Below are 67,500 nucleotides of genomic sequence, written 5' to 3'. Positions count from 1 at the left end.
ACCAGGCACCCAGGACCAGGTACAGGAGACCAGGCACCCAGGACCAGGTACAGGAGAGCACCCAGGAGCAGGTACAGGAGAGCATCCTGAAATAAGGCACCCAGGAGCAGGTACAGGAGACCAGGCACCCAGGAGCAGGTACAGGAGACCAGGTACAGGAGACCAGGTACAGGAGACCAGGTACAGGAGACCAGGCACCCAGGACCAGGTACAGGAGAGCAGGTACAGGAGACCAGGCACCCAGGACCAGGTACAGGAGACCAGGTACAGGAGACCAGGTACAGGAGACCAGGCACAGGAGACCAGGTACAGGAGACCAGGTACAGGAGAGCAGGTACAGGAGAGCAGGTACAGGAGACCAGGTACAGGAGAGCAGGTACAGGAGAGCAGGTACAGGAGACCAGGTACAGGAGACCAGGTACAGGAGACCAGGTACAGGAGAGCAGGTACAGGAGAGCAGGTACAGGAGAGCAGGTACAGGAGAGCAGGTACAGGAGACCAGGTACAGGAGACCAGGCACAGGAGACCAGGTACAGGAGAGACCCGCTGCCTCATGTTTGCTGTAACTCACAGCCGCTCACGATACATAAACAGGAAGCGAGAGCGAGAAAACAGAAAAAAAATAACGAAGTGAAAGAGCAGGAAACTGTTGCAGAGGTGGAAGAACAGTGAGAGCCCCTCTCTCTGCAGGCTGGAAGCATCTGATGCAATCTGCAGCGCTGCTGTTGCTCATGCAGACATAAGACCGTCCTGGACTGGAGAGCATTGTTGTTGCAATTGTCTTTGTTCCTTATCTATATTGACAACGTTCTAAAACAGCTGGCAAAGCCATCTCCCTACCTATCGATCCACAAAGCTAGGCTACTCCATTCACAGAATGAAATAAACACAAAAGTGAAAATCTAATTTAAGAACCTTTCGATGAACGTGCGATTCGTTATCTGTGATTCATGTCATCCAACGAGCGGGCTCTTACTCAGGGACGAAATGTGTCAGTCAAACTGCACATCACAACGCCTACGCATCAAGCAACACACACTTCCTCTTTGAATGTTGACATCGCCGATAGGAACAAAGTGACCTGTGCTGAGAACACACACCAAAACCCACAGGGTCACACCACCACCATGTCATAACTGTCCTTATCTGACCAGGGAGGGGTTGAGGTTAACGCTAATGAGGGACACCAACGTGGTGTTATGTAAGGATATCCTCCTTCAGACCTCCGACTTACTCACTGTGTCTTTAGATCTCAGACTCAGCACTGTTTATGCAGTGTTTATGTAGTGTTTATGCAGTGTTTATGCAGTCTTTATGTAGTGGTTATGCAGTGTTTATGTAGTGTTTATGTAGTGGTTATGCAGTGTTTATGTAGTGGTTATGCAGTGTTTATGTAGTGTTTATGTAGTGGTTATGCAGTGTTTATGTAGTGTTTATGTAGTGGTTATGCAGTGTTTATGTAGTGTTTATGTAGTGGTTATGCAGTGTTTATGTAGTGGTTATGCAGTGTTTATGTAGTGTTTATGCAGTGTTTATGTAGTGTTTATATAGTGTTTATATAGTGTTTATGTAGTGTTTATATAGTGTTTATATAGTGTTTATGTAGTGTTTATGCAGTGTTTATGTAGCGTCTCTGTTCACAGATAAACCCCCCCCACCCCCCACCCCCCACCCCCCTGGAAAGAGGAAACATCCACCTGTGGTGGTGAAGTTCAGCTCAGAGGTTACGTCCTACTACATAATTCCATATGTGTTCCTTCATAGTTTTGATGTCTTCAATATTAATCTACAATGTAGAAAATAATAAAAAATTAAGAAAAACCATTGAATGAGAAGGTGTGTCCAAACTTTTGACTGGTACTGTATATATATATTAAGAATGGTGTCCTGTGCCAATGAAGTGTACTTAAATAGAACATTTGAACATTTGAACAACATCTCTATGACTCAATTTTTCCCAGTAAATGAAAATAGATTTAATTCTGTAATTCTTATATATGTTCACATTAAGAAATTCAACCTCTAAACACACTTTCTTTTCTTTTTTGGCTACCATTCCAAATGACAAGGAGGCAGACCATAATATGCCAGGGTTCAAGTCGAGGAGAGGAGACGTCCGGTATCCCAGGGCAACCAGGCCTCACTCTGAGCATTCAATGCATGGGGGGGGTCGTGTCCTCCCCTGGTGGGGGCCCCTGCATTCCATAGCCATGGCAACGATAAGGACAGCCTCTAAGTTGTAGGCCTGGAGAGGCCTGCTGCAGTTCCTGCTAGTTTGGTTCTATGGTTTGGTCCCTATTATTGGTGGGAGATGCAAAGTGGGATGCTTGGGAAGACCCCACCGACTCTGACGTTGAGATTTAAAACGGTTACAGTAAGGGTCATGGTTAGGGTTAGGGTAAGGGTAGGGGTTAAGGTTAGGGTCCCATTTTGCATCAACCTATTTCTATTGGTCAGAAGGAACGGATGGGAGTGTCTATGGTTTGGACAGTCTAAGGTCTTCCTGGTTTATTTAGACTATATTCTGCATACAGTTTGCCACATACATCCTCTTAAAGGGGCAGTTGAATGGTATTACTGAATCAGAATCATTTCTCTCATTAAAGGGATAGTTTGGGCATTACATTACAAACATGGCAATTTAGGGTCCATTGACTTCAATAGTTTTTTTCGTAAAATATTTCAACAGTTAGGGGTTGGTGACAGTGCCCAGATAAACAGAAAGATTAAAGTTTGACTCTTGGGACATAATTGATTATTGAGTGCTGTCAGGACAGTTTCACAGTGAATGTCAATTTGTGAAATAGTCTTATGGTTTGGATTGGAAGGCCTGCCGAGGACAAATGTCTACACGTCAATTAAGTCAGTGTTAGTTCACTATTCCACCAGCAGGTGGCAGCACAGGCTCAGGAATAAGCATACAGTGCAGAAGTGAAGGAGAGGTATTGGGCACGATTTAGAACTACAAAAAAAAGTCTTTTATCATAACCAATTGTGACCACATGCCCTTGTTTCAGTCCCATTCATCTACAGCAATGCATCAAGTTTGCTTCTGAAAATAACATTTTCTCTAAATCCGACAATAAATATGTTTTTTTCTTTGTTTTTTTCTAGTTTATCTTCGTGTGATCTGAGAAATACAGTCTGGTGTGTTTCATGGCCGTCTTCTTGCCGAAAGGTTAAAGTGCTGACCAGTGAACCTCCAGGCAACAACACACCTGTCACCTGTCAATCACTCCCGCTCTCAGACAGCAGAGCAGAGCAGAGCTGACAGGGCAGGATGGAATAGGCCTGGAGCTGCAATTAGCATCGGGCCAGGCCAGGGGAGGCTGGCGGAGGTAGAAATCGGAGGACGGGCTCATTGTAATGCGTGGAATCAAACGGAATAAGGAACGGAATTCCTCATTCTATTCCACGCATTACAATGAGTCCGTCCTCCTATTTCTACCTCCACCAGCCTCCCCTGGGCCATGCAACCACATCAATCTCTCAGAGCAGAAGACAGAGAGAGAGGTTTAAAAGGTCCAGCCCCTTTCTAATTCTACTCTAAGTGCCGGGCTTCAGGTTATTACGTGAGGAGACCTACTGTAGTTCCCTGCTGGCACAGTAGAGAAAGCACAGGACAGGCCAAGGCTGACAGCTCTGTTGGAAAACATGTTTTGCTATTCTCTAAACCACAAACATGTCCCCGTAGTGAACTCCGCAAAGGTATTCAGCAACCATGTTTCTTTATCAGTTAACTTGTGCATGTTCCGTGCATGAGGTGAAGGGCCGGAAGCATTAGAGGGACATTTTAGGACTTAAAACTATTTTAAGAATAGGGACCTGACTAATTCCAGCAACAAATGCCCCAATCCATTTAGCGGTGTCCCAACAGCGTTTCCATTGCAGGTAGAGGGTGTACAGTACAGGTCAGGCTAAAGGTCAATAACATTTAGGGATTTGCGACAGCGACCTGAGTGGAAGGGCGAGGTGGGCCTGCCAGACAGGTGAATACGTAACCACACGTAGAGCATCCACGGAGGACACACTAATATGATTGCATTTGCAGGTGTCAGTCAGAGATGTGTTGAAGACAGCTCTCTCCTGTCAGGTCGGGATCGCTGTGGGCCATCGGTACAGATAACAATGTTACAGTATTTGCTTGCTAGAGAGTCATGGACTGTTTGATGAGCCTGGCCCTTATCCCCTATGTCCACTGATTGATACAGGGAGAGTGTGTGTGTGTGTGTGTGTGTGTGTGTGTGTGTGTGTGTGCAGTTAGCTACACTTGATCTTATCACAGGACCCCCCAGCCCCGCTGCAGTCATTAAACATGTCAAGCTGTCAGTGATATGTGTGATGACATTAAAGGCCAGGCCTGTTCAGACACGCGAAGGCTTCCCACCTCCAGCCAGGAGTTACTGAACAACAACATGCAGAGCTGCTGATAGACGAAAACAACAAGAAAACAACACATGCACATATTTAGTCTTGTATACATTTCTGGGGCTGGTTTCCTGGGCCTACATTATACACTCACCAAGCACTTGATTAGAAACACTATACAAATACTGGGTAGGGCCTCCTTTTGCTCTCAAAACAGCCTCAATTCTTCGTGGCATTGATTCCACAAGATGTTGGAAACATTCCTTTCAGATTCTGGTCCATGATGACATGATTGCATCACGCAATTCCTGCAGATTTTTCAGGTGCACTTTCAAGCTGTGAATCTCCCATTCTACCACATCCCAAAGGTGTTCTATTGGATTCAGATCCGGTGACTGGGAAGGCCACTGAAGAACACTGAACTCATTGTCAAGTTCACAAAACCAGTTTGAGACGAGTTTTGCTTTGTTCACAGGGTGCATCATGCTGGAAGTAGCTATTAGAAGATGGGTAAATTGTGCCCATGAAGGGATGCACATAGTCAGCAACAATACTCAAATAGGCTGTGGCATTCTAGCGATGATTGATTGGTATTATTGGGCCCAAAGTGTGCCAAGAAAACATTCCCCACACTATTACACCACCTCCACCATGAGAAGGTGTACAGGTGTTCCTAATAAAGTGTTCATGAGTGTATCTAATCCTTGACTAAAAAAGTATCTTCAATTGAGGGTCTCCATTGAAAGTGCGATTAATCTAAGACTAGGCTTAATCTGGTGTCTGGGAGGCTAAGGTAGAAACATCAACCGCAATAGAGAATCATGAGAGAAACCAGAGCTGCCTTTTCTGCCAGCCAGTCTCTCATACAGTATGTAAGAGGTTAAGCATCATTCTTCGATCTATAGACGACTCTGATGTTCAACAACCCGTCGACCGCTCCGTCTGTGGTTTCTTTGTTGTGAAGACGGACACGGCGTGTTAGAGAATAGTTTACTGGAAACCACTTAGCTCTGTAAGGCAGCATGTCAACAAAAAGACGTCATGAAGTATTGATTTCAACGCGTTAACCTCAACCTCACAGCACCACGCAGCTAAGACAACAACCGATTACATGAAGCCTGTAGTATAGTACTGTAGTATAGTACTGTAGTATAGTACTGCATCTGTGTCTAGTGTCTGTGTACAGCAGGGGAGGCTGGTGGGGGTAGAAATCGGAGGACGGGCTCATTGTAATGCATGTAATGGAATGAGGAACGGTATCAAACACACGTATCTGATACCATTCCCTATTCCGTGCCATACATTACAATGAGCCCGTCCTCCGGTTTCTACCTCCGCCAGCCTCCTCTGCTGTGCATAGTATTTTACAGTTTATGGGCCTAATTATGGTTAGGTGATTCATCACACAGCGATTCCCTGATAACAACCTATGACCGTTTTATGCCTATAAAAGAGTAAACAAAATACGTATTGCTCATAAAATAAAATAAAAACAAGATCGCTAATGCTCATGCATATAAAAACAGCTGTTGCTCATAAAATGACTCTTTGTGTGATATTCCCAATCCTCACTCTCTGGAGTAGAATTTATAGCAGGGGAGGCTGGCGGAGGTAGAAACCGGAGGACGGGCTCATTGTAATGTATGGCACGGAATAGGGAATGGTATCAGATAGGTGTGTTTGATACCGTTCCTCATTCCATTCCATGCATTACAACGAGCCCGTCCTCCGAATTCTACCTCCACCAGCCTCCCCTGCTGTACACAGAAGCAAACACGCGTCTAAAGGAACCAAATGGCACGATTCCATGATGGCATGTATCTCACCAACGGTCAGTCTCATTCAGAATGGAGTCATCGTGAATCAGTGTTGTCTTACATCGTTAATCCCCGGCTCGGTAATATCTGTTTCTCCAAGATACGGCCTTAGATACGGCTGAGTGCACCTCATTAGCATTCAAGATAAACATGAACTGCCATTCTGCTATGGTTTATAAATAATGTAGAATGCTAAGTCGTGAAGGTTAAAGAGCTGGTTATGAGAATCCTCTGAGGCCATGAATTCTTTATATGACCCCCCCCTGGTCCTGATAGGTCAGAACTAACTATGTTATGCTAATGTAATGCATATCTTAGCAACATCTACATGGGCACCAAGTTAGCGATTGGTAGCTGCCCATGACCTGGAGATGTGCTGATGGAGACATGATAACCGGAGTACATCAGAGAAGTAGCTTTGCCTCAAACACATATTACAGAGTACGAACACCTGTCTTCTACCACTTTACCTTCAAGTGTCTGTTAACAGGGGAAGCTGGGGAGATAGGGGTGTATCTGAGGAGGAAGCCTAAAGCTGGGGAGATAGGGGGGGGATCTGAGGAGGAAGCCTAAACTGTCTTTCTACACTGGGTCTAGTGTTTCATCTTTATGGACCTGAGAGGTGGAGGGGAGATAGAGGGTTGTGTGTGTGTGTGTGTGTGTGTGTGTGTGTGTGTGTGTGTGTGTGTGTGTGTGTGTGTCTGGGTGCATGGTACGTGCATGGTATGTGCAGGCAGGCATGTGTGTGTGTGTGTGTGTGTGTGTGTGTGCCTGCGTAAGTGTGTGCATGTGCATGCATGTGTGTGTGTGTGTGTGTGTGTGTATGTGTGTGTGCGTGTGTGTGTGTGTGTGCCTGCATGCATGCATGTGTGTGTGTGTGTGTGTGTGTGTACATCTGAGGCTCACCTTTGAGGGCAGGCAGGTTCTGTAGTTCTCTGTTGTTGCTGATGGGGAAGCAGGAAGCGCTCAGCCTCCTCTCCTTCTTCACGGCTGAGTTTGCTCCGCCGGGCAGCTTCACCCTCAACAGCTGGGTTGTGGGCGGAGCGCTCTTCTTATTGGTGCCCTGTGGAAACGAGAGGCGCAGAGAGAGGTTCCCGTTACTGTGCCGGCCCAAAGGAAGCTGGGGATCACAATTACCCAAATTGCTAGCGGAGCGGGGGGTCAGGAGAGATGTGGTTAAGGGTCATATTCCTTTCCGAATTAGATCAGGTGTTTCCCTGGGAGGGAATCTGATCGGGGGGCTGGGTCCTGTATCTGTTGACAGGGCGTGTGATGGACTCACAGACTGATACACAGCTGATAGAGCTGTCTACATGAGAGATCAGTATCGGTATGGTCACGTCAGAACGGTTTCACTCCACTGATATCAGAGCGGTATCAGTGGAGGCTGGCGGAGGTAGAGAGCCTGTGCCAATCGGGTCACACGTGTTTGTTGCCGTTCCTCATTCCATTCCATGCGTTACAATGAGCCCATCCTCCGATTTCTACCTCCACCAGCCTCCCCTGTTCTGTGCCTTATGGGAACAGGCAATGGTGGCTGCCTGCTGTGTCTCTCTCCCTCCACAGGTGTTGGTCGACACCATTAACGAGACAAGCTTCTTCTAATCCTTGTGACGTCGATGCAGTGGAAAATAAGGATGAACTCTGTCACTCAATCAGTTCACAAGAGCCTCTATACCTGGTGTTTTACAGGTAACATTGTACTAACTCTGGTCACAACTTTGTAGTTACACTTCCATGATAACAACAACAACAACAACAACAACAACAACAACAACAGATTGGCGGTCAAACACATCACCCTGGCGTGTCCAGGGTTAGGGTTAGGGTCAGGGTCAGGGTTAGGGTCAGGGTTAGATGAGCTAAATATAAAGCTTGGTAATGAAGTGGAAAGACGGTGGCAGAGGAGAAGGAAGAGGGTGGCAGGGGAGAAGGAAGAGGGTGGCAGAGGAGAAGGAAGAGGCTGGCAGGGGAGAAGGAAGAGGGTGGCAGAGGAGAAGGAAGAGGCTGGCAGGGGAGAAGGAAGAGGCTGGCAGGGGAGAAGGAAGAGGGTGGCAGGGGAGAAGGAAGAGGGTGGCAGGGGAGCGGTGGCTAGCCAACAGCCAGAGCAGTGTGCCACCAGTGGACTGACTCAGGACCGGTTGCGGGTGTCAGCTTGCCGATGGTGGGCCTATCTTTGCAGTGTGACAACGGACCACTTGTTTGTGGTGTCGGCTTGGAGCTGTTGGGCCATCGTAATGTCGATGAGCAAAATTCTGCCATGCAGACGGCTTTTGCCCATGGAGGGCTTCTGATTCTGCTGACAACGGGCCACTCATGGCTGTGTTCCAACATGCGTTCTTGCACTCTATCTAGAGCGTATAGCGTACTTGGTATACTCTCAAGATAGAGTGCAAGAATGCATGTTGGAACACAGCCCTTGTGTCACTTTAATGTGTGGATGGTTTGTGAATTTTCTCATTATTGTTGAGTGGATGCAGGTGTTTAGGCCACACCCACCAATTGCCCACACCTGATTTCTGTCAGTGTTACAGTAAATAGTTGCTGACAACAGTTTGGGAGAGACTTGTATGCACAGGGAAGACATACTGATGCTTTGACTTAAGAAAGGCTTTCTTGTTTTAATAGCCTTTTGCAACATGGTCAATTTGAGCCTGTTTTAATCCCATCTGTTTTTGAATACATATTTATCCATTGGTGATCACGTCCAGTCTCGTAATGTTTCTAACCTCTTGTGTCCCCGGAGTAACGGCCAGCTCCGTCACAATCTGACAGTTGATCAATTCAAAAACAGACTATGTTTTGAAGTGCATAAGCCTGATATTGATGAGCATTTTTCTAGGAACACTGGGGCATGGATGGGGCAGCTAAAGGAACACAGACAGTGTTTTTACAGAGCCTCAGGCTAGAGAGGATCTAAAAGGGCAAAAGAGGATTCCAGTCAACTGACATCTCTCATTAGCCCCTAGCCTCGCTGTTTGTTCTTTCCACTAACCCCATTTAATCTTAGTTAAATATATTATTTAACTCACAGACACAGAGCAGACTTGCATGTTCAGCCTCTAAGAAACAACTGATTTCAGAGACACTTCCAGCCTCTTCTAAAGTTTCACATAAGGAAACACAAGGGAAAATGTCGAGTATAATTTGACTCATGGCCTACCAGATTCCATCTTGCATGCTAAGAATCTTGAGGGAAAGTGATTGGCAGACAAATATATACTGTTGGACCAAAGATATTTTTAAAATCCAAATGTTTATCATTAGGTCTAGAGCTGGGCTCTATGAGGCAGCCTCCACTGACCTACATTCTTACCTCATGGTCAGAGGTGGAATTAGCTTGACCATTTTTTCTTCCAGATTTGCTTGATTTCCCAGACTTGGAAGATTCCTGAAAAACATCAGCAAATAGAGAAAGATAGATAGATAAGATAGATAGACAGCAAAACACATGCACAAACATTTAATTTGTTACTATGATTGACTCTCACCCATATCTGATTTAATCTGATTTAGTTTATTCCTAAAACACCTCACCTTGTCCTTTTTCCCTTTATTCGGCATTTTCGGTGAGGAGTGAGGACCCCCCACGTCCTCTTGTAGAACTCCGATTGATCACTCTCTCAACGGTTCTTCTCTCTCACACAAGTACAGTGGTCGTACACACGCACACACCTCTGTGGACTGTCTGTGTCTGTAGTCCATAAAGGCTTGATTCGTTGCCGTTGGTCATGTGATCCAACCCACACACACACACACACACACACACACACACACACACACACACACACACACACACACACACACACACACACACACACACTTCATTGACTAGACACTGACGTCGGTGCTGACTGATTTTTTCCCGTCCGTTTCTGTCAGTTTAGAAATGGGCGCGAGTCATAGGACTGCTATGTTGCCTGCAGTTTCCACGTTTCAACCTCAACCACCTGCCTGACACTTATTTTACAGTAACTGAGAGATTCGTAGAACACAACTAATTAATAATAATAACAACATATTTTATCTCAGTCTGAATGGTCGACAATGACACACTGTACAACCCATTGCTAATATTGATCATATCTAAATGGTACAACCTGACAAGAATATAGATTAGTGTAGCCTACTTTACAAACAGTCTCCTGTGTCGTGACTATCAATACCGCCCTCCACTGGTTCAGTAAACAGTCAGTCAGTCATGTGCTTAGAAAAAAATGACAGTTGGCAATTAACCAATTGAAAACAATATGAATTTATTATTTTTGGTTGCTTGATCGATAGATCGATTGATTGATTGAGCAACGTTTAACGTCTATTGAATACCTTTAATCTCCATGTTAAGGACTGACGGGGATAATGGTTTGTGTGTTTTATTTTCTTAAACGGTTTTGCTCATCAAACAAAAAAGAGATGACATCTTATTAACAATCTGAAAATACATAATAATCTGAAAATGATCACGCAGCAGACAACTCCCTTTTCCCCGTGACGGAAAAAAGTTTTCAGACCGGTCTAAATTGCATTATGGGTAGCGCTGTACTCTTGTAGGAGCAGTCCACTTGAACAGTTCATTCAACTGAATCCTTTGGAACTACAAGTACCAGCATTGCCCTGTATGGATTTCTAAAGGGCTGTGGCTCGCTGGTTGACTGAACCCGCATCCTCCACCACACCGCTGACACATCACCCAGTGGATGAGCTCGGATCGGACACACCTCGTCTCTTTGTTCACTGTTGAGTCTACGACCCATTCGTTGTTGATTGTTTCGGAAAATGTCCGACGGCGGCGGGGGCGACGAGAGCTCTGCAACCATGGAGGTGTCTGCTGCCGTACAGACGGTTGCAGATACTTCTGTGTTGCAGAAGCATATTCGTAAACTTATCCCACTGCTCCTGGAAGATGGCGGCGAGGCCCCGGCCTCCTTGGAAACCGCCCTAGAGGAGAAGAGCTCCGTGGAGCAGATGAGGAAATTTCTCTCTGACCCTCAGATCCACACCATTCTAGTCGAGAGGTGCACACTCAAAGGTTAGTCTTAGTCTAAAAGGCTAGATAGCGGTGGGTCGTGAAGTGAAATCATCAGTGCAACCAATGTCGCATCTGCATGCTAACTTAGCTTGTTAGCTAGCTGTCACTCTGCAGCTGACAGTTAGTGCGCTGGCTTGTCAGCTGTCAATCAGTCGGCATCCACGGAAAATGTAACAATTCCCTCAGGTGTATAAAACTGCTTTTGTTGTATACCTGGCATTATATACATTCGCTACAGGAGCTACCTTTAAACAATACAAGCCCCCTTTGTTTGTGTCGATGTTCTCGCCTTCAGCAACAACGTGAGCTTGTAAACTGTTATGCTTGCTTACTGTGGCAACAATATCTCCAGTTTACTGTCAATGAGCGCTTTGTCTCTACAGAAAATCCCCTCACATGCACGCCCCTTGGCAGAATGAGTACTTCTAATACATTTATGATTGTCATCCTCATTTAGCGCTCAACCACTGTGACCCCACACACACACACACACACACACACACACACACACAGCTATATGAGTGATACACTTTGATTTAGTCCAATGCTAACTATAGACTTGGCTTTGGATTTACAGCGACTGTGTCCATAATGGATGAATGGTGCATTGCAGAGATATAGGCAGACAGTGAGTCTGCAGATGTTTATCTTCTGCAGCAGTGACATCATCCGGTAGACAGGGTGGCACGCACAACGCTTTGGCTCAGTTCCTAATTGCACCGTCATGTCGCAACATGGCGCATTATGGCTGGCCTAGTTAGCTATAGTTTTAGTCCTTTCCTCCCCTCTGATCCATTCCCAGTCCCTATCTACAACAAACAGTATGATTTGTTGCCGTAACTGAGGTATTGGCAATAGCAAACCAGCCCTCTTTGTCATGCAGCTGATTTCATAGGCTACATAGTATGGTTTCAGTGAAGTGGGCTCACATGTGTTTGATACCATTCCTCATTCCTTTCCATGCATTACAATGAGCCGTCATCTGATTTCTACCTCCACTTGTTTACGCTGGCTGATGTTTTTCTTCCTTTCTCTCTATTTTTCTCAATCAGAGGATGTTGGAGATGAAGGAGAGGAGGAGGAAGGAGTGTATCTCCTACAACATCAACATTGACTTGACATCCACTATGGGCTCAAGTCCAACAGGTACTGTACTCTTAACAGTTAAATCCCAAACTCTGAATCATTCTCAACAACAACAATCATGTGATCTGACTGATCTCTCCATTGGGAGATTGTGAAAGACTATTATTCTTCCCCAGTCAGATTGGCTTACTGTTATTTCCCTATGCGTCATCATGACATGTTTTCTGACATAACCATGCTCCATATTGTAGCCTACAGGATCATTGACATTAAATGATCATTGTAGCACATCAATCAACTGTCTGTTCACTTAGCTGTGTGCAGATAATGACATGTTTACTTTTTTCTCTTTCAGTCTGGCTTTTATCAAGAGGGCTGCAGTCATCGACGCTGACAAGCCCATCTCGACCCAGGTGCGCGTGCTGACCCTGAGTGAGGACTCCCCCTACGAGACGCTGCACTCCTTCATCAGCAATGCCGTCGCTCCCTTCTTCAAGTCCTACATCCGGGAGTCCGGCAAGGCGGACAGGTAATCTCCATGCCATCTGGTCTGATTAGGGACACTCCAATTAACCTTGGGTCTGGTTGTGTTCCAGCCAGGTTATCTTCATTGCAGTCGTGCTGCGCAGATTATCAGATCAGATTAACGCTTGAGAGTTGTGTTCAGCATCTCAGGAAACACATCAATATGATATAGCGATATGCTGATCCGTGCAGCGGGACTGCAATGAGGATGAGCTGGAACACAGCCATTGATTCGAGGCTGCTGACTGTTCTGCACAAATACACAAACCAACACGGACAATGAAAGCACTATTTTATATTGCTTATTTGTAATACCCAGTGGGTTGATATCACAATCTCAGTTCTTTCTGCGTTCCAGGGATGGAGACAAGATGGCTCCCTCTGTGGAGAAGAAGATTGCAGAGCTGGAGATGGGCCTTCTCCACCTGCAGCAGAACATCGAGATCCCTGAGATCAGCCTGGCCATCAACCCCATCATCACCAACATCGCCAAGCAGTTCTACGACCGCGGGGAGAAGCCCAAGGTCACCGACTTCGGGGACAAAGTGGAGGACCCATCCTTCCTGAACCAGCTGCAGTCTGGAGTCAACCGCTGGATCAGGGAGATACAGAAGGTAAGGGGGGATATGGATGTCTAATGCGATTTGGTATGTGGTGTTTGTGATGTCCTTTTACAGTGACTTTTGGTCTCTAGTATTGGGGAACTACTTGATCCTTTTACTTCCGTTTTTTTTTTGTGTTTCATTTTCTATGTGCGTAATATAAATGCACATTGAGCTGCAAACAAATGTATGAAAAGTGCTATACAGTACAACTAAAGTTTATTATTATTATTAGTAGTAGTTGTAAATGCTCTTGACTTTACTGCTACTTAGCCATTTACTACCTTTTTTCAAATCTTATTTTGTATGTGCTATAATGTAACAGACCTTTTTAATTTTTTATTACATCAATCAAACACTGTTTGAAAGGTACAATTCACCAAAAAAAAGGGTATTGTCATCCTAATGAAATGGTTTGTCTTTCCCCCCTGCCCTCAGGTGACTAAGCTGGACCGGGACCCTGCCTCCGGGACCGCCCTGCAGGAGATCAGCTTCTGGCTGAACCTGGAGCGGGCCCTGAACCGCATCCAGGAGAAGAGGGAGAGCCCCGAGGTGCTGCTCACCCTGGACATCCTGAAGCACGGCAAACGCTTCCACGCCACCGTGAGCTTTGACACTGACACCGGTGAGTTCTGCTCAGTTCCTTATAATACTGCATGCTTTGTCTGAAGGCTCTGAAATTGAAGGCTTGTTTATTGTTTTTTTTGTTTTTTTCAATATTTTTATTTTAAGTCCCTTTGCTGTTATAAAGTGTGCTGTGACAATCGTTTGAAATGCTCTTTAAATAAAAAAAAATAAAAAAATCAACGAGAGACTTTAAGACTGTTGTAAGCTTGTCAGATGTTTCTATCCTTTTATATAGTGTGGAGTGCTAATATTAGATGATTAATGTTAATAATCCCCCCCCCCCCCCCCCCCCCAGGTCTGAAGCAGGCAGTGGAGACGGTCAACGATTACAACCCCCTGATGAAGGACTTCCCCCTCAACGACCTGCTCTCTGCCACTGAGCTGGACAAGATCCGCCAGGCACTGGTGGCCATCTTCACCCACCTAAGGAAGATCAGGAACACCAAGTACCCCATCCAGCGGGCCCTGAGGCTGGTGGAGGCCATCTCACGAGACCTCAGCTCCCAGCTGCTCAAGGTCCTGGGCACCAGGAAACTCATGCACGTCGCCTACGAGGAGTTTGAGAAGGTGAGTCTACTGCAGGGGAGGCTGGTGGAGGTAGGAATCGGAGGACAGGCTCATTGTAATGCATGGAATGGAATGAAGGATTGTATCGAACACACATGCCTCCACTGGTCTACTACGGCACCGTAGTGGTGGTTGCTACAACTGTGCTACACATTTGTTGCTATCTCTATGAGTTTATGCCAACCCTAAGAAGACTGTAGAATCCTATATCTATGTACACACACAGACACACCCACGTTCTCTCTCTCTCTCTCCCATATTATAAACAAACTTGGTTCCATTTAAGATCATCAGAGCACAGCACGCCTGAATCTGAGCCATACTTTAGTATGGGAGTGTTTGAAAGGTGAGAGTGAGGCCTAGAGGACATGCTGTTACTGACAGCAGCATCTGACACCACAGATCGCACCTTTCTAATAACGCTCACCTGTGTCTCTGTCTCAGGTGATGGTGGCGTGCTTCGAGGTGTTCCAGACCTGGGAGGACGAGTACGAGAAGCTGCAGGTGCTGCTGAGGGACATCGTGAAGAGGAAGAGGGAGGAGAACCTGAAGATGGTGTGGCGTCTCAGCCCCGCCCACAGGAAGCTGCAGGCGCGTCTGGATCACATGAGGCGCTTCAGGAGGCAGCATGAGCAGCTGAGGGCCGTCATCGTACGCGTGCTCAGGCCTCAGGTACTGTTAGAAAACACCAATCAAATGTACTTGTTTAGCCCTTTTTGCACACAGGTCTGTCACAAAGTGCCTAACAGCATGAATAATATAAACAATACCATTAACATGTGGGCAAATCTCTAGTGACACCCTGTTCCCTGTATATTGCATTACTTTTGACAAGAGCTACGTTCATTTATTTTGTTTATTTACCAGTTTAGTTGACGGGGACGGTTACACATTACTCAACATTTGTTTACACGTCAGTGTCAATGTTTCGGAGTCAGCGTCATTGTCCAATTATAGTTCTCTACCCCATGCTCATCCACCAATGAAATAGTTTCCCTCTGTCCATTGCTGAAAGCCCTCTTCTTCATTGGTGTTCGTAGGTGTAAACCTCTCTTCCTCATTGGTGTTTTGTGCTGTAGGTCTCCGCCGTGCCCCAGCATGCCCCAGGCGAGGCAGTGGAGCCCCCAGACATGAAGGTGGCCGAGGTCCTGTTTGACGCTGCGGACGCCAACGCCATCGAGGAGGTCAACCTGGCTTACGAGAACGTCAAGGAAGTGGACGGGCTCGACGTGTCCAAGGAAGGCATGGAGGCTTGGGAGGCCGCCATGAAACGCTACGACGAGCGCATCGACCGCGTGGAGACCCGCATCACCGCCCGCCTCCGCGACCAGCTGGGGACGGCCAAGAACGCCAACGAGATGTTCCGCATCTTCTCCCGCTTCAACGCGCTCTTCGTGCGCCCGCACATCCGTGGCGCCATCCGCGAATACCAGACGCAGCTCATCCAGCGCGTGAAGGACGACATCGAGTCGCTCCACGACAAGTTCAAGGTCCAGTACCCCCAGAGCCAGTCGTGTAAGATGAGCCACGTCCGTGACCTGCCGCCCGTCTCCGGCTCCATCATCTGGGCCAAGCAGATCGACCGGCAGCTCACCGCCTACATGAAGCGTGTGGAGGACGTGCTGGGGAAAGGCTGGGAGAACCACGTGGAGGGCCTGAAGCTCAAACAGGACGGAGACAGCTTCCGCGCCAAGCTCAACACCCAGGAGATCTTCGACGACTGGGCCCGCAAGGTGCAGCAGCGCAACCTGGGCGTGTCCGGGCGCATCTTCACCATCGAGAGCAGCCGGGCGCGCGGACGCACGGGGAACATGCTCAAACTCAAGGTCAACTTCCTGCCCGAGATCATCACGCTCTCCAAGGAAGTCCGCAACCTCAAGTGGCTGAGCTTCCGCGTCCCCCTGGCGATCGTCAACAAGGCCCACCAGGCCAACCAGCTCTACCCCTTCGCCATCTCCCTGATCGAGAGTGTGCGCACCTACGAGCGCACCTGTGAGAAGGTGGAGGAGAGGATCTCCATCTCCCTGCTGGTGGCCGGGTTGAAGAAGGAGGTGCAGGCTCTGGTCACCGAGGGCATCGCCCTGGTCTGGGAGTCCTACAAGCTGGACCCTTACGTCCAGCGTCTGGCCGAGACTGTGTTCAACTTCCAGGAGAAGGTGGGTGTCTCTCAGAATCAGAAGTTTAAAGGATGGGCTGTATTTATGTAGCCCTTTTCAATGTGCTCAAAGCAGTTGCTTTATGTGGGAGTGTTTGATTCCTGCTTGCCACTAAACAAATAAGATATTTGTCTCAGAATCATAACTTGAAATGATCCATCAGGGTTTTTGAATTCAGAAGTAGAATTCACGTGTTCTGCTCCTTTGTTCCCCAGGTGGACGACCTCCTGCTGATCGAGGAGAAGATCGACCTGGAGGTGCGCTCTCTGGAGACCTGTATGTACGAGAACAAGATGTTCACGGAGATCCTGAATCGCGTGCAGAAGGCCGTGGACGACCTCAATCTGCACTCCTACTCCAACCTGCCCATCTGGGTCAACAAGCTGGACATTGAGGTTGGTACTTCAACATCCTCATTCTTCACCTGTTTATTAGCCAATGGATGGTTTATGCTTGAAAATGTTGATTTATGTTTCAAAATTACTGATGATGAATAAACATTCAATCGCAATTACCTTAGAAGCTAAATGGGTAATTCAACAAAGGCAAATTGTTATTGTTCATTTCTTTCACGATGTGCTTTGAGTAATGCTTTCATGTGCTACCCTTCGGGACCAGATGCGTCTTATGCTGTGAATCCCAAGTCAATCAATCTTTTGATCCTTCCCTTGTCGTCTGTAGATTGAGAGGATCCTGGGGGTGCGTCTGCAGGCTGGCCTGAGGGCCTGGACGCAGGTCCTGCGGGGCCAGATGGAGGACAAGGCCGATGTGGACATGGACACAGAGGCCCCACAACTCAGCCACAAGCCTGGGGGAGAACCCAAGATCAAGGTGGGTGATGGAACTGTGATGGGAGCAGAGGAGGAAGAAATCTGAGGACGGGCTCATTGTATAGAATGGAATGGAATGAGGATCGGTACCAAACACATGTTTGATACCATTCCCCATTCTATTCCATGCATTATATTGAGCCCATCCTCCCACCTGCCTCCCCTAGTCATAGGAGGATGAATGCATGATACTGTTGTGTAGATGTGCTATTTACATTGCCATTCATGCCTCTGCTATTCACATTGAATGTGTGACAGTTTTTTATTTAAAAAAAAGCTGTGATTTGTGCCTCTAAGCCAAGACAATTTCCCCCTGGGAATTAATTCAGTTAATTCAATAGGATTATATTCATTGGATGAGAAAACAGGAGTGGATCCTTTTCCTTAGACACAACTGGCAGTTATGCTACATGTTCCATTTGTGTGTCTTCTATTCTAGAACGTTGTGCACGAGCTGAGGATCACCAACCAGGTGATCTACCTGAACCCTCCCATCGAGGACTGTCGCTACAAGCTGTACCAGGAGATGTTCGCCTGGAAGATGGTCATACTCTCCCTGCCCAGGATCCAGAGTCAGAGATACCAGGTCAGGACCAAGGCTGCTTTTAATGTTCTGACTGAGTGTGCTTGACTTTATGAACTTCATTCTGACAGTTACTGAAAGATTTATGAATTTACAAAAAAAAAGAATTAAACATTTAGAAGCACAGGGTTATACTTTAACTTCTATCACCTAGGTTACCACTGTAACCTACTCTGGAACAGTTTAGTATGGGTTGTTGAGTTTGTGTAGTTGCCATAGAGGTACATGATATGCTGTTAATCTGTGGTATTAATCCAGGTCTATTGAAAAAGATCTCAGTGAGACTAACCTGGATAAATAAAGGTTAAATAAATGAACCTTGCTATGGTGACCAGGTGCAGAATTCTTTCATGTCTTTCCCAGTAAATACATAGATAAATAACATGCCTCCCCCTTGCTGTGGTGTCCAGGTGCAGTAAATACATAGATAAATAACATGCCTCCTTCTTGTCCAGGTGGGTGTGCACTACGAGCTGTCTGAGGAGGAGAAGTTCTACCGCAATGCCCTGACCCGGATGCCTGATGGCCCGGCGGCTCTGGAGGAGGCCTACAACTCTGTCAAGGGCAACGTCAACGAGGTGGAGCAGTACGTCAAGGTACGTCCATCAGGGGAGGCTGGTGGAGGTAGAAATTGGAGGTCGGGCTCATTGTAATGCATGGAATGGTATCAAACGTGTGTTGTCTCCCCAGGTGTGGCTCCAGTACCAGTGTCTGTGGGACATGCAGGCTGAGAACATCTACAACCGCCTGGGGGAGGACCTGAACAAGTGGCAGGCCCTGCTGGTGCAGATCCGAAAGGCCCGCTCCACCTTCGACAACGCCGAGACCCGGAAGGAGTTCGGACCCGTGGTCATCGACTACGGCAAGGTAATACACTGGAGGATCAAGTACCATCCTATTCTACCCATTCAGTTTAGCTCTATTCTATTTTACACCATTCCATGCAGTTCTATTCCATTCTACCCCATTCCATCCAGTTCTATTCCATTCTACAGACCATCCAGTAGTTGCACTCACTTCTTCCCTATGCAGTTTTCTGCTCTAGAAATGAATGTCTGTGTGCCTGTTGGTTAAGTGCTGTTATTTGTTGACGTGCAGGTCCAGTCCAAGGTGAACCTGAAGTACGACTCGTGGCACAAGGAGGTGCTGAGCAAGTTTGGCCAGATGCTGGGCAACAACATGCAGGACTTCCACTCTCAGATCTCCAAGGTAGGCTCTCTCTGTCTGTCTATCCGTCTATCTATATCTATATCTATGTCTATCTATATCTATATCTATCCGTCTATCTATATCTATATCTGTCTGTCCATCTGTCTGCAAAGAGAAACTCTTGTCATCGGTGTTCAGTACGGCCAATTTAAACATCACTTCACACTAAGTAGTGTGCATGTTTAGGATATTGGGAAAGTATCAAAACTTGCATACTACCTAGAAATGGGTGATATTGACTGTACTGTGCCATGCATACTTGATAGTATACTAGTACGGATGTTGGATACTAGTATGAATGTTGACTTAGTCTCTGTTTGTCTATCAAACCTGGTCTCACCTCCTCTGTCTGGTGTGTTTCCTACCCTAGTCTCGCCAGGAGCTGGAGCAGCACTCTGTGGACACGGCCAGCACCTCAGACGCCGTCACCTTCATCACCTACGTCCAGACCCTCAAACGCAAGATCAAGCAGTTCGAGAAGAATGTGGACGTAAGTGCAGTACATCCGACACCCTCCTTCAGGCTGAATTCCTTATTTGAATTCCTGATATGTCGGCTATCCCATAGGCTCTCCCATAGGCTCTCTTTTAGATCAGATCTTTTTTAAACATCAACCAATCAAAAGACAAGCCGTACCAATTGCTATTTTGACACCTATCCAATCCTTTCAGGTCCTCCTGTTTTAGGAGATATAAGCTAAGAACCTATTTGGAGCTTGGTGTTAGGCTCCTCATAAATTAGGGTTAGGGTTAGATGGGGTCATATGTCTGATGTCATATGTGAAAGACATGGACGGATCTCTGACCCCGTCTCTCCCCCCTCCTCCCTCCGCCCCCCCCCCCCCAGATGTTCCGTAACGGCCAGAGACTGCTGGAGAAGCAGAGGTTCCAGTTCCCCCCCTCCTGGCTCTACATCGACAACATCGAGGGCGAGTGGGGCGCCTTCAGTGACATCATGAAGCGCAAGGACACCGCCATCCAGCAGCAGGTGGCCAACCTGCAGATGAAGATCGTCCAGGAAGACCGCGCTGTGGAGAACCGCACGGTCGATCTGCTCTCGGACTGGGAGAAGACCAAGCCAGTCGGTGTAAGTAAATGGAAGGGGGGGGAGATGGATATGTTTTGGGGATGATTGTGACCATCGTCTTGGCCTGTATACTTGAGGATTTTGTATTCATATGTGAGCTATGCTATTTTTTCCGAGATTACATAGAAATGCACAATAAGCTTTACGTGTTTTCCATTTGAAGACACACAGTAAAGGGATGCACTTTGATTGAATGTTTCTCTTCTGTTGTTCTATAGGGGAGCCTGCGTCCGGAGGAGGCCCTCCAGTCCCTCACTATCTACGAGGGCAAGTTCGGCCGCCTGAAGGACGACCGAGAGAAGTGTGCCCGCGCTAAGGAGGCCCTGGAGCTCACGGACACCGGCCTGCTGAGCGGCAGCGAGGAGAGGGTGCAGGTACGGACGTCAAACCACCTCTTTTACCTAACAGCAACCAGGACAAGTGTCGTTCCACAACTCTACAGAACCATGCAGGTGTTCGGTTAGGTGAGGCTGCAGCTACAGCCTTACCACGTATCTAACTTAACCTGGATAGCCTTCTTGATACTGATAATAAGTTGGTCGTTTAGTGTTCCTTTATCCAGAGCCACTGACAGTTGATACTGTAGTCAATAGCCCAAGTGGAAATCAAACCACCAACCATTATGGTAATCACACCTCATCTTGGTCAGCCAGTCTTCTAAGATGATGATGATGATGATGATAGGGACACAGACAGACGGATGCTCTGAGGTGAGTTCTTAACAAGTTGTGTGTTCTTTTGTGGTCCCCTAGGTGGCGCTGGAGGAGCTGCAGGACCTGAAGGGGGTGTGGTCTGAGCTGTCCAAGGTGTGGGAGCAGATCGACCAGATGAAGGAGCAGCCCTGGGTCTCTGTCCAACCACGCAAGGTAATATTCACCTGTCAATCAAATCAGTTAACTTTATATCAAGTGAATTTAGGGTCTCAACAAATATGTTTATTTTTTTTAATTATTTTTTTAAATGTGGTAATTTTATTTGGAATTATTTTATTTAAATTCCAGCTGCGTCAGAGTCTGGACGGTCTCCTGAACCAGTTGAAGAACTTCCCAGCGAGACTGAGGCAGTATGCCTCCTACGAGTTTGTCCAGAGGCTGCTCAAGGGATACATGAAGGTGAGGCACTCCTTCTCTCTCTCACAACACTGGTCTGAACGATGAGAAACTTGAAAACTACTTGCCTTAGGAAATGAATGCCCTAGCCAAGTTGCCATTCAGAACTGTAAACTACAACTCCTTAACTGTGTCCCCATTCCCCATTTGAGAGAGACAAAAAAAAAAAGAAAAAAAAGTCCAAAGTCAAATTACTTGCCAAAGCGCCACTTTGACCCTCTAAACTATCCCTTCTTGTGCCCCAAATGCCCCTCTAAACTGTCCCCATCGTCCCCCCCAGATCAACATGCTGGTGATTGAGCTGAAGTCGGAGGCCTTGAAGGACCGCCACTGGAAGCAGCTGATGAAGCGTTTGCACGTGAACTGGGTCCTGTCTGAGCTGACCCTGGGCCAGGTCTGGGACGTGGACCTCCTGAAGAACGAGATGGTGGTGAAGGACGTGCTACTAGTGGCCCAGGGAGAGATGGCCCTGGAGGAGTTCCTCAAACAGGTGAGTCATACCTGCCTAGCCTCGTAGTATAACAGGGCAGTATAGCAGGCGTATAACAACCAAGACCAAAGGAGCTAGTTTAAGTCATGCAGCTCATTCGAGAGGATGACTTGGAGCAAGAATGCTGAAAAAAAGCTGATTATAGAATTCTCTTTCCGTTCCCTACAACTTTACATTTTAAGCAACTAGCTGTGAAGTTATGCTTTTGTGTCCTTCTAAATGTGATAATATCTTTACACACACTATACTAGTTCCAATGTGGTGTGCTGAAGATGTGTTTTCCTTTGTTCTGTGGTCCTCAGTAGGCGCTAACAACGCTTAGGTTGTGGGTTTGATTCCTGCTGGGACCATATATACTGAAATGTATGCACTCACTGCAGTGTAAGTCACTTTGGATAAAAGCGTCAGCTAGATTACATATCTTATGTTCTACAGATCCGTGAGGTGTGGAACTCGTACGAGTTGGACCTGGTGAACTACCAGAACAAGTGCCGTCTGATCCGAGGCTGGGACGACCTCTTCAACAAGGTCAAGGAGCACATCAACAGCGTGTCAGCCATGAAGCTGTCACCTTACTACAAGGTAGGAGGACGACTCCATTTAAGGAGGTTTTTTATCATCATTATCATTGATGTATTTTATCATCAGACTCAGTAATATACAAACACAAGACAAGAACATTGTAAATATTCTACCTTTTTTTTTACTTAAAAAAAAAAAAAAAAAATGTTTATTTATTTTTTAATACTTTTTCTTGTTACACACACGCACACTTTCAACATAAGCCCAAGTCCTATTGGTGCAAAGAGATTTTTTGTAGGCTGTAATAAACAAAACAAACAATAAATAAACAAACAACATTTTATAGGAACATGATCCGACACAGCACATCAACCATCCCTGTGAGGTAATGAATGAATGGTCTCCTCCTCTCCTGTCAGGTGTTTGAGGAGGACGCTCTGAGCTGGGAGGACAAGCTGAACAGGATCATGGCTCTGTTTGACGTGTGGATTGACGTCCAGCGTCGCTGGGTGTACCTGGAGGGCATCTTCACTGGCAGCGCCGACATCAAACACCTGCTGCCCGTGGAGACACAGAGGTTCTCCAGGTAAGAACACTGAAACACCTGCTACCTGTAGAGACAGAGGTTAGAACACTGAAACGCCTGCTTACCCGTCACTCAACCCTCTCACAAAGGCGCGCTTGCATTGGTCTGCTTGCAAGTGCGTAAGAACTAGAGGAATAGTAAAGTGAACACTTACCTAACTTTCACACCCTGTTGCCTTAGCAACTTGACCTGTAGGCGTTCACACACTTGTACTTGTGAAGAAAACAAGAATGTTTAGACAATTGACCCCCCCCCCCCCCTGCATCACTCACACAATTATCCTCTTTCTCTCTCTCGCCCTCTCCCCTGTCCTTCTCTCTCACCCCTCCAGCATCAGTACAGAGTTCCTGGCCCTGATGAAGAAGGTGACCAAGTCCCCTCTGGTGATGGACGTGTTGAACATCCAGGGCGTGCAGCGGTCTCTGGAGAGACTGGCCGACCTGCTGGGGAAGATCCAGAAGGCCCTGGGAGAATACCTGGAGAGAGAGAGGTCCTCCTTCCCCAGGTGAGAGGATACACCTGGGTCTTACCTGGAGACAGGAGGTGGACGTCCAACACAGACAAACTCGACTTATCTGCCACTGAGGAGATGGATAGCATCCATACATTCACTCACACACACATTCATTCCCTTACACATTAACACACTCAGTCAGTCATTCACACATTAATTCACTGACATTTTACACACTCCTTTATGCATTCACTCATTAACGATCCTCTCCTTTATCAGGTTCTACTTCGTGGGAGACGAGGATCTGCTGGAGATCATTGGCAACAGCAAGAACGTGGCCAAGCTCCAGAAGCACTTCAAGAAGATGTTCGCCGGCGTGTCGAGCATCCTGCTCAACGAGGAGAACACGGTGGTCCTGGGCATCTGCTCCCGCGAGGGAGAGGAGGTCGTCTACAAGACCCCCGTGTCGATCGAAGAGCACCCCAAGATCAACGACTGGCTGACCCTGACGGAGAAGGAGATGAGGGTCACCCTGGCCAAGCTGCTGGCTGAGTCGGTCAACGAGGTTGCGGCCTTCAACAAGGGCGACTCCATCGACCTCACCAACTACATCAACTGGATCGACAATTACCAGGTAACCTTGATGTGATCAGTGGATCCCCGAATCTTGATTTGTAACGAACTAAAGCCTGACAGATTTCCTGATGGTTTCTGAATACCCTACACACACAGTGCTACTCCACAACTATAGATGTCATGTTCACAGTGGTATGAAATTATTGGGCCCAATAAAAGTAATGAGCAATTGAACCAAAAGGAACTCACCACAACTCATCAGTGGGTGTTAAAAAAAACTGCTCTAATCCATCATAGCTGCAGAGCTGTGACTCTTATCACCTGATCACATTACTTCACACCCCCCTCCTCCCCCCTCTCCCTCTCTCCCTCCCTCAGGCTCAGCTGGTGGTGCTGTCGACCCAGATCGCCTGGTCAGAGAACGTGGAGAACGCCCTGATCACCATCGCAGGTGGGGGGGACATGTCGCCCATGTCGGGGGTGCTGGCCAACGTGCAGGCCACCCTCAACATCCTAGCCGACACCGTCCTGATGGAGCAGCCCCCGCTGCGCAGGAAGAAACTGGAACACCTGGTAGGTGGATGGATTTATTTTTTGATAATTGAATGTTATGCACATTGATTTGAAGTGATGTTTTTAGGTGTCTGTCACCAAATGCATGCAAGAATAGTCTTGTACTGAACCTACGTGAGAAAAATGTGTGGCAAAGTATTCCTCCCTTCCCCCTCCAGATCACAGAGCTGGTGCACCAGAGGGACGTGACCAGGACGCTGATCAAGAACAAGATCGACAACCCCAAGTCCTTCGAGTGGCTGAGCCAGATGAGGTTCTACTTTGACCCCAAGCAGACCGACGTGCTCCAGCAGCTGTCCATTCAGATGGCCAACGCCAAGTTCAACTACGGCTTTGAGTACCTGGGGGTGCAGGACAAGCTGGTCCAAACCCCCCTCACCGACCGCTGCTACCTCACCATGACCCAGGCTCTGGAGGCCAGGTTCGGTGGCGCCCCCTTCGGTACGGATGGCTAACTGCATCACCTACACTCATATACGCCAAATCATAGCTGACGAATTAATGAAATGTGTTTAATTTAGCAAATCCAAGTCACAAAGCAAGTAGTTCTTTATGAAGGAAGATAAACAGAAGTGAAATAACTTTGGGTTTGTGTAATGTTATGAAAGTAAGGGGATAATAAGCTAATGTTTCCTGGTGCTGTTTTGATCCCCAGGACCTGCTGGAACTGGAAAGACCGAGTCAGTCAAGGCTCTGGGCCACCAGCTGGGCCGCTTCGTCCTGGTCTTCAACTGTGACGAGACCTTCGACTTCCAGGTACACACACAGGCACCCCCGTCATCCTTTTAGCTAGTCAGAGCTTTAACCACTGTATTTATTTAACCTTTATTTATCCAGGTTAGTCCCATTGAGATAAAAAAAAAAAAATCGAGAGTTTCAGAGACTCAGTTTCAGAGAATCTTCATCATCTCATTGTCCCAAAACAGCAGCATGCATACAAAATGAATCCTAAATTCAATTTTGTGTTCTGTAGGATTGTCTGTCCTTTCCGTCTGATTCTGACCCGCTCCTCTCCTCTAGGCGATGGGTCGTATCTTCGTGGGTCTGTGCCAGGTGGGCGCGTGGGGCTGCTTCGACGAGTTCAATCGTCTGGAGGAGAGGATGCTGTCTGCCGTGTCCCAGCAGGTCCAGTTCATCCAGGTGGCCCTGAGGGAGCACAGCAACCTCAACAGAGACCGCAGTATGTACTACTATACATACTACCTAGTACACACTAATTAGTACTCACTACCAGGGACACACTACCCAGGCTAATACACACTACCTAGTACACACTACCAGGTACACACTCCCTAGTACACACTACCAAGGCTAGTACACACTATCTAGTACACATATTAGAACATTATAAAAACATTATCGAACAAGTTTCGGAAGGAAATAGAAGATGAGTCAAGAGGGGGTGATTTCAGTCCACTCATAGTATGACTACTATATTAGTTATGTTGTAGTCTTAAATTAATAATTTAAATAATAATTTACCAAAAATCATGTCTTCAACTTCATCAATTATCTGTATAACACAATTAATTTCCTTAATTACCTAATTCCTGGCAATCTTGCAGTGAGGATAAGATCTGAATCTCACCTTAACCCTGCGTCCACCTTCCCCAGGTGCGCCCATCACCTGCGAGCTGCTGAACAAGCAGGTGAAGGTGTCTCCGGACATGGCCATCTTCATCACCATGAACCCTGGCTACGCCGGGCGCTCCAACCTGCCTGACAACCTGAAGGTGCTGTTCCGCAGCTTGGCCATGACCAAGCCCGACCGACAGCTCATCGCCCAGGTCATGCTCTACTCCCAGGGCTTCCGCACGGCCGAGATCCTGGCCAAGAAGATCGTCCCCTTCTTCAAGTACGTACGGCCGTGGGGGTGGCTACGCAGCCAAGGGTTGAGGGGAGGGGGGGGGGGGGGGGGTCATGAAGTTAGATATTTAGAACCAGAACATGATTTTTGTTAACTCCTGCCAATCTTCAAATGACTTTTGATCAGTTTTGAAAAGAATGTCTATTTTGTTTTGAGCAACATATTAGCAACTTTTAAAAAAAATATTTCTGCCTCTTCTCCTAAATGTGTTCTAACCGTCCTCTCCTGTGTGTTCCTAGGCTGTGTGACGAGCAGCTGTCCTCCCAGAGCCACTACGACTTCGGCCTGCGAGCGCTGAAGAGCGTGCTGATCAGCGCCGGCAACGTGAAGAGGGAGCGCATCCAGAGGATCAAGAGGGGCCTGCGGGAGCGCGGAGAGAACGTGGACGAGAACGAGATCGCTGAGAACCTTCCAGAACAGGAGGTAAGGAGTTGATTCAGATATTATGCCATTAAAAAGCTTTTCATAGCAACAAAAAGGCAAGCGATAAAGTAGTTGATGGGGTTAGCAGGTAAACTGAAAGCTAGCTTAATTAGGAAAAAATTACTAAAGTCCCCCTCTTCCTCCCCTTTTGGTCAGATTATTATCGTGGTATTGATTTGGACTTTTCAGTGTTTCGATGTCACTCAGTCGCCCTAACGTGTGTGTGTGTGTTCTCATTCTCTCCTCAGATCCTGATCCAGAGCGTGTGTGAGACCATGGTTCCCAAGCTGGTGGCGGAGGACATCCCCCTGCTGTTCAGCCTGCTGTCTGACGTGTTCCCTGGGGTGCAGTACATGAGGGGAGAGATGGACGCCCTGAGGGGGGAGCTGAAGAAGGTCTGCTCTGAGATGTACCTCACCTACGGAGACGGAGATGACGTGGGAAGCATGTGGGTGGAGAAGGTACGCAGCTGCTGCTGGAGAAGACTGCCTAAATTCATTATTATTATTATTATTGTTGGAAATCATAGCCTTAGATGCAGACTCCCAACTCACTGATTTCATATGGTTTCATCCAGAGCCATAGAAGTGATGTTCAGTAAGCTCCTCCATCCATCCATGCACGCTAATTTATACACTTTCTGTAGAATGTGATCATCTTAGGACTGTTGTGCGGTACCATGGTTACCATGATTTGACCCAAGTCAATATATTCACCCTGCTATGGCTCAGCTTTTGGCATGTGCTCCTCTCTGAAGTGACCTCGCCCTCCTAAACCACGCGGCTTGATCTCAGTTTGTGTTTAATCCCCAGTAATACAAACCCATGTCCTCCCTCCTTCCCTCCCCCTCTCCACCACAGGTCCTCCAGCTGTACCAGATCACCCAGATCAACCACGGCCTGATGATGGTGGGCCCCTCGGGCAGTGGTAAGACCATGGCCTGGAGGGTCCTGCTCAAGGCCCTGGAGAGGCTGGAAGGCCTGGAGGGGGTCGCCCACATCATAGACCCCAAGGCCATCAGCAAGGACCACCTGTACGGAACCCTGGACCCCAACACCCGCGAGTGGACCGATGGACTGTTCACTCACATACTCAGGAAGTAAGCAGTGGGAACGGGCTGGGCTGTCGGATACAGGGGAGGCTGGTGGAGGTAGAAATCGGAGGACGGGCTCATTGTAATGCATGGGATGGAATGAGGAATGGTATCACACACGATTTCATTCCATGCATTACAATAAGCCCGTCCTCCGATTTCTACCTCCACCAGCCTCCCTTGCTATAGACAAGTCAGTGTATGTCAGTCAGGTTGTGTGTTTTGGAGGCTTCTCCATCTCATTGGTTGTTTCTCCCATCCCAGGATCATTGACAACGTGAGAGGGGAGCTTCAGAAGCGCCAGTGGATCATCTTCGATGGCGACGTGGACCCAGAGTGGGTGGAGAATCTCAACTCTGTCCTGGACGACAACAGACTGCTCACCCTGCCCAACGGAGAGCGTCTCAGCCTGCCGCCAAACGTACGAACCACACCCTTGTTCACACTACAGATCCGAGCCGAGTCGGGCTGGTCTGGTCTGGTTACGCATCCATCATAAGTTTCTGAAACAGTGCTGGAAAGTACAATGTAAAAGGACAATGTCTGAGCCAGCACAGTATGGTTCGGGTTGGCCCTGTAGTGCGGAAAGCCCAATAGCGACATAAAGGACACAGATGTACAATATACTGTTTAGCATCCTAACAACCATATAAAAACTGACGGGGTGAAGTTGTCCTTGACACAGATTAAGCCATAGGCTAGGACTAGTCAGAACGCGTAATGGAGATTCTCTGTTTAAAGGGATGTTCCACCCAAACATGGTTTTTAGTTCCGGACTAGGCTTAATCTGAGTTTAGAAAACAAGATGTATAGTTAGATAAAGATGGATATTAGGTGGATCCTAATCTGTGTCTGTCTGTCTTTGAATCTATATGAGCATCAGAATTCACCCCTGTGGTGTCCCGTCCTCCGTAGGTGCGCATCATGTTCGAGGTGCAGGACCTGAAGTACGCCACACTGGCCACCGTGTCGCGCTGTGGCATGGTTTGGTTCAGCGAGGACGTCCTCAGCACCGACATGATCTTCAACCACTTCTTGGCTCGCCTGCGCAGCATCCCATTGGACGAGGGAGAGGACGAGGCTCACCGCATGCACAAGGGCACGGAGGATGAGGGAGAGGAGACGGCCTCCCCCATGCTGCAGGTTGGTACACCTCTCTCTGTGCCCTTTGGCCTCTGACATCTGCTTTAGCATCACTTGTATGGAGTGAGGTGCTTCCATCATGTTGCTTACTGACCTATCTCATCCAATTTGTTCTAACCAAAGGTGGGATGGATAAGGGTTGCTTGAGGTATTGTCCAGGTTACACTCTATTTGTGTTAGCAGCCTTGTAATGTAATATGTCTCTCCCTTCTTCCCTCCCTCCTACCCTCCCTCTTCCCTCACCCCCATCCCTCCCTCTTCCCTCCCCCAGATCCAGAGGGATGTTGCGGCCGTCCTGCAGCCCTACTTCACGTCCACTGGGCTGGTGATCAAGGCCCTGGAGCACGCCTCTAAGATGGAGCACATCATGGACTTCACGCGTCTGCGCTGCATGGGGTCCCTGTTCTCCATGCTGCACCAGGCCTGCAGGAACGTGGCCCTCTACAACAACAACCACCCAGACTTCCCCATGCCCAATGAACAGCTGGAGAGATACATGCAGGTCAGACAATCCCTCTGTCTGTCACTCAGACACTGACTAAATGACTGTTAGTCGGTCGGTCGGTCATCTGGTCCGGTCAATAAGTCTCTATCTGTAAGTCTGTCAGCCAGCCAGGCTGTAAGTCTGTAAGTATGTCTGTCCTATAGTCAGTCAGTTAATTCACTCGTACTTATTCAGTCCCCTTTATGTAGTATTATTTCAACTACATGTTACTCATTGATGGTAGCAGGAGTCAATCCATCCAGAACATATAGACTTGGTTTGCTCCAGTAACACTGATGATAACCCTGCCCCAGTGACACTGACGATAACCCTGCCGTTGTCCCTACAGAGGTACCTGATCTACGCTGTGCTCTGGTCCTTCTCTGGCGACGGCCGGCTCAAGATCAGGGGGGAACTCGGCGAGTACATCCGCCGCATCACCACTGTGCCCCTCCCCTCCGCTCCCAACGTTCCAATCATCGACTACGAGGTACGGTGTTCTAACCTGCTTTCATAAAGTGACACTCTGACTCTAATTGACTGGTTTGTTGGTTTATTTATTTGTATTAATTAAATAATAAATGTAATTGCTTTAAAATTGTAAATGCCTTATAAATGTAATTTTTTATTATTATTATTATTACACCAGGATGTTCCTCTCAGCAATAAACATCTTTGTCAGGATTCTTGTAAACTATGACGTTCCATGTATCTATTTTAATCCCAAATTAGATTCTAATCTTGTATTCCAATGTAATCCCCCCCCCCACCACCACCACCTACCTGCCAGGTGTGCATCTCAGGTGAGTGGCAGTCCTGGCAGGGCAAGGTGCCCCAGATCGAGGTGGAGACCCACAAGGTGGCCTCGCCCGACGTGGTGGTGCCAACCCTGGACACAGTGCGCCACGAGGCCCTGCTCTACACCTGGCTGGCGGAGCACAAGCCCCTGGTCCTGTGTGGACCCCCAGGCTCGGGGAAGACCATGACCCTGTTCAGCGCCCTGCGAGTTCTGCCTGATATGGAGGTGAGCAGCTGACCACCAGAGGAACATTTTGTGTCAATCAATCACATTTATTTGTAGATCGCTATTTACGACAAGACAATTGTGCTTCACAACAACAATACAAACAATATGACCTAACCAGGGTGTATCAGGCTGGACTTCAGATAAGGGTTTGAAATTAAACTGCTGATACTGTACCTGTAGTTGGCCTTGAATTTTGGCAGAAATATTATATAAATGAATTTGATTAACTCATCAAACCACACAAATTACTACCTTTTTCAAATTGTGAACTATTTACGTAATGCCAGACAGGTATTATTAATGCTTGAAGTAGGCCTTATAGACTGTCATATTAATGTTTCCCCCCCTCCTCTCCTCCCAGGTTGTGGGCCTGAACTTCTCCAGCGCCACCACCCCAGAGCTGCTGCTGAAGACGTTTGACCACTACTGTGAGTACCGCCGGACCCCCAACGGGGTGGTGCTGGCGCCCGTCCAGCTGGGCAAGTGGCTGGTCCTCTTCTGTGACGAGATCAATCTGCCGGACATGGACAAGTACGGAACACAGAGAGTCATCTCCTTCCTCAGACAGGTAAGGGAGATGGGACACACACACACACACACACACACACACACACACACAGTCATCTCCTTCCTCAGACAGGTAAGGGAGGGGTGCTGAGAGTGTACACACACACACACACACTCGAGACACACTGGAGTGTGTGTGTGAGACCGTTTTTCCTAACTGCGTGATCTGACTGGGGGAAAAACTACGGACACCCTTGTTATAGCGTACATTTCAGGGCCTGGAGTTTTTCCTGGACAGATCAGGAACAACTTTGGGCCCTATGAGATGTCAACCATTAGGGGCATACAGTATATGCAGCCGGCTAACCCTGTCCTCCTCTGGTGTGTCCTGTAGATGGTGGAGCACGGTGGATTCTACCGGACCTCTGACCAGACCTGGGTCAAGCTGGAGAGGATCCAGTTTGTGGGAGCCTGCAACCCCCCGACTGACCCTGGCAGGAAGCCCCTCACACACAGGTACAGTAATCTCTTTATTGGTCCATTTCTGAACTGTAATTTATTATTTAGCTTTTCACAGTACCCGAGACATGCATGCACACACAAACATGTCATGGATCAGTCATCAATCAATCAATCAATTAATGTCATGTTTCGATGACAAGCTGGGAGCAGCGCAGCGTAGCATGGCACCGTTGGAGCGGTGGGTGCCTTGCTCAAGGGCACAACAGCAGTGTTGGCACCTGGAGTTATTGATGCCAGTACAGTACAGAGAACCAGAGAACTGGGGCGCTTCGTGGCGTCGCACACTAATGCGCATACCACATTATCGCAAGGTTCCTGGTTCGATTCTGACCCTCGACATATCTTGCATGTCATCCCTCCTCTCTCTCACCCATCCTTCCTGTCAATCTCTACTGTCTCTATCCCAATAAAGCAGAAATGCCCTAAAAATATATCAGAGAACCTTCACCTCCTGCATCGCCGACAGCCTGGGGGCTCTTGTCTCTGTGGTGTTGCCTGGGTTACTAAGATTGTGATGCCATATCAAAGGTCCCCGCGCTTTCTGCTCGCCTTCATCCCTGTGGCGTCTCGGATTGAATAGGGGACTACATGAGCATGATGCAGCTTTCGTTTTTAACAATGACGTCGTTGGCGATCAAAGACAGTTACTCCGTCATTATTGATTATCAGTTTTAATTTGCTCTGGAATGTTTGCATAGTGGCACAGCCAAGTCACCCCACTGACTCCACCTGTTGTTACCGTCTCCAGATTCCTTCGTCACGTCCCAGTGGTGTACGTGGACTACCCCGGCCCCGCCTCCCTGACCCAGATCTACGGTACCTTCAACCGGGCCATGCTGAGGCTCATCCCCTCCCTCAGGACCTATGCTGAACCCCTGACTGCAGCCATGGTGGAGTTCTACACCATGTCTCAGGTCTGAACCACTCCAACAACACCAAACACCTGCCATTCAAAAGTCATGCTTTGTATGGCATGGGCCTTGGCAACCAATAGATAGATAGATAATTTCTTCTAGGAAAGACCCATGTCCCAATGTATTTGTGTTTTGATTGCTTTATGAAATAGGTACAAGAGCATGTAAGGACATGGGTCCGTCCAGTAGTGAATTAATTTGTTTTATTCAGAATATGTGCCTTATATGACCTTTGTCTGATCTTCGTTGATCTCCCTCTCTCTCTCTTGTTGGTCTACAAGTCCCAACATGTATAGTTATTGCTTCGTTAACTAACAAGCAAAAACAAAAACTCTCTGCTTTGAGATATAGGCTAGCTGTCCTCTAATCTGTTCTCCATCCTCACTGACACCCCCCCCCCCCCTCCCTCTCTCTCTCTACAGGAGCGTTTCACCCAGGACACCCAGCCCCACTACATCTACTCCCCCCGTGAAATGACCCGCTGGGTCAGGGGTATCTTCGAGGCTCTGCGGCCCCTGGAGACCCTCCCCGTGGAGGGCCTGATACGCATCTGGGCCCACGAAGCCCTGCGCCTGTTCCAGGACAGGCTGGTGGAGGACGAGGAGAGGCGCTGGACAGACGAGAACATCGACATGGTGGCCCTCAAACACTTCCCCAACATCGACCGTGAGAAGGGCCTCCAGAGACCCATCCTCTACAGCAACTGGCTCTCCAAGGTGAGATGACTACTTCCACTCTGTCTGCATCCTTCCATCCTTCCATTGTCCAACAGCCGTTTGATGGAGCATATAGTGTAGTGTTCTCGAATGAAAGGTGATTGAGCCACGGTGAGCGTTGACCTGTTGTTGGGGCACTTGGGATCATTCCATTTCTCTCATAATGAATGCGTAGAAGGGGTGTGATTTATACACTATAATATTATTATGTTGATTGACAGGGAATAGGTTGACAGATCTGCTGTACGTGAACTGACTGTCTGTCTCTCTCTCTCCACCCCCCCCACCCCCTCCCCTCCAGGACTACATCCCAGTGGAGCAGGAGGAGCTGAGGGACTACGTCAAGGCCCGTCTGAAGGTGTTCTACGAGGAGGAGCTGGACGTTCCTCTGGTGCTCTTCAACGAGGTGCTCGACCACGTCCTCAGGATCGACCGGTGAGACAGGGCTTTCCTCTACAATGCTCAACATTGTTACCCATGAGATGTTATTTTGAGGTGGTTGGGCTTGACTCCTTGCCTTTAGAGCCAGTCACTCAATTACCAATGACTTTAATTACCGGACCTAGAAAAGGCTCTAAACTCTATTGAACATATGAGGTTGAGGTTAGTCAATTACAAGTGTTCCCCTTACCTCTACGCTATTAAAACCTCTGTGTTGTCTTCCAGAATCTTCCGCCAGCCCCAGGGCCATCTGCTGCTCATCGGGGTCAGCGGCGCGGGTAAGACCACCCTGTCCCGCTTCGTGGCCTGGATGAACGGCCTGAGCGTCTACCAGATCAAGGTGCACAGGAGGTACACAGGCGACGACTTTGACGAGGACCTGCGGACGGTGCTGCGGCGCTCGGGGTGCAAGAACGAGAAGATCGCCTTCATCATGGACGAGTCCAACGTGCTCGACTCTGGCTTCCTGGAGAGGATGAACACTCTGCTGGCCAACGGAGAGGTACGAGATTGGTCGTGTCAGAGTTATTACCCCTAGAGGTAGGAGTGGGGTGGTGTCAGAGTTATAACACCTAGAGGGTGCACTAGCATCTCTATGAATCATGTCCAGTAGGACCAATGGGACAATGTTCCATAATGTTTTGCAAGTTTAGTGCCTCCCCTGTTTCTTTTATGACCTGCTTTGTGGGGATGGGAAACGACAAGGCAGCAGAGAGAAAGACACGGTTTTGTTTCACAATGGACAGTGAAAGTCAACTCCAACCCTACTCCTAATGCACATCTACACCCTGTCTCTCTCCCAGGTGCCAGGTCTGTTTGAAGGAGACGAGTACGCCACCCTGATGACCCAGTGTAAGGAGGGTGCCCAGAAGGAGGGTCTGATGCTGGACACGCACGAGGAGCTGTACAAGTGGTTCACCAGCCAGGTCATCAGGAACCTCCATGTGGTCTTCACCATGAACCCCTCCTCAGAGGGCCTGAAGGACCGCGCAGCCACCTCCCCCGCTCTGTTCAACAGGTAGGGGCTCTGTATATATGTACACACACACCTCCCCCCACTCGCTTCAACAGGTAGGGGCTCCCTACACATATACACATACACACACACACACACACACACATACACACACAAAAGTAACATCCTACTGGTTAATGCTGTGTCTGTTGGGACCACCAGTGGGAGACAGAACTTTCTTCTTATTCTAGATGGACCACAATTGAGAAAAACAAACTAAATAACTCCTGACCTCCTCTCCCCCCTCCCAGGTGTGTGTTGAACTGGTTTGGAGACTGGTCCACAGAGGCGCTGTACCAGGTGGGTAAGGAGTTCACCATCAAGATGGACCTGGAGAAGCCCAACTACAAGGTGCCAGACTACATGCCCGTGGTGTACGACAAACTGCCCCAGCCTCCCTCCCACCGTGACGCCATCGTCAACGGATGCGTGTTCGTTCACCAGACTCTTCACCAGGTTAGAGGCACTCTCGTTCATCCAGATTAGTCTCATTGGGATTAAATCTAATGGTATAATCTTCAGTTACATTTAAAAAAATCCTACTCATCCCAGAGTGGGCAATAACTTAATCGTGAGTTAAGTCTTCTCAAGTAAGGCGATGATTTCGCTTACGAACGTTGCCCATGATGCATCTTCTCCCCTCAGGCTAACAACCGCCTGGCTAAGCGCGGTGGGCGCACCATGGCCATAACGCCTCGCCACTACCTGGACTTCATCAACCACTACGCCAACCTGTTCAACGAGAAGCGTAGCGAGCTGGAGGAGCAGCAGATGCACCTCAACGTCGGCCTGCGGAAGATCAAGGAGACCGTTGACCAGGTAATGGAATGGTTTGATTCGCTTGATGTTTGCCGACTTTGAGAAGGAAGAATTGCTTGATTTAAGGTTGCGTTGCGAAGTTTTGGGGTTGTGTAACTGTTGAGAAGGAGAATAGAACATCCATTGCAGGAATGATCAACAACAGTAGTGTTCTCTTCGGATAGCATTAATGCTGCATTCAGGTGCTGCTCAAAAATGGGTAAACTTTGATAGTTCCAACTAGGCAACTTCTGTTCCCTTGAGATCTCAGAGTTTCCCCACTCTGAGCTATCTCAGAATTAACCAATAGGGAGTTCCATGCTCCAATCTTGGAGTGAAGCTCAGAGTTTTACAGGAGCGCTTGAATGCACCATTAGATCCGCATAGGAATAAAGAGGAATAAAGAAGTAAATGTTGTCCCTGTTGTGTGACCTCTGACCCCACATTCTTCTTCTCCGGTCTGCCTTGTAGGTGGAGGAGCTCCGGCGCGACCTGAGGATCAAGAGTCAGGAGCTGGAGGTGAAGAACGCTGCTGCCAATGACAAGCTGAAGAAGATGGTCAAAGACCAGCAGGAGGCTGAGAAGAAGAAGGTACGGTGGAGGCTGTGTTATACTTAAAGGCTGTGTTATACTTAAAGGCTGTTATACTTAAAGCTCAAACAAAAAATAAAGTGTCACTCGCCTTGTCATAGACAGTCTATGATGGCGTCAACAACGTGAGAAAGTTCAGGAGGTGCGTGATAATCCCACGGCGAAACTCAAGTGTCAACATTTCTGTCGATCCACAGTGGTCGGCAGTGCCGATCGGCAAAGCGTAAATTAACCTTCAGACAGTCCCCTCATACCTGTGGATGTGGTGGTGATTGCAGGTGATGAGTCAGGAGATCCAGGAGTCTGTGTACAAGCAGCAGGAGAAGATCAAGGACAAGCAGCTGAGTGTCAAAGAGGATCTGGACCAGGTGGAGCCGGCTGTTATTGAAGCCCAGAATGGTACGATCTAATATCTCCTAATATATTCTCCTTTATTCTACAGTGTCTTCCTATCGCACCCTTCTCTATTCAGTACAACACACGTATTATGTTTTGCTGTTACAGCACCCAACTGGAAACACACATTGTTATTCTCATTGTATGGTCTATTTGTTTGTTAATGTTGTGAAAGTCTTGATTGATATCAAATCATTGATTTGATGGACTTCATGAATTGTAACACGCATTTACTCAACAACCAGACAGTTTACAGTGAGGTTTATCGCAATCGCTAACTTGGTCTGATTAGGATATGTTCATAACTGTAATGCAACTGCTGTTTTAATGATCGTTAACCAAGTCGTATTCATCCAACTCATTGGAACACAGTGCTCTTCTGTGTAAGCCCACCTCTCCTTTTTCTCCCTCAAGTTTTCCACCATGCTTCAAGTCCCTCTCTCCTAAGGTCCCTCTACTGCTCTCCTCTAACTTCTCCACTCTTCTTCTTCTCCTCACCTTCCTCCTTCATTGTCCCCTATGCTCCACTACGCCCCCCTGTGGTCTGTGGTGGTGGTTATTATAGCTGTTAAGTCCATCAAGAAACAGCACCTGGTGGAGGTGCGATCCATGGCCAACCCCCCCGGGGCTGTGAAGCTGGCCCTGGAGTCCATCTGTCTGCTCCTGGGGGAGAGCACCACGGACTGGAAGCAGATCAGATCCATCATCATGAGGGAGAACTTCATCCCCACCATTGTTAACTTTTCTGCCGATGAGATCAGGTGACCGGAACTGATGTGCTGGAGGGGAGGAGGAGGAGACGGCAGTAGGGTTGTTGGAGAGGGGGAAAGATGGCTGGTCACTGGCAGAGAGAGAGGGAGAGAGGGAGGATGTAGGGAGTGATGTAGAACGTTTGATTGAACCAAACAGGCTTCCTTCCCCCTTCTGGTGTCTATGCAGCATAACACATTCATGAGATCTCCAAATCCAGATCGTCTCCGATACTTTCATAAATAGCCCAAGTTTAAGATTCCTCTCAGCCTTTGACATGAGTCCCTCCCTCTCACCAAACCCTGCTGCTGTTGGGTCCACCTCCTCCCACCCTTTATACCTTGCATGGTTCTAAAGAATGCTTCTCTCTCCATCCCTCTCCCATCCCTCCCCTTCCATCCATTTCTCCCTCCCTCCCATCTATATACCCCCATCCCTCTCTCTCCCTCTCCGTTCGTGTCCACCCCCCCCTCTCCTCAGCGGTGAGCTCTATAAAGAGGCACCATCTAGTTGAAGTGCGGGCCATGACCAACCCCCCCGCTGCGGTTAAGCTGGCCTTAGAGTCTATCTGCCTGCTGCTGGGTGAAGAGACAAATGACTGGAAAAAGATCAGACAGGTTATAATCAGGGACAATTTCATCACCAGCATAGTCAACTTTGTCTCTGAGGACATGAGGTACTGAACTGTCGCGCGCTGGATAGCACACGATCCAGAATTGATCAATCGTCTATCAATCTATCTATCACGCAGCTGTGGTCACTGCTTGATTGTTAGTGGGCCACAGATTTGTTTTTTCTGTGAGATCTGAATGATTTACTGATTTGCTGATCTTGGCATGATTGTCCTGTCCTCATGGAATCACTGTTACTGATGTCCAGCAGTTGGCTAGATATGATTTCTGGCCTTAATAGTCTCATGATTGGTCAAATCAGTATGTGTCGGTTTGAATTGAATCTTGGAATTGATTCAGAAATCACCGGTGGAATACATCAAATTGAATTCTGCACTTCGACGTCTATCAACACCATTCCCAGCTTCTGATATCTGATATTTTCTTTTTAATAATCACATCCCCACCCCTTCACAATTTCATCATAATTATCAATTCATTTCTGAAAACCCTAATATTTATCATGCTGTGTGTGTTGGCTGCTCTGTGCTGACATTTTGACTTTTGTGCTGACCCAGTGAATCTATCCGTGAGAAGATGAAGAAGAACTACATGTCCAACCCCAACTACAACTACGAGCAGGTCAACAGGGCCTCTCTGGCCTGTGGTCCTATGGTCAAATGGGCCATCGCTCAGGTAAGAGAACCTTCTAGATTGGATGACCCCATATTCAAACCTTCTGTTTTCATACAGCTTATAAATGCTGGTCAGGGTTATGGATGTTTGATTGATGTTGAGCATTTGAGGCATTGGTGATACTGTGAGATTGATGGTGACCCACTGACCCACCACCAGTCAACACTTCTAGCCAAGACCCAGCCCTGAAGTCACAACGCCAATGGGGGAAACGTCCACAATCAAGTTTGTTAACCCTCCTCTCTCCCCCTTTCCCTCTCTCCCCTATCCCTCCCTCCCTCCCCTCCGTTCCTCTCCAGCTGAACTACGCCGACATGCTGAAGAGGGTGGAGCCCCTGCGTAACGAGCTGCAGAAGCTGGAGGACGACGCCACGGACAACAAGTCCAAGGCGGAGGAGGTGGAGCAGATGATCCGCGACCTGGAGAGCAGCATCGCCCGCTACAAGGAGGAGTACGCCGTGCTCATCTCTGAGGCCCAGGCCATCAAGGCCGACCTGGCCGCGGTCGAGGCTAAGGTACGCTGTAGTCACCACACACACACACACCTTCACATCCTCTTCTGATATGTGTTGTAGGCCAGCTGTTCCCAAACTTGGGGTCCCCTGATTTCAACTTGGGGGGGGTCCCCTTAGAAAATAGGCTAAGGCACTCAGCCAAACCCTCCCACCCCCCCAGAAACAACCATTATTCCCTGCTACCCAGCAGCTGTCATTCCATCATCCTCATCTGCGTGACTTGGTCATGTCTTGGAAAGTGAAGTCAACTGCCAGTCTCTTCAGACCCTTTGACCTTGTTTTTCAATAGATAAACCTCATAACTGTAATGCAACTGCTGTTTAATGATCGTTAACCAAGTCGTATTCATCCAACTTGTTGGAACACAGTGCTCTTCTGTGTAAGCCCACCTCTCCTAGATAAGCCTGAAATGATTACTCCGGTAGTGCTAGTGCTTTGCTTTACGTCACGTATTGGTCCATGCCGTTGTTATCAAACCATGACCGTGTTTTCTGACCACAGGTGAACCGCAGCACAGCCCTGCTGAAGAGCTTGTCGGCCGAGAGCGACCGCTGGGAGAAATCCAGCGAGACGTTTAAGATCCAGATGTCCACCATCGCTGGGGACTGCATGCTGTCTGCAGCCTTCGTGGCCTACGCCGGCTACTTCGAACAGCAGATGAGGCAGAACCTGTTCACCACCTGGTCCCACCACCTGCAGCAGGCCAACATACAGGTACTGACAGAGGCTGACTGGGATTGTGCAGCTGACTATGATGAGCAGGTTCGCTGGGCCAGACCTGTTGCCTCCCATGAATTGCGCACAGATTGTCATTGGTGTATTCTGTCACTCAACGGAAGACTGGATTTCATTTGAGTCCCAAAGAGATGACTCGTAGACGTAGCGCCGTAGGTTAACTCTTTTGACTCACACTGACCTGAAAATCCAGTCGATAACACTGATTGTTATGACCAGGTGGTTTGCTTTAATTAGACTATGCTCTGTGATTGTGCGATGCTCTGTACCTCCTCCTTCAGCATGACCTAACCAATCTCTCTCCCTCCCCTAGTTCCGTACGGACATCGCCAGGACGGAGTACCTGTCCAATGCTGACGAGAGGCTGCGCTGGCAGGCCAACTCCCTCCCCGCTGACGACCTCTGCACTGAGAACGCCATCATGCTCAAGAGGTTCAACAGGTGAGGGTGTCAGTCAGCTCCTCCTACGATCTAGAAGACACAGGGTTCTTTCCTAGTAGAAGACGCAGGGTTCTCCTAGTACGACCTGGATGTAGAAGATGCAGGGTTCTCTCCTAGTACGACCTGGATGTAGAAGACACAGGGTTTTATTAACAAGGTGGCGCCAAGTCGTCACGGTGTCACAGCGCCCCTCTTGCGTCCTTTAGGCGAGAACCCTGAGGTATATCAGCTATTCTCACTCTCGTCTGTCTGGAAGACAATGGAAGTTGCCTCTGTGATTGGGCATTCAGCCACCAGCTCAACAGTGCAGCCGAGTGTTTGAAATGGACGATGGATGATGTTTTAAGAAACCAGTAAGCAGCTGAAACTAATGAGCCTGTGCCCCCCGTTCCTCCCCCCTCCCTCCCTCCCTCCCAGGTATCCCCTGATCATCGACCCGTCCGGTCAGGCCACAGAGTTCATCATGAACGAGTACAAGGACCGGAAGATCACCAGGACCAGCTTCTTGGACGACGCCTTCCGGAAGAATCTGGAGAGCGCCCTGCGATTCGGAAACCCCCTGCTGGTGCAGGTGAGGAGAATGGGTTCAAACCTTGACAGACTTTCTGGATGTTTGTCGTTTAGCAGAAGCTCCTATCCAGAGCCAAGTCTTCCTTCTGGGTGTGCGCTGTTTGAACGTCTCTCTCTCTCTCTCTTTCTCTCCCTCCCTCCCTCCCTCCCTCTTGTAGGACGTGGAGAGCTACGACCCTATCCTGAACCCTGTCCTCAACAGAGAGGTACGCAGGACCGGAGGACGTGTCCTCATCACCCTCGGCGACCAGGACATTGACTTGTCCCCGTCCTTTGTCATCTTCCTCTCCACCCGCGACCCAACGGTGAGTTTTCTGCTTCTTCCAACCGTTAATCTAATCACGTACACACCTTAAAACATTCAGAAGTGTGTCAGATAACATGGAAGATTCTTCGAAGCATTTGAGGTATGCTTGATAGTTTGGCGTTTGCACTTAGGGACTGTCCTACCAGACAAACTAAATCAAGAGTATTTGAGTAAAGAGTGCTTGGTGTGGGGTGTGTGTAGTGTGTAGTGTGTGTGCATGTGTGTGCGCGACCCAGGTCTACACAAGTTCAGATGAATATTTGAGTTGGCATCATGGCTTCCAAACAGTGAGGTTATAGATGAATGTGTCTAAAACGCCGGTGTCCCTCTTGTTGTTGTGCAGGTGGAGTTCCCTCCAGACCTGTGCTCTCGCGTGACCTTCGTCAACTTCACGGTGACCCGCAGCAGTCTGCAGAGCCAGTGTCTCAACGAGGTGCTCAAGGCCGAGAGGCCCGATGTGGATGAGAAACGCTCCGACCTCCTCAAACTGCAGGGTGAGACACACACATACACACACACACACACTGAATGACACACACAAAATGACTTAGACAAACACAGACACATACACTGAATGGCATACACACAATGACTTCGACAAACACAGACGCACACACTGAACAGCTGAGAGTGGAAGGTAGAATGCATTGTGCACCCTTGAACTATTCAACCAATGACCTCTCTTCTCTCCCCTCCCTCCCTCCCTCCCAGGTGAGTTCCAGCTGCGTCTGCGTCAGCTGGAGAAGTCCCTCCTGCAGGCCCTGAACGAGGTCAAGGGTCGTATCCTCGACGACGACACCATCATCACCACGCTGGAGAACCTGAAGAAGGAGGCGGCGGAGGTGACCAGGAAGGTGGAGGAGACGGACATCGTCATGGCGGAGGTGGAGGCTGTGTCACAGCAGTACCTGTCCCTGTCCTCCGCCTGCAGCAGCATCTACTTCACCATGGAGGCTCTCAACCAGGTGGACACACACACACACACACACACACACACACATACACACACACACACATAAACATACATATACACACACGCACATATACACACACGCACATATATATATATATATATACATACACACATATGTACAGACACACACCACATAGATAGATATATATATACACACACACAGGCTAGAGCTGTAGGTAATGTATTTAAAGACATGAAAGGAGGTAGAATAGATTTGATTGATATTTGCCAATGAAATTCAATGAATTGTTATCGCCTAAGTTTTTGTCCAAGTTCTTTAGTCTTGACCTTATGTGACCTTACGTGACCTTACACCCCCTCCACATGTAGATGCACTTCCTGTACCAGTACTCTCTGCACTTCTTCCTGGACATCTACCACACGGTGCTGTACGAGAACGCCAACCTGAAGAGCGTCAGCGACCACACCCAGAGACTCTCACACATCACTAAGGACCTCTTCCAGGTAAACACACTTTTGGGACCACTTCCTGGACACAGATTAAGACTAGTCCTAGTAGCAGATCTCCATTGAAGATGCTTATTAGTCTAGGATTAGGCTTGATCTTAATCTTGGTCAGGGAAACTAGCCTGTAATGTCTAATCTGTAATGCCTACCCCTCTTTAAGGTGATCCAAATGTTCAGATACATACAGACAATCTCTGCTATTGATTGAGTTAGGACTCATCTATTTAGCAGGCCTATTTCTAGATTTTACACAAAAGATAGACTATGGATGTTGTTAGGATACTCAGACTGTTGGATGCTAGGCAGTCCGGTACTAAAACAATCCCACGTCCTTCCTGCAGGTGGCGTTCAACCGAGTGGCCAGAGGAATGTTGCATAACGACCACATCACCTTTGCTATGCTGTTGGCCAGGATCAACCTCAAGGGAATGACCAGGTAAGGTGATACCGTTCCTCATTCCTACCGTTCCTCATGCATTACAATGAGCCCGTCCTCCGATTTCTACCCCCACCAGCCTCCCCTGGACGATACACTACCAAGATTATTTATTTATTTATTTAACCTTTTAGTTATCCAGGTTCGTCTCATTGAGATACAATATATGTCCAGCAGGAGAGAACAATGTTTCCGCCGATGTTTCGGATTATCATTAAGATTTTTACACCTCCCTGTTTGAATGTGAAGGAGAGGAATGCCACAGGTCACAGTTAATATAATAATATATGCCATTTAGCTGACGCTTTTATCCAAAGCGACTTACATTGCAGTGAGTGCATACACTTTTCAGGATATATGGTCCCAGTTGACCCCCCCCCCCCCCCCCGCCCCCCCAAAGGAGACAATGAAGTCATCATCATCATCTGATTGTTTAATCTCTGTTTCCCTGCAGCGAGCCGTCGTTTGACTCAGAGTTCCAGCACTACCTGCGTGGTAAGGAGATCGTGCTGACAGGTATGAACGTTCCCAAGGTGAAGGGCCTCACCTACGACCAGAGCGAAGCGATGATCCGCCTCAGCCGCATGCCCGCCTTCAAAGACCTGGTCTCCAAGGTTACGGAGGATGAGGTGAGGGATGGACGGACGGACTTCTGATTCGTCAGCTGTCGCTATGCATGACGCACGTCCTCCTACGCATAGCAACTGTTCATGTTTTTGTATTTGTTCGTTTTTTTGTAAGAAAAAAAAAAAGGACATTCACATTTTGGAGGAAGACTGTAAATTGTGGAGCTTGACATTGATCTCAGCTCTTTGAAAAGGGGTCACTGAAGTGCACTTTGGTTTCTCTCTCTCTCCCTCCTATCCTCTTCAGCAATTCTTCATGTGGATCGAGAGCAACTCCCCTGAGCTGTCTGTGCCCTACCTGTGGACCGAGGAGAAGCAGTCTAGTGAGTACTACAGTCTAGTCGTCAGGAGAACATCTAGAAGGTCTGGGTTCAGAAGAACATCTAGAAGGTCAAGGTTCAGAAGAACATCTAGAAGGTCAAGGTTCAGAAGAACATCTAAAAGGTCTAGGTTCAGAAGAACATTTAGAAGGTCTAGGTTCCTCCTCCTTAGATATTTTCCTCCAATGCTTCCTGAGAAGGAAGCGAGGGGAGGACAGAGGAGAGGAACACAAGGATGTTTCGAACAACTGGGAAAAGCATCCACGTCCAGGTTCCGACATCAACCTCTCTCCAACCTGATCTCTGCTTAACCTCTTCCTTCTTCTCTGTGGTTCTCAGCTTCCATTGGTCAGGCGGTGCACCAGCTGCTCCTGATCCAGGCGTTCTGTCCAGATCGCCTCCTGGCCATGTCTCACATCTTCGTGTCCAAGGTCCTGGGGGACAGCTTCATGTCCATCATCGAGCAGCCTCTGGACCTGGCCAACATCGTCGACAGCGAGGTACACGACACTCCTGATCTGTTGTGTGACTGCAACCCAGGGGAGGCTGGTGGAGGTAGAAATCGGAGGACGGGCTCATTGTATTGTAATGCATGGATTGGAATAAGCAATTGACACCGTACCTTTTTCCATTCCATGCATTACAATACAATGAGCCCGTCCTCCGATTTCTACCTCCACCAGCCTCCCCTGCTGGCAGTTGTTGTTTCACCCACCAGTACACTGCTGACTCACTATAGTGGCAGAGCAGACGCTGGGAAAACAATGCTGTTGCCAACATTGTTTTTCAGGGGTTCAACAGCTGATGCATCTCTTTTGGTTAGTGCACCGTCCATTACCCATTTGCAACTGCCAGTCTCTCTTTGACATGCCCCCCCCCCCCCATCTCCCCCGCAGGTGAAGCCCAGCATCCCGGTGCTGATGTGTTCCGTGCCCGGGTACGATGCCAGCGGCCTGGTCCGAGACCTGGCAGCCGAACAGAACAAACACATCACCTCCATCTCCATCGGTACGAACAGACAACCACACAATACACACACACACACACACACACACACACACACAGACCACACTGACCACACTGACATGCACAGACCACCCTCACACCTATAGAGAGATGCATTGGCATATATGTATAGAGTTGCACCACTATACGGGCATGTATGGAGAGATACACTCACTGAGAACTTTATTAGGAACACTATACAGGTAGGGCCTCCCTTTGCTCTCAAAACAGCCTCAATTGTTCCATCCTGAGAGCACTGGTAAGGGACTGTATGCATTGGAGTGATGATGATGATGTGTACCCGCCTGGTCTCCCTCCTCTCCCCAGGTTCGGCCGAGGGCTTCAACAAGGCTGACAGAGACATCAACACAGCAGTCAAGTCTGGCAGGTGGGTGGGCGTTCAACACCGCAAATCAAACTCTCCGACTGCTGCTGTGGGGAGTTGGACACACTGCTGAGTGGTACTGGTGTGTTGTGTGTTACAGACATAGAGACACATGTATTCTTACTCCGTGTGTGTGTGTGTGTGTGTGTAGATGGGTGATGCTGGAGAACGTCCACCTTGCCCCTGCCTGGCTGATGCAGCTGGAGAAGAAGCTCCACTCCATGCAGCCTCATGCCTGCTTCAGACTCTTCCTCACCATGGAGATCAACCCCAAGGTCAGCTCCTCCGTCTCCCTCTCTCCTATTGGTTTAACTAACATGTTCTCTGTCACATGACCCCAGTTGCCCCCCACCCCCACCCCCCCAGATGCCAGTCTAACAGTTGCCACTCTCTCTCCCCCCCCACCCCCCCAGATGCCAGTAAATGTTGTTCTCGTTTCTCCCTCAAGTCTAACAGTTCCCCCCCCCCCCAGGTGCCAGTGAACCTGCTGCGTGCTGGTCGTATCTTCGTGTTCGAGCCCCCTCCCGGTGTCAAGGCCAACATGCTGAGGACCTTCAGCAGCATCCCTGTGGCTCGCATGTGCAAGGTGGCCACACACACACACACACACTCACACACACACAGATTCATACTCCTACTCTGCCACTCATTCACTCTCTTATACACACACACACACACACACACACACACAGCTTCACTTCCACCAGTTTAGTGTATACATGTTTCTCCTTAACCTAGAGGTGATTGTAACCCCCATCCCCTCGTCCCTCCAGGCTCCCAACGAGCGTGCCCGTCTCTACTTCCTGCTGGGCTGGTTCCATGCGGTCATCCAGGAGCGTCTGCGCTACGCCCCGCTGGGCTGGTCCAAGAAGTACGAGTTTGGAGAGTCCGACCTGCGCTCTGCCTGTGACACCATTGACACCTGGCTGGACGACACCGCCAAGGTCCAACACACACACCTATACACACACACATACACGCACACACCTCCATACACCTACATACACGCACACACCTACACAAACACGTACATACACACCTACACACCTGGGGCTCTGTCCCACAAGAGACACTAATGTAGAATGTTTGTATGCATGGCAAACACCTCGTATGTAATATTGGATATATTAATATTAACATTTACTTTTTAATGACTTTTGTAGGTCTTGTCCTCTCAGAGTGAGACCCTAGAAGCCCAACCATATCAACCCTGAGACCCTCTAGTTCAGTGGGTCAGACTAGCATTTTGACCCTCTCCTCCTCCTCCTCCTCCTCCAGGGTCGTCAGAACATCTCCCCAGACAAGATCCCCTGGGCGGCCCTGAAAACCCTGATGGCCCAGTCCATCTACGGAGGACGCATCGACAACGAGTTTGACCAGCGTCTGCTCAACACCTTCCTGGACCGCATCTTCACCACGGGCAGCTTCGACAGCGAGTTCAAACTGGCCTTCAAGGTGGACGGGCACAAGGACATCAAGATGCCCGACGGTATCAGGTCAGGACCCAGCTCCGGCCTGGGGGGGCAGAGGGAGAGCATTCAAGGGGTGGTTGGTTGCACAGACCTACCAGTGGAGGCTGGTGGAGGTAGAAATCGGGAGGACGGGCTCCTTGTAATGCGCACACAACGTGTTTTGATACCATTCCTTGTTCCATTCCATGCATTACAATGAGCCCGTCCTCCGATTTCTACCTCCACCAGCCTCCCCTGGTGTAAGCCTACACCTGGACTAATTGGGACTCCGTTGAACACTGTTCTTAGTCCAGACGTTGGCTTAATTTGGGTCCTTGCAACAAAATTCAAACTAAATCTCTGAACTTTTAAAAAGGTGAATTTCCAACTCTCCACATCCTGTAGCTAACTGCTAGCTCTATAACATGTTCGTTTGGTGTCTTCCAGGCGTGAGGAGTTCATCCACTGGGTCGAGATGCTTCCTGACACCCAGACGCCATCTTGGCTGGGGTTGCCCAGCAACGCGGAGAAGGTCCTGCTCACCACTCAGGGTATGCTCCGGCCGCTCGTTCTTCCTGGGTCGTAGTTCACCTGGGGCCCCTCTGTTGGATCCTTCCTGTCACATGACAGATGCTTCCTCATCTGTGATCTGCAGTCACCTCTGGCTCCTCTCCCTCTCTGTCCTTTCCTCTCTCTCTCTCTCTCTCTCTCTCTCTCTCTCTATCTGTCCTAGCCTCTTTCTCTCTCTCTCTGTCCTTTCCTCTCTCTCTCTCTCCATCTGTCCTAGCCTCTCTTTTTCTTTCTCTCCCTCTCCTTCTCTCTCTCCCTGTCAGTCATTGCCTCTCTCTCTGTCCTTTCCTCTCTCTCTCTCTCTCTCTCTCTCTCCATCTGTCCTAGCCTCTCTTTTTCTTTCTTTCTCTCTCTCTCCATCTCCCCCTCTCTCTCCCCCCCCCCTCTCTCTCCTATCCTAGCCTCTCTCTCTCCCACTCTGTCCTAGCCTCTCCATGTCTCTGTTCTGTTCTAACTGATCTTATTTCCACAGGCCATCTTATCCTGAGGAGTGAAATGACAACTAGCTACCATCTTTGTTGTTGTGGTTGTGCTTTGGGCAGGAGCACCTCCATGAGTGTGTTTATAGCAACAATAACACATTCTCAACATTTGGTTTAGCTTACTTTTTCGGACTCACTTTTAGGTCCCAGGCCTTCTATGTTCAGCTTGCATCAGTGCCAGGGTCATTGGCCACAGACCACACACATGACATTGATGATGGCCCAGGATGTGTGGTAGCCATATATGTACGAGTGGGGGTGTTCTGTCCAGAGTGGGGTGTTCCATTCCTTATAGAGCAGGGGTGTTCTATCCCAGAGTGGGGTGTTCCATTCCTTATAGAGCAGGGGTGTTCTATCCCAGAGTTGGGTGTTCCATTCCATTGTAGAACAGGGGTGTTCTGGGTGTCCTCACCCTCCAGCAGCTGTATTTCACATCCATCATGTCGCTTCCCTACTCCAGTACCCCCCACCCCCCCTTCCCCCTCCCCCAGGCGTTGAAACATCCACCCTCCCCTCCCTCCCTGGTTCTATTGATTTCTCTCTCAGAGCCCTGGAACCCTCTTCACTTCTCTGTTTTCCTCAGGAAATATTGCACGATCTCCCCTTCAGAGTTGACTTTGCGTCTGTCTGTGTGTTTTGTCCTCTTTTGCCTGCCGTACTTTGGGACTGTGTTCCCCTGCCCCATCTCTTATCTTTTGACTTCTTGAACTCTTTATGTTGATACACATCGACCCCCCCCCCCTTATTAACACTATGTATGGCAACGCAAGGCTACATGTCTGTCTGTCTGGTCCACCATTAATTTCTTCTCCCCCCTCCTCCCACCACGGGCTTGTCTCCTTCCCCCTCCCCTGGCTGACTCCCCCTGCTGGTCTGCTCAGGCACTGACATGATGGGTAAGATGCTGAAAATGCAGATGTTGGAGGATGAGGATGACCTGGCCTACGAGACAGAGACGAAGCAGAGGACCACGTCATCGTCCGACGCCCAGCCCGCCTGGATGAGGATCCTGCACACCACCGCCTCCAACTGGCTGCAGCTCATCCCTCAGGCCGTCAACCCACTCAAACGCACCGTGGAGAACATCAAGGTAGTGTGGCCGCTCTGAAGGTCCTACACAGAGACCAGGGGTCTGCTGGAGACATATTTTAGATCTGGTTGGAGTTCCCAGATCACTCAAAGCACTCTCTCTCTCTCTCACACACACACACACACACACAAAAGTAGTATACAAATCCTTTTGCTTTTCCTTGTCGAGCATATAGTATGTTGTTTGTGTATGTTCTAACTTACATTTTCCCTCCTTCCCTCCTCACTCTCACACACACACACACACACACTCACACACACACTCACACTCTCTCTCACACACCAGGACCCTCTGTTCCGCTTCTTTGAGCGTGAGGTGAAGATGGGTGGTAAGATGCTGCAGGAGGTCCGTCAGGACCTGACAGACGTGGTCCACGTGTGTGAGGGCAAGAAGAAGCAGACCAACGACCTACGCACCCTCATCAACGCTATGGTCAAAGGTCAGCGACACACCTCACACCTCCACACACACACCTCACACCTCCACACACACTGCTACACACACCTCCGCTGAGCCCGTCCTCCAATTTCTACCCCCCCTGATTTTGACCTTGGTCTCTAGCGCATGGGTATTAACCGCCACGTGTATGTCCCCTCCCCCTCTTCCTCTTATTCCTCCTCCTCCTCTACCCCGTCTTCCTCCTCTTCCCCCTCTTCCTCCTCTTCCTCCTCTCTAGGTATCCTGCCTCGTAGTTGGTGTCGTTACACGGTGCCAACTTCTATGACGGTCATCCAGTGGGTGGCAGACTTCAGCGACCGAATCAAGCAGCTGCAGGCAATCTCCCAAGGAGCAGCCAGCGGGGGCGCTAAAGAGCTCAAGGTACGCCTCATCACACAGACAGACACAAAGACACACACCACTGAAGAAAATAGCTGGTGGTAAATTGAATTACATTTTGGCACCGATTTATGGGTAAATCCCCCTGAACTACACCAGGGAATGTCCTCCGCAATAGCTAGTGGGATTTGCCCATAACTGAAGTAGTTGACCAGTGTTTGAATGTGTTAGAGTAGATAAGAACATTTAGATGAGAACACTTACCTGAATGCAATCCATATCAGGGGAGGCGGGTGGGTGTAGAAATCGGAGGTTGGGGCTCATTGTAATGCAAACCATTCCTCATTCCACCCCATGCATTACAATGAGCCCGTCCTCCGATTTCTACCTCCACCAGCCTCCCTTGATTCATAAGCAAGGCTGTCCTCTGTCTTCTTGGTCACCTTATTCTCTTGACCCATCCCCCTCCCTCCACCCCACCGTCCCCTCCTCCCCCCCAGAACATCCACGTGTGCCTGGGCAGCCTGTTCGTCCCCGAGGCTTACATCACTGCTACGCGTCAGTACGTGGCCCAGGTGAACAGCTGGTCCCTGGAGGAGCTCTGTCTGGAAGTCAACGTCACCAGCGCCCAGGGGTCGTCGCTGGACGCATGCAGCTTTGGCATCAAAGGTGAGGAGGGGTCCACGGGGCTGCATGTGGCCGATAGGCCCTGGGTGGATGAATCACCACGGCCCAGTAGCTCAGAATGAGATTATGAGATTATGTTTTGCCATCCAGGATCAGATCTATCTGGGAGTTGTAAGTAGTACAGGGGAGGTCAGCCAGATGGATCTGGTCCTGGATAGCAAAAAAGAGAATCAAGAGAAGTCTTGAAACACTGGCCCCAGGGAATAAGTTATGCAGACTTTTTGATCTGCAGAATACACAAATGATAAATGGGAAGCAGCACTGAAGCCTTTCAGCAGGTTATGCTTGTAGCTCTTCTAGAATCTTCCAATCATTAACCAATGAACATCTTCACCTTAAATGACCTTAACAAGACTCCCCATGAATGTGGCTTGCGGGGGTCAGGTCAATTTCAATGATCGATGAATTAGGGAATTATATCAGAAAAGCTGGGAATTCCTGATTTTAATCGGGGAGGGGGAGGGTGGGAAAAGCGTCCTGATGTTCTGTCGTCTTTGTCCCCCGCCAGGTCTGAAGCTGCAGGGAGCCACCTGTGGCAGCAACAAGCTGTCTCTGTCCACAGACATCTCCACAGAGCTTCCTCTGACACAGCTCCGCTGGATCAAACAGAGCAGCTCAGAGAAGAGGCACATGGTACGACCTGGACACAGCACCCACCAGGGGAGGCTGGCGGAGGTAGAAATCGGAGGACGGGCTCGTTTTAATGCATGCAACGGAATGAGGAATGGTATCCTCCGATTTCTACCTCCGCCAGCCTCCCCTGGTACACGTGGGTTATGTAAATCCTCTGTGAGCAGGAGTGCTACACTGATAGCGCATGGAAGATATTGAATATATTAGTTGGCATACATGCAATAGGTTGACTTTGAAGGAAGACTTATGATATTAAGTCTTGAAATCATCATTTGTCACAATACAGTTAGAGCTTTGCCATGGTCATTACTATTGGAATATTGTGAAAAATCTAAATCAGAATCAGAATTCTTTGAAGTATATTTGCACATACAGGAAATTGACTTGGTAAGGTTGGTGCATGGGGCATAAAAAACAATATATTAGCAAAATATGAACAAAATAGCAAAAACTAATTTACAAAATAGAGCAATAAAACAATACATTTTGTAAAAGCCACCACAATAACGGAAGCTATCCATATTAGTCCATTAGATCCCTTGATATAATGGACGATAGCAACATCAGGACTAATGGATAACTGTGCCACAGTGACAACTCACTAATGTTTGACCTTCCTACAGGTCACTCTGCCCGTGTACTTGAACTTCACCAGAGCCGACCTGATCTTCACTGTGGACTTCGACATCGCCCCCAAGGAAGACCCTCACAACTTCTACGAGCGCGGCGTTGCGGTGCTCTGCACAGAGTAGAAGGGACGAGCTCCTACCAGAGGACTCGTAGTAACCGCCTGTTATCCGTAGTTTAGTCCTTATACATGAATCCTAGTTTGTAGTTGCAGTCCACATACGAAAGGTAGTTTAGTCAAGTCAGCTATACTGGAAGTTAATCTTCATCTATTGATACTATTTTGGGAAGTGTTCTGGAAGGTCTGAGTAATGTGTCAGGTGGTACGTGTATGGTAAAGGGAAGTTGTTGTAGTACTGTAGTACACTACAAAGTAGCGTATTGGAAAAGGTGGAAGTTGTAAAAGTATGGAAAATATGTTTTTTTTATGAAGGAAACTGAATGTTTTTATGATGGAATAAAGATGTTGGATAATAACTTGACTAATAAAAGTGTAATCAATGACTCCAATTTCATGGCCTCTTTCTTCAAGTGCTATCTGGGTTCAGTGTTAATGGTTTGTTGAGTTGACTGTAGCCTCTGTACTGTGTGTGCACAAATTAAGACTTCTCGGATGGCTTTTCTAAACTAGGCAAAATACTCCTTACCAAAGCGATAAACACATCACACCTAGACGGTCGTTTCAGATGTACCAGGGACCATCAAGGGCTGTGATGTCACCACCAAGGGAGGCCCTCAGCTGACAGGGGTAGTGTGGTGGTGCTCTGCTCAAAGTAGACAGCCCTCAGGTGTCACCAGAAAACCTGGTATACAGGACCAGACGAAAGTTTGGACACACCTTGCCAAGAGTGTGCAAAGCTGTCATCAAAGCAAAAGGTCACTACTTTGAAGAATCTAAAATATAAAACATATTCTGGTTTGTTTAACACTTTTTTGTTTACTACATAATTCCATATGTGTTCCTTCATAGTTTTGATGTCTTCGATATTAATCTACAATGTAGAAAATAATACAAATAAAGAAAAACCATTGAATGAGAAGGTGTGTCCAAACTTTTGACTGGTACTGTATGTAGTGTAGTCATCCATGAAATGTAGTTTGTAGTGTTGTCCAAATCTGAGCAATGTGGTCAGTTGGTAGGGAAATTGTAAGAGTGTGACAGCTTCAAGTATTTATTCATGAGTACAGCTGTTGGTTGCTGACATGGATGACAGTGTTGGTGTTTGAAACTGAGCTGAAGTGCCACTTTACAACAGAAGAGGGCGCTGTAGTAACAGTGCCCTAACCGTGGCCCCAGCCCTGGTGATGTTCTTCATAAAATAAAACATGAGATCACATCACTAGCACCATGAAAGCTGCTGGCAGAAGCACTTATGTGGATGTTTTATTCATCAGAGAACATAAGAAATGTATACATTTCCTCTGGTGGAACTAAGAACTAACATTACAGTAAGTGTGTGTTACAGTCTGTAAGATATGCCACAATTATCATACAGCAGAAAGTTCATGTGCATTATTTATCAAGCCCCAAAATAAATACCTTAATCCCAAAGAAGAATAACAAAAGCATTACATGAGTGAAAATGAAAATCTTCAAATGTGTCTTGAAAGGAGTTACAGCACGAGAGTTGTCCAGGATCAAATGTTTTGTTCATTTTTCCAAAGCAGAGCGAAAGATGTTGACCTGTACAGTTACCGGCCTCTTAATACCAATAACAGAGGTGCATTTGGCCACGTTCATCAGTACCTGAATCATATTCATACACAAAATCAATCGCTTCTCAATAACTTGTTCTGTAAGAGTAAGAATGTGCAATCCTGACACTGTGGTAACATTCACGGCAAGAATCAGTGGTCACAACTGTCCTGATTATTCCAGCTCTAGCACACATCAGGGGGAGGGTCTCTAGCCTCCATTTTGGAGACACACTGCTTCTTCCTGTTCCCACCCTCCGCCCCCTCAGCTCCGGGGAGACACAGTAGCTTCCTCTTGGGGAGGGACTTGAGAGGAAAGGTGCTGTGGGGGCACTTTTCTGAAGAGCTTCCTGGCAGTTGGAAAGAGGTTACTCCCACAGGGGTGAGGGGTCCAGGAGCACAGGGGGAGGGTGTAGCGTGCACTCCAGAGTCGGCAGACATGTTGACCGTAGGGCCCCTCCTGCCACTGCGGGGGGGGGGCGGCGTGGTCTCCAGGTGGCACACCCACAGCTCAGAGTCGCTCGCCGACATCATCTGGACATCGATGAAAGCCTGCTGCTCCGCTGCCGCCCCGACATCGCCCACTCCGCTCTTCACCTCCTCTCTGAGGACGGCGCCAGGGTGGTGAGTCCCTCTGCGGCTCCGGCACCAGAACCTGCAGCTTCCCTGCCTGGGTCGCCTCGGGCCTCCTCCACCGTTCACGGACACACACTCGTCTGAATCTTCTGAGCTCCCATCATACGGGTCCAGGAACTGAGACGAGACATCACACCGTAGGGTCAGGATTAGGGCTCATAGTTGCAGTGTGAACTTTATTCACTGGGTAGGGTCCTGTACTGCAGGGGGAGGCTGGTGGAGGTAGAAATTGGAAGAACGGCTCATAGTAATGCATGGAATGGAATGAGGAATGGTATCAAGCACATGTGAGAGACACCATTCCTTAATCCGTTCCATGCATTACTATGAGCCTGTCCTCCGATTTCTACCTCCACTGGTACACATGCGATATGTAAATCAGCTGTGACCAGGAGTGCTCATTGTAATGCATGGAATGGAACGAGGAATGGGATATCCACACACTACCCCCACCAGCCTCCCCAGCTCTACTGCAAGGTAACATGAATGTAAACAATGATGTCAACCGTATCGTGATTACCAGAGAATGGTGCAGATACCGCGCCACCGGGGTGTGTGAACATGGCAACATCCTTAGAACAGGTCTGATCTCTGGTGTACTGCTAGCACAACCCTGGTCACAACACAGGAACATTCAACCAAATCAAACGTGCACAACTCTGGGTTTAGTCACAGGCTGATTTGGTGATTTGTTTTCTTGAGGGTAAAGTTTGGGTAGGCATTTTGGGCTAGACAGATTACATCTAATCCTAGATTTAAATGAATCTCCAATAGAAGTTTTCTATTGAAAATGGGATTTAGTCCAGGAGTAGGCTTAATCTGTGACCAGGAAACCAGCCCTGTATTTCTCAGACTGTTAGGCTGTATAAAAGGTGGAGGTAGTCTTATTGTGAGATACATATCAAAACAAACCATAACATAACCACTGTCAATTGAGAGCTCAGAAGCTAAATCACAGTAAGAGCAATACCATTGTGCTGGTATCAGACCATCTTGGACTGATGTCTGACTCAGAATCAGTGCTGGACTCCACTTTACACAACTCCTGGGACAAAAGAAGGGGAATGAGTCATGGCACATGTCATAAAAGTGAGCCAAAACAAGGATTGGTCCATTGAAGACATTTCCAAAGGAAGACGTGTACAGTAGTTGAGCATAACAGAATTGTATCACCATGTACTTGAAAGCAAGCGTGTCCACACTACTGGGGGCACTTTGAAGACGTCTCCCATCGGGAAAACCTATAAGAAAATAACACATGCTGGTCAATCCATAAACTAGAGGATGTTTAAGTTCAGTGACATCAAATTGGCACATCCTCAGGCCCATATCGTTTAGTTTCTTCGTGCACATACACGTCTTACTACAAATTTACCTCGAACTGAGTGCTGCCGTCGTAGTTTCTTCGTGGCCATGGCTTTGACTGTGTAGACACAGAAACTGAGGCGATCTCACCTGGGCTTGGACCTTGGCTTTCGTGCCCTGGAATTAGTGTTCTCGTAATTATCTTTAGGTCGACTCTTTTCTTACGACACGATTGCTATAGGCTATCGACTCTTGTTTTAATTATTGCAATACTTCCATGGTAGGCTACATTTCTCACCCTGAAACTGCTGCGGGTTGTGTTTATTGAACGATGATTCTGATTGGCACATGTCAATTAGACTGGCGAGCCTGCACAGGTGCATTTGTTTGTCCCAATAATACCCTCATTTGCATGTACAGTGTGTCGGTAAACGAGACGTTGGGACAACAACAGTCTGATGTCTAGCTATTGTGTGCAAATTGGCGAAATACAGTTTTGAAACGGGTTTATGCACTACTGGAAAAACTCATGTATAGGGAGCTGCATCACGGGAGGAGTGGGCGGGTCAAACGAAGTGGGGGTGTCGAAAGCGCAAAAAAAGCGCTCTGCTATTGGTTAGACTCGCTTGATTGAACAACGTTGTCTATGCCATTGAAAATGTTCCCATTGGTGAATTCCAGACCTGGTCTGGTCCCTCCTGTGGAACAGGTCAGCCGTCTTGCACGATCCCGTAGTGGAACAGTAGACGTATATGAGGGCGTATTGGCACCGCTTCACCAGTCCTTCGGCCATGGGGAGCCAACTTTTCTTTCTTTTGTTGTGGTGGGGGCTGTAGATCAACTTTTTAAATAAATGTCATGCCCCAACCCTCGCCTCATGGAGGACAAGGAAAAATAAAATGACAAGCGCAATTGTACTTAATGTAAAGCGATTCACTTGGCATGGCACGTTAAGTACCCACACATGTATGCACGTATATGTCCCCCATGAGACCCCCGGTCAGAGCCACGGGGCGTGGGGATGAAGGTCATTCCTCTCTCCAGCAGCTGAGTTTCTGCGGGTGAACGTTGGAGGATATTGGATAGGTTCATGATGTCAGAGTGTAGAGGGAGGTGCTCTGATTGTAACCCCCCCCCCCCCCCCCCCCAAATTGCTGCACATGATGATTTATCATCTTTGAGAATACCATACAGACCTTGTAAATAATAAAATGAAGTATTCTGATGTATTAATTCTCTTATGTTCTGATTAGATAGATGCATGTACACATGGTGGAGTCATTTAGTTAGTCAAATGGAAACAAGATTTTGGCAAACAATCTCCATAAGAGACTTACTGTACATGCTTGTAACAGATTCTCTTATAACCTCAGATCCTGTTGGAAATAAAAGCTCTGTGTACTGTAAAGGTCTGTAACTGCTGACATGGAAGGCTCTAGAAAGATAGTCTGTAAACTTTGAAAAGTTGGTTTGGAATAATAAACCCCCAGAGTACATGTAAGAGTATTAAGCTATACGTGGTCCTCTGTGGCTCAGTTGGTAGAGCATGGCGCTAACAACACTTAGGTTGTGGGTTTGATTCCTGCTGGGACCATATATACTGAAATATATGCACTCACTGCAATGTAAGTTGCTTTGGATAAAAGCGTCAGCTAAATGTTATTATACATACAAAGTACTGAAGCAAGAAGAGACTGACGAGGCCATGAATTAACTCAAAACCAGTCGTGTTTATTTCAGGTTGGACAGACTTGAAAAGGCATGTATTTATCTGTTAATTAAGCCATTTATTTATCTGTTAATGAAGCCATTCATTTATCTGTTAATTGAGGCATTTATTGATCTGTTAATTAAGCGAATCCCAGTTTATACTAATTCCAGGGCAAATCATTTGTGTAAACTTTTTAGGGTGGTTATTCATTTAGGGTTAGGGTTAGAACATCGGTCCCTGTCAGCTGACAGTGCTCTATTGGCATGAGGGCAAAGAAATGACCCCGTTATTACACTGCCGACGCATATTGACTGGGGAAGGGTTTGTCCCCTTAGTGCACCTAAATTGGAAGTAGTCTTGTTCTTTCGTATAGATGTTTCTCAGCCTGGTAAATACATACTCAATGTTCCGATCGGCCATCTCTTCAGCATTGACAATGCAGTGCTCTGGAAAGAGAAGTGACACAACAGTCAGTGTTGACTGGCAGTCACTGAGGATCAAAACGTTCTGAAATGTGATCATAGAAATGTGCAGTGAAGAGATGGACATAAAAGGGTGTATTCTACTCTAAATGGAGTGTATGAAAGTGTCTTTGTACAGTTCATTATGTGTAAAGCCTTAATGAAGGTGTGCTTAATTAGTCTAGCCGGCGTCAGATGAGGTAAATCAAGCACGCCTGCTGCCTTGACTCTCCCTCATTAGTCAGAGAGAATTGGTTGGGTTAGAAAGAGGCCGATACTGTATAACTGCCATAGGAAGGTTGGGGACGGTCCAGTCTAGGGTTCATACATTCTGTTGTCAGTTACAATAAAAAAAAGATTTCTTACTGAGGCACACTCCCTTAATTTACCAAATAAGTTGACTGAGAACATGTCCTCTTTTGCAGAATTAACCTGGGGAAGAGTTGCAGGGGGAAACAAACCAATTGAAACAAGGGATGATAGTATGAGTGGTAGATTGGGAATGTTGCCAGGACAACAGCTTTAACACACCTACTGTTACAGTAAGTGCCATGGGGATTCTAATGACTCAGGACCTCAGTTTAACAGCTCATTTGATTGGTGGCATCCTCTGCAAGGCAGTGCCCCATTCACTGCCCTGGGGTACCCTAGACCAGAGGGAAGAGTACCACCTACTGGTCTTCTGACACCACTTCCAGCAGCCTTTTTTGGTTCCCCCATCCAAGGATTGGCCAAGGCATATCTTGCTTGACTTCCCAGACAAGCCAGCAGAGGGATGGAGGGTGGTATAGCCGCTGGCTGTAATAGTGACGTGGCTTTTGAAGACATCTTTGAAAGATTTTTAATAAGAGCTCCCTGGGTCTACTTTGGGTTGAACATCTGTGGTCTGATTTTCTTTTCTTTTTTTCTTTTTTTTTTTTTTTTTACTTAATCCTATCTCAGTGAACATTCAGATACCAATATGAATATTCATATCAATTTACTTTTTAAGCTTATATGTTTGTGGTAGGTTTGCTCAATCAATCAGCTGTTCCCCAGCAACATTTGCAATCTAATTTTTGCACACAGCTAATGGTCATCGCCCGTTGTTCTCCCCGTGATCTCCTGCCTCCCTGGATTACCTCACCAGAGATAGGCGCTCAGTTTAATGGTCATCGCCCGTTGTTCTCCCCGTGATCTCCTGCCTCCCTGGATTACCTCACCAGAGATAGGCGCTCGGTTTATTGGCAAGTCGCCTTGTAGCAATTAGCCCTTAAAGTATTTTTTTAAGGAGATTTTCAGTGAAGTCTGAATTGGACTGAGTAGTAACAGAGTGGTGAGTTAGAACAGTGGTGAGTAACAGTGGAGTAGCAGATCCAATTGGTCAGCAAACCTCTAGTAATGATTTGCAGCAATGAACTAAGCAACCAAATAGATGTTATATTTGTACAAGAAAAGTCAATTTGAAGATAAACTGCGGTAGCAGGCCTTGCCTTTACATAACCAACATTACATGTTTAGGGTGCTACGACTGTCTTCCTGTGTATCGTCACTTCTCATGGATTTGATTTCCTACACCTGTCCAGGGGAGGCTTTACCTGTCTCAGAGGTTGTCAAATGTTTCAAAGGTTCTGATTTGGATCGGGACATCTGGCTGTGTTCCAGGTACGTGTATCCCAGCCTGGCGATGGGCTTGTCAAAGTAGAAGCTGTTTCTTCGCAGGGGCAAGAAGGGCGTCATGTAGGCATCGCCACTCTGTTGTGGAGGAACCAGGGTGTCATAGGGGTATTCAGCATTCTGGTTTTTGATTAGCCACTCTTCAGCGAGCCTGCATGGGGACAGATGTAGTTACTTCCTGAAGGACCAACCAGCCATCCATCCATCCAGCCAATCAATCTTTAACTTTATCCACTACTATAATAAGACATAATATCTCACTTTCCTTCAACAACCCAGCAAAAGTTTCTTCTGGAACTTATTTTTCTTGTCATTCTTGAGTTTCTTCAATTAACTACCATATACAGTTAAAGAGTATATCCTGTAAAGACTAAACTAGTCAGATGACATGACAAGGCGTTTCAATAAGCTCATGAATGGCTGTTGATCAGATCTCCAACCTACTTGTCAACAAAGGCATGGTGGACCATGAAGATTGGGTCGTTGGCAGAGGTGGGCACCGGGGTCATGGTTCCATTCAGATACGTGTGGACCAGGTTGTGCATGGCATGAGCCAGGTTGCGGGGGTCCTGGGGAATGTCAAACCCTGGGAGAGGAGAGGATAGATCAGCGCACACACACACACAAACAAGCATGCAAGCACAAACACACACGCAAGCACAAACACCCACACACACGCGCACACACACGTTTTGAGGTAGTGTACATATGACGAAATATCAGTGTATTTAATTGACCTTCTAGTTTGTTGCTAAAGCTGTCCTTGGACTTTGCATTGAATGGTGGGGTGTCAAATATGACTGCTGTCATAATGTTCAGGACGTCTTCAGCAGTGGGCAGGGTCGGGCTCCTCGGATCGTTGCCTGGGTTACGAGTAATATACACAGGACCTTTGTTGTCCCCGACACAGATGACCTCTAGGGACTCCTGGAATGGACAGACAGTCTGAGGAGAGGAGGGGGAAGGAGAGGGAGCATACGTGAGAGGCAGAAAGAGAGAATGACGGGGAGTGGAGAAGGTGGAAAAGAGAATTATTATCTTGTGAATAACGGAAGATGTGTTACAATTCAGAGCAATCTGCCTTTTTCATAATTCAGTCAATCACGTCAAGTCTAACCATTTATTGCCTGAAAATGGTTGTACATTTAAGCTTGGTGTAATTGAATGGCTCCCCTTTTTTAGAGCTCCCTGCCTGGAGTTAAACAACCACAGCATTCATGTATATAATACGGCAGGGAGCCCATACAGTAACTTATCCCCCACCTTAGGAGTGTTCCAAGGTCACACACTGTCTATTGTAAGATCACAGAAGCAGTCGGTTTTGGTTCTTTCCTCAGTCACGTAATGGAAAATAACAAAGTACATTGGGTCACAACAAGGTCAATACATTTCATACAGGACTAAAACAAAATAGTACAAATACATTTTTTGCCATTACGCCCCCTAAGTAGGCTACATCTAAGCGACAAGGGTTTTGGAGGCTAGGGGTGGTAGGTGGGACAACCACACAAAACGTACTCTTATAGTACAACCATGTAACAACTGTTGAATGCTGTGGAAGAGTGTAACTTGACCCCTTAAAGCCTCTGTCATTTGAACATCTGTCATTTTTGGCGTCCGTGTGAACCAGCTGCCCTGTGAGCTGATGGACAGCTGCATCCATTGACTCAGAGTGCCCTGTCTGAACTAAACCAAGATTATAAAAATTCAGCCTATGGCTTGAATGGCCATAGCTCACCTTCCACTTAGAAAAACGTGAGCCGCTGTCAATCAACCCGTCTGGGCCCAATCCCCCGAGGTACGTGTTAGTACAGATGTTGCAGTGGTCAGTCCTGGTCCAGTCCCAGTAAGGAATATAGAAGCCCTGGTCTCCAGTCAGCTCTCTGATCTCCCTCTCCATGAACAGCAGGAAGATGCGGTGCCAGAAGCTGAAAGCAGGTCCCTCGTGTGCTGCGTTAACACTGGTCCCGGCGTAGTTCTGAGCTGCATAATAGTGTGACCACACATACAGATCATACACACTGGCGTTACGGAACACGTAGTTCCCCACAACCGTGGTGTCGTTGCTAGTGAGGATCATGTAACGTTCACTTTGCTTGTGCTTGGCCATGTCCATGCTGGTGAGGAACGTCTCCCTCTCCTGGTCTGTCATGTCCGTTATTTCCTTCCTCTTCACGACGTGAGTCTCGTTGCAGAGAGGTCCCTTGAAGCCGAAAAGACACTGACCACAGTCAAAACCATCATACTTTCCAAAGCAGTGGCAGACTGAGTCATAAAAGGCATGGGGCCAGTTGTCTCTATAGTCTATGGCGTTCTGTATTCTACGCATCGGGATGGAGCAGATCCCCCTGTCTTCTCTGTTGCCGCAGGGAGAGCCCTTCCATAGGGGGCAGCACTGCCGGGAGTCTAGGGCCTCTGGGGTGGTGCATGCCCGGGGGATCTGAGCCTCCAGAGTCCTGGGCAACAAGAGACACAGCAGGGGAACGGACCAGGCCCACAGGGGGACCGCATGCCGAGACCGCAGCATAGAGGTGGTGGAGGTGGAGGAGGTGGAGGTGGTGGTGGTGGTGGTGGTGGTGGTGGAGGTGGTGGAGGAGGTGGAGGAGGTGGTGGAGGAGGTGGAGGAGGTGGTGGTGGTGGTGGAAGAGACAGAGGTCCAGAATAGACTACACGCAACACCAGACAGCAGCCAGATAACCTGGAGGTTGGACAGTGGAGCTCTGGGAGGAAGGAGGACCCTTTATACTCATCGATAGCTGTTTTTGGAACAGGGGTGAATATGTGCAGGATTCTGTTTGCTGTCCGGATTGGATGCTGCAGAGGTGATTAATGATTGAAATTCATGCAAACAACATCTGATATGTCCTTACCATGACATCTGATATGACCTTGACTTTCATTGACGTCTTTTACCCTTCATTTACGGAGATGAGAATCAAAATTCACTTTCAAATTTCTTAGATTGTAAATCCCTCTCTATGGAGTTCCTCTTTCCTCCTCCTCATTCTCACAGACCCTCAAGCACCATCAAGTCGCATGTCAAAATAAGGGTTTTCGACATCACACGTTGTTAGGAGACTGACAGACAATCTTGCTCAATCGTACTCTTATTTTGAAATGCGACTTGAGAGGAAAAAGTGCACTCGGTCAGCCGATGAGGAAAAAAACAAGGAAAACTGATAATTTTTCATGAGGATTTTGACTTTATTATTTAAGAAACCTCTTGTAGCGGCAGTTTATACCCCTCCCATTACCGCGTCTCCCATAGGCATGCCTTACCATGAAGCATTGCCCTCTTCCATAACGAGAGGGTCATCCTAGATGGTGATCAACATGTACTTAGAGCTAAAGGCACACAGACGTTTTCTGCCAGACTGGGATGGAATAGGTCTGCCTGACACGTGTGTCCCCAGGTTTAGACAAACACACAACAGTAACCTGTACAGTTAATGATGCACTAAGTTAAGAGCTTGGAGCTTCTGCACCAACTGAAAGTAAATAAAGGCCTAGAATATTGAAGTGGGGCTTTAGTGATTCTGACTTTGGTGTACTATTGCTCCGTTTGACATATGTTTTAACCAGAAACCCCTATCAAGCCAATGTTCCAATACTTTTTTAACTTTCTATATGGTGAACACGATCTGAAAAAAACAACAACACTGAATTAAAGTTGAGAATCTTTACTTTGACCCCATAATAATTGTTGAATTACGTCAATAATCTAATCCAGACAGGGTTCACACAACACAGGCAACACGTCTATACGTTTATAGATACTGATAATTCTCTCTCTGTTTGCTAAATTGAGAATTAATTACTCATGTTCCTTGAATGTCTTTTAAATAAATTGACAATAAATAGAGGGCTAAATAATATGATTGAATGCGTTATTGAACACACAACCTACAGTTGTGCTGTACGCGTAGCGATACCCTGCAGAATCTATTCCTACCACTAGGTGGAGCTCACACACTGTAACCGTCATTCAGAGAGCCAGTTCCAAACAAAAGGTGCAGACATCTCGCAGGCTGTACGCCCCTGAACGCTGACCGCTGAAGACTTTACCACCGTACCACAATCCCAACAATTAGTTTCAGGATCATAAGATTAAAGTCTTAAATCAGCTGACATTTCGGAGTTTTTAGGAGTTGTAAAGTTTGTTGTGACATGTTGTGTGTTGTGACATTTTCTTGCGAAATGCACTTTAAATAAACACTGGATTGGGTTAGATTAACTTTTAGCAGGCCTGTCAACCGTGGGAATCAAAGCACAAACTGTTGAGATTTTTGCTAGACAATTTAGAGAACTAACACTAACATTTCCTCAGACATTGTAGCTAAATCGTCTCCTTGCTACGTCATAGCTTGGTTTTTTTCCTGTCCTGCCAATGGAATGGCATACATGTGGGAGTCGCCCGCGTCACACATCGCAGTCTTCATATTCATGATTTGTCTTAAAAAACTGTAAATCCTCGCCCGTCTGCCATTTAAATACATCCGATTGGCTATCTGAAATCACTTTCCCCACACGATAGGCCGAGGGGGTCTTGTTATGAACGCTGGGTAGGCGGTGTAGCCCGTTGAATCTCCGCCCACGGTATCTTTCTCTTGTCGCCTCGCTGTGTGGCTGTCGGTGGCACCGTGGCGCCGATGACAACCCTCTAGCCTGGTGGTAGAGAGCGGCAGCAGCAGGAGAACAGCAGCCGATCAGCGGAGGAGAGAGGGAATCAGAGACGGGATTCACGGCCTCAACCATGGCCTCTGAAACGGTATCGTCGTGTACGGGCTCTACGTTACTGCAGCCGATCAGCGACTTAATCAGTCTCCCTCTGGACCAGGTAGGCTACGGCTTTGATTGAATAAACACTACCAATTATAGGGCACCGCTATATTTGGATTGGTCCGTCTCTCTGTCGCGTTTGGCGACAACATGACACACTGGACGGTGTACCACCATGAATGCCAATCATTAGACAGAGAGAGACATAGAGATGGAACATAAATAAATCAAAACGCCGACATAACTGAAATGCTGATGTATTCTAGTCATTGCAGCCTCAGTCAACCAGGGCTTTGCTATTTTAGTGAGTTCCTCTCTACCCCTTTTGTTTGGATTGCGCATTATTCAATGGTAGGTCTCTATTCGGGATGCGTATTTTTCGGAGTAGCCTCTGCTCAGCTGGCTATAGTAGGGTAGGCTAGGTTTGGGTCACTGCTGTTGCCATGCACTTAGAGAAAGTTCCGTTCATTCAGTGTGCAGCTGCGCCAGACAGTGTTGGAGAGCCTACAACTTGTAGACTGCAACGTAACCGCCACTCCTTTTCCCAGGCAGATCGGGATACACGGTGTCTGTGGACCCATTTCCTAAAGTATGGATCTGCCTCATAATTTACCGTATCGCGTAAAGGAAAATGATTTTTAGTATCTATAATCTGCGTTTAATGAAAACTGTGCGGTTGTCGTCGACGACGAAGCCTCTCTCAATAGAATCATTTGGTCATCCCTTAAATCGATTAAACGGATATCGGCGTTCTTTCGTAGCAAATCGCTTCTCGTTTTAATCAGATTATTTGGGCTACGGCTGCTGGTCCCCCATCAGCGCCGGACGGTGCTGTGTGACGTATCCGTGTTGTTGTGTAAGAAGGTGTGGTCCAAAAACGACCACATCAGGATTAACTTTTCAAATTAAGGAGAGCATAGGCTATAATTTAACCCCCCTAGGCCCTACTTGTCATTTACAATTGGCAAACATGTTATCAACCGCCCATTTAATCCTCCTCGCTGCCGATCTAATCCCCCTCAATTGTGTTTCTGTTTCGATCCTTTAAATTTCATTCTGTGTTTCTAAGGAAGTAATGTTGCTATGTTTGAACTTGTATGTGATGTCGCTTATGTTGCTGCATGCCTGCACACACACACACACACACACACACACACACACACACACACACAAAAGGTTCTCTACAATGAGATCCAACTGCCTCCTCTAGAGGTACCCAGGGGCTGTGTACAGTACAGCAGTAACTACTGCTCAGCTCAGCTCAGCTCAGCTCAGCCTCTCCAGATCAATCATTAACCCCGGTTGGAACCAGTGTCCCTGATCCTGTCAACCTTGACAAACAACCCACGGTTTCTGTGTGTGATGACCTGCTTGGTCCAACCTGTCACAAAGTGTCCTAAAGCCCTGTTGTATTTGCATGGCAGTTGTATAATACTGTTTTAACAGTTGTACTGTTCATACTTGCCTAAAGGTTCCATGTCAATACAATACTATGTACATTAACTACTGTCAATACAGTGGTTCATTCAGGAGGTGGGACTACGCTTATATTCAATCTTATCTTTTTCCCCCCCCATGATTGGACATGATCCCATGTTTGTTCCCTGGCTCAGTATGAACACTCTCCGCCTCTGGTCCTGGTGCTGTCTGTCCGTCTGAGGTGTTCCCTGCCACGGAGCAGCTGTGGAAGTGGATTTAGTAGTCCCAAAGTGAAGCGTGTCACCTGAGTCCTCCCCTGTTTGTTCCATATTGACACATGGCTTGTTTGCGTTTCGCCATATCCCTGCCGTCTCTGGTGAAAAGATTGATGCGTGGACGTCGGCATAGCAATGCATTCCTTTATTTCTCCCCCTATCTAGGGGAGAGGCTGTTTACCAATGGGGAGGACTATGCTGCTCCTCAAACACTTTTGCCCTCGGGGTAAAAGGTGGCAGTGGGGGGGGGTGACTGGTTCACTGAGTCACCCTGACATGGAGGGGGGGGGGGGGGGGTGGAGAGGGTGGAGGTGTGGAGAGGGTGGAGGGGTGGAAGTGGGGGAGAGAAGAGGGTGGAGATGTGGAGGGGAGGAGATGTGGAAGGGTGGAGGGGTGGAAAGGTGGAGGAGAGGGTGGAGGGGAGGAGATGTGGGAAGGTGGAGGTGTGAAGGGTGGAGATGTGGTTACCTGCCAACATATCAGGCAGGGATCAAGGACCTGAATCACAGCCTTGGATGGACAGTTGAATCACTGCCGGTTTCAAACACTCAAATACAGTAACTGCTAAATGGGATCCTTGGGATGGACCGAATCTGACGTCACCCCGCTGGAGTTGAGATTTGTTTGAACAGTTGAGGGAAGGGTTAAGGCTAGGCTTAAGGTAAAGGTTAGGGTAAAGGTTAGGGGTAGGGTTAAGATTAATGTTAGGGTTAGGGTAATGGTTAAGGTAAAGGTTACTCTTAAACAGCATCACAAAATCCCACAAAAATCCCACGTCATGTTGGTTTTCCAGGGCAATATTGACCAATAGGCAAAACAGTCCACAGAATTTTTATTTTCACTCTGCACAGATTCTTAGGCTCACATTTCCTCTCCCTAAGTCTCCTGCTTCAGTCCCTCCCTCCCACCCTCCCTCTCTCCTTCCCTCCTTCCTGCATGTGTCGACAGGAATGCTCCAGCACCAGATCCCCTCCCATGATGGCCCAGCCTTCTCCAGGAATGTTGCATGTTCATCATTTGTTTTTATGCAAACTTGGATTCCTCCTCTGGCTCCTCCTCCCCCTCCTCTTCCTCTTCCTCCCCCCCCTCTTCCTCTTTCCCCCCCCCCTCCTCTTCCTCCCCCCCTCTTCTCCTCCTCCTTCTCTGGCTCCTACTCTTTCTCCACCTCCTCTGGCCCTTCCTCCTCCTCCTCCTTAGCCATTCTGCTGAGTCTGGAATCCCCAATGGTTGTATCTAAGGCTCTGCATATATCAATCAATACATACACTAACTGAACACTTTATTAGGAACACCTGTACACCTTCTCATGGTGGAGGTGGTGGAATGGTGTGGGGAATGTTTTCTTGGCACACTTTAGGCCTGTTAATACCAATCAATCAATCATCGCTTGAATGACAAAGCCTCATTGAGTATTGTTGCTGACCATGTGCATCCCTTCATGGCCACAATTTACCCATCTTCTAATGGCTACCTCCAGCATGATAATGCACCATGTCACAAAGCAAAAGTCGTCTCAAATTGGTTTCATGAACATGACAATGAGTTCAGTGTTCTTCAGTGGCCTTCCCAGTCACCGGATTGGAATCCAATAGAACACCTTTGGGATGTGGTATAAGATTCACAGCTTGAAAGTGCAGCTGAAAAATCAGCAGGAATTGCATGACGCAATCATGGCA

General features: G+C 47.9%; 1 protein-coding gene across 1 annotated transcript; it reads left to right on the top strand.

The window, feature by feature from the left end:
• Positions 1-10,896: 10,896 nt before the first annotated feature.
• Positions 10,897-52,392, top strand: dync1h1 (dynein, cytoplasmic 1, heavy chain 1). Its single transcript, XM_083684050.1, is given in 77 exon segments — positions 10,897-11,214; positions 12,267-12,295; positions 12,297-12,329; positions 12,332-12,360; positions 12,656-12,829; positions 13,184-13,439; positions 13,866-14,052; positions 14,350-14,621; positions 15,066-15,293; positions 15,701-16,777; positions 16,993-17,172; positions 17,459-17,608; positions 18,047-18,193; positions 18,646-18,786; positions 18,881-19,057; positions 19,289-19,399; positions 19,770-19,889; positions 20,246-20,485; positions 20,704-20,859; positions 21,238-21,351; positions 21,487-21,597; positions 21,875-22,084; positions 22,520-22,666; positions 23,026-23,192; positions 23,524-23,697; positions 23,926-24,280; positions 24,601-24,795; positions 24,954-25,236; positions 25,451-25,551; positions 25,816-25,975; positions 26,410-26,650; positions 26,902-27,085; positions 27,334-27,546; positions 27,946-28,184; positions 28,443-28,599; positions 29,094-29,321; positions 29,593-29,823; positions 30,155-30,295; positions 30,596-30,829; positions 31,194-31,400; positions 31,734-31,855; positions 32,610-32,775; positions 33,198-33,491; positions 33,793-33,926; positions 34,158-34,434; positions 34,736-34,950; positions 35,199-35,403; positions 35,593-35,766; positions 36,217-36,336; positions 36,615-36,735; positions 37,298-37,493; positions 38,672-38,789; positions 39,089-39,304; positions 39,806-40,018; positions 40,353-40,480; positions 40,898-41,051; positions 41,209-41,355; positions 41,701-41,851; positions 42,069-42,322; positions 42,661-42,795; positions 43,140-43,234; positions 43,689-43,863; positions 44,108-44,183; positions 44,520-44,680; positions 45,077-45,188; positions 45,513-45,573; positions 45,722-45,845; positions 46,043-46,156; positions 46,344-46,514; positions 46,849-47,066; positions 47,469-47,572; positions 48,955-49,163; positions 49,449-49,602; positions 49,840-49,982; positions 50,441-50,609; positions 51,136-51,260; positions 51,884-52,392. Coding segments are annotated over 77 exon segments (13,932 nt in total). The 5' UTR covers positions 10,897-10,961; the 3' UTR covers positions 52,013-52,392.
• Positions 52,393-67,500: the final 15,108 nt, after the last annotated feature.

The sequence above is a fragment of the Argentina silus genome (assembly GCF_951799395.1).
Source record: "Argentina silus genome assembly, chromosome: 13".
Classification (NCBI taxonomy): domain Eukaryota; kingdom Metazoa; phylum Chordata; class Actinopteri; order Argentiniformes; family Argentinidae; genus Argentina; species Argentina silus.
Note: the sequence above shows the minus strand (reverse complement) of the source record. Positions and strands in the feature narration are given on the sequence as shown.